This window comes from Silurus meridionalis, chromosome 1 (genome assembly GCF_014805685.1).
Source record: "Silurus meridionalis isolate SWU-2019-XX chromosome 1, ASM1480568v1, whole genome shotgun sequence".
Taxonomy (NCBI): domain Eukaryota; kingdom Metazoa; phylum Chordata; class Actinopteri; order Siluriformes; family Siluridae; genus Silurus; species Silurus meridionalis.
In genome coordinates, this window is record NC_060884.1 from 3,827,789 (window position 1) to 3,899,877 (window position 72,089).

The 72,089-nt window shown below is 38.1% G+C and overlaps 1 long non-coding RNA gene across 5 annotated transcripts; it reads left to right on the forward strand.

The window, feature by feature from the left end:
- The first annotated feature begins 1,552 nt into the window (after positions 1 to 1,552).
- LOC124396539 lies at positions 1,553 to 28,376 on the forward strand. 5 transcript variants are annotated; one of them, XR_006927801.1, is made up of 7 exons: positions 1,553 to 1,803; positions 16,603 to 16,871; positions 17,700 to 17,810; positions 18,484 to 18,604; positions 19,242 to 19,275; positions 19,432 to 19,459; positions 19,659 to 20,609. It is a non-coding gene; the product is annotated as an uncharacterized LOC124396539 (long non-coding RNA). The 5 variants fall into 5 exon arrangements; XR_006927796.1 differs by having other exon boundaries at positions 18,500 to 18,604; XR_006927811.1 differs by lacking the exons at positions 18,484 to 18,604; positions 19,242 to 19,275; positions 19,432 to 19,459; positions 19,659 to 20,609 and adding exons at positions 22,529 to 22,722; positions 27,031 to 27,158; positions 27,253 to 28,376.
- The last annotated feature ends 43,713 nt before the right edge of the window (positions 28,377 to 72,089 follow it).

Here is a 72,089-nt window from a genome sequence, read left to right on the forward strand (position 1 = left end):
ATTGATGAATCACATAGTTAACTTGTGCCGATTCACATTGATGAATCTTACCATCCCTAGATCATATAGTGTACATGACCAGCTATTTATGCAATGCTGTTTATTGGCAAAAATTCATTTTCACTTAACTGAGAATTTTTTTCAAGCACCATCTTGGGATTTAATGGTATAGTATTTGTATTTTCACATACTGTACTAAAACCATAGTGGCTACATTTATAAAAAGGCTTTGAGCTACTTAGTGAAAGGTTGTAGCTCCCAGCACTACTGGTGAGTAATGATTTTTAAAGTTAAACACCAACACTCAATTGTTTAAACTGCTGAAAATTGATCAACGGGGCCATTTTTTTCAGAATTGAAAATTATGAATCCCTCTGTAAAGCAAGTGTCAATAACTTGATAATTTTATGAGCACTACAGCTTGGCCCTTGATTCATCTTGGTCCATATTTGAACAAAGGCTATATATATATATATATATATATATATATATATATATCTAAAAGCGTGTGTTGGATTTTTTTTTTTTAGGAGTGTGTGTGTATTATCTGTGCCGCAGAGTCTCTTCCTCTTCAAAGCCCGATATTTTTTTTTTGCTAGGAGGAAATCAATGGCCGTTTTGATTAGCAGCGGCTCTGGGAAGACCTGCGATTATTACCAATAAAGAGAATTAGATAAAATGATTTTGGACTTTGAATTTTGTGTTTAATCAAATTCAGGATAAAGTCATCAGTGGAATTGCTGTTGATTTTATAAATAAGATAATTGGGTATCGTTCCTCGTAAACTACCTCAGCCTGCCTCTGAGCGCGCCCTTTTATTGCTTAGTCAAACCTCCTCATTCAATTTTAAAATTGCCTATTGAGTAAAAGTCTCTGTGGAGCCGGTGGGCAACAGCAGCGCTAATACCTTTGTACAAGTCCTTTCTCTCTGCAGAAGAATCCGGAGATTACGTTTTTTTTTCTCAGAGATCTCTCCAGAATAATTTCCTAATATGTTCTTGTTCTGCAATCATTTAGTTTTTAATTGTTATACCAATAGTTATATTAAAATGACATTCTTAAATCATAGACTGACATAGAATACCAATAAAAAAAAAAAGAAAAGGAAAAGAGAAAAAATTAACAGTTTGCAGTTCAGATTCTTCAAAACTTCAACATACAAAACCCTAAATTGAGGTTTTAATTTGTAAACTTGGATTTAAGCCTCATTTCTGAATGGAAATCCAAACGAAGGGTCACAGACAGTTTAATGTAACCAAAAGGTGTGAAGCTGAAGTTTAAGTTTTGGACTGTATTTACAATCAGAAGCCTATGTTTGGATGGTTTCAAGAGGAATTGGTTAAACTGACAGAAGTTTTCAGTTATGTATAAATTATTCCATAGAGCAAAAGAAAAATAGACACTGTGGTATAAAAACCTCAGCAAAGCAACAGACACTTTAAATTGCGACCCTTATCAAGTTAAACACAAAACAGGTGAGCCGTAATTAGGATGACACGTGACAGAGGCATGTGCTTTCCTGGGGCTTGTGGGTAATGTAGTTTATGACCAACAGTGGTGCCACTATAGCAATAAAATCATATGAATGAACTCTACAGCAGCAGGAATGTCGGCTAGTTGTAGATAGTTAGTTGCTTAAGTTTATTTTTAAAGCAAACCTACAAACTATGCTTTAGACTTTTAGCTAAATAAAAAATAAAGTTAACTAGCTAGCTACTAGATTTAGTGTTTCAACAAGCTAGCTAGTGAGCTAGAGTATTTCAATTGCAAGATGTTTGTTACCAAGCCACCTACTCAAGCCAGGTAGGCTTTTATTGTCATTCCAACACACAATGTTGTCATTATTGTCATTTCATCACACAATGTTTATGGCCGGGTAAAGGGTGAGGTACTAATTTGCTTTTGCGTTGTCTAGAATACAACATTGTGTTACTGTGTTGTCAGCTTTTGCTTACTACATGCTGTAGTAATACTGTTCTTCTGAGATAATTCAGTTGACTAGAGTTTTCCCTAAAAGGCCTGCTGCCAGTGATTGTTCATCAAAACAGAGCTCATAACTGAAACATATTGTTTAAGGTTGTGCTGTTATCTGTGTGCACGTGATGCAGGTTGTCTAGCATCTATACTATGAATAACTTGAGTTCATTCTAGGGTTAGGCTCAAGGTTAATCTAAAATATTTCAGTAACTAGCTAGATCTTTTAATAGTATCTTAGCTAGATGATAAAATACTCTCGCTAACTAGATGACTTCCTAAATACCTAACTATATTGCTGTTTTTTTTATTCTAACCACCTTGATAGCTAGAATATTTAATTAGCGCACTATATGCTATCATTTATTAAACTAAATAATTCTCAATTAACCTAGAAATACATTATTGTTAGTAACTTTTAAAAGAGAACCTAGTTAGCTGGTGCATTACACTTGCCAGAAACTGTTTATTTGTTTGTTTTTTAATTACCTAGCCACATAGTGGTTTGCATTTAACTAGCAAGATTTTGTGAATTGGCTAGATAATCGAATACTCTAGCTAACTTTGGCTTGCTAAATAACATACAATCATTTGGGAATGTTATGATCCTCATCGTTTGGTGGCTTTTGATCAGGATCTTTTCTAAATATATGTTGTTGGCAAATTCAAGCTATAATTCGGCCGTTTTAAAAAGATTAATCTGACTTGTTTGCTAACTTAAGTCTTTAGACAGACCTGGGAATGTGATTAGTATAGTTTTATTTCTTTGACACAACTAAAAACTCATTTTGGCCTGATTACAGCAGATACAGTAGTCAAAGAGTCAAACTGAACTGATAATGAATGGAAATTCTATGTAGAGGGTGAGGATGGGTTTTGGTTTGGGTCTGGTTCCTCTCAGGATGTCTCAAGGAAGTCTCACCACAATTCAGGATAAACTTATAGGAATAGATTGTAGAAATTGGAACAATTTGATTGTTAGAAAGCTACTTTGTTCTTTAACAAAAGAAAAAGGGCATATATATATAATGTTTGTTAGCTGTAGTGTCAGACACGTTCTCGCCAATCAGTATCAAGAATGTATCAAAGAAATTTAAGAAAAAATGTCAAAAGATCACTTTTAGTTTGAAATGCAGAATATTAATGTGTCGTCTCATCTACAAGCTGGTCAATATAAACATTGTGCAGTTTTGTTACAAAAAAATGAACATTGGAGCAAGTATGAACCTCAGTTAATCTTTTATGTATAATGAATTGGCCTTGGTCATCAAAAGACTGAGTATCAGCACAGATTGCTTCCCAAAATATTAACGAATGCCGAAATGATATTTCAAAGCTCTACCAAAATTCCATCCTGTGTTTTATTTCTTTATGATTATTTCTCCTTCCTTGTTTTAATTCTTTCACTTTCTTATTAGTCGACCGATATTTGAGGTGCAGTTTGCCGTCATGGCCTCTCTGTTTTGGATGTGAGACCTCCATTTGCATGTGTTCTTTTTTCTTTTTTTCCTGTGGTTTGTTAGAGAAGGAAAAATAGTGAGAAGAACAGTAAAAAAAAACGAACCCTTTTCCTCAAACAAAAAACTAATTGGATGGATTCCACTGTACAACACGCAATTATGGTGCCTCAGCGTCGCATTACTTGAGGATGTAAAACCATGTCGGAGTCCTCAACGTCTTTCTTTATGAGCACTTGGACTAGTTTGGCAGTTTCATCAGAAATTGGCCTAATTAACCTCAACTTATATGCTTTTTTTTTTTCATCTGTTATGTACATGTTTTATTCTTAGACATAAGCACCATATCAGGTGGTGGAAATGAAGAACGAAATAGTGTGAAGTAGTATATTTGTTTTTTTTTTGTTGTTTTTTTTAGAGGAAGTTGTCGTTTTTAAGTCTGCAATAAAAACTGAAATAATTGGAAGCTAAAAAAGGAAAAATATATATATATATATTAGAAGTGTGTGTTTCTTTTTTTTCTTCTTTTTTTTTACTCTTGAAATCACTCTCAACAAAATGTATTTGATGTTTCTTATTCATTACCTGGTTTGGACAGGCTCCTCTAGAGATGACTTTGAAAGACTATCTCCAAGGCCTAATTAGAAATAACGGCTTGCCTTTTGAATTGTCAACTCTCACCTCGAGCAGGAAATACTGAGTCTTGCATTTTAAGCAGCTCGGGTAAAATGGATGGTGTGGGTGTCTAACTTTCTTTGACCTTAGCTGTATTAACGTGATGGGTGTAAAATGACTATGAGTTTGGAGAGCGCTCATTTGCTCCATTTCGTTCTTCCTCAGGTTCTGCCTTTCTGTGTGAGTGTGTCTGTGTTTTGCTACGTCCTCATAAGCGATGCTGTAAAGGTTATTTTCTGCCGCTCAGCAAGCTTCCTGTAAACATTACAATCCATCAGATGAAGAGGGAGGAAAAAAAAACTAAAAAAAAAAAAACGACGTTTGTTTTCACACTTAAAGGAGACATGAAATAGAGTGTCCTTAACGTAATCACCACCTTGTTTCGCTACATTTGCATGCATTTGCATATTAATTGGACTACAGATTAAAACTGGTTTTGTAATTTTAATTAAGTGTCCACAAAGGTATATGATTAGAACTGTTTCAAATACAGGCTGACATAACTCGCAGCGAAGCGCCTTTCTGAGCGCCGTCTCCTCTCCGCCTCTCTGTAGATGGGGATTACTTTCAGGAAATGCCTGTTTTATGATAGTAATTTTTAATCTTTAGTAGATTACGGAGGAAAGTCGATGGGAAGGAGGGAAGGAGGGAAGGCGGGAAGGGAGGTAGGAAGTGGGCAAGGGAAGGTAGGGTGGTGGTGGAGGTGGGGTTTTCCGAATCATTTTCATTTCTCAAGATCCCGTCCCCGTTCTGTTGATTTGCAGCACTCGATGAAGGGGGGGGGGGACAACTCCTTTGTTGCTTTTCCTGATTGCAAATTAAGAGCTTTAGCTGCAAGTGTAAAAGAATGGAATTTTGATTTAGCGTGCAAGTAAGCAAATTATGCAAATAGATTTATAAGAGCCCTGAAAAAGAAAAGTGGTGGGAACTGGGTGCTTCTTTGGTGCATATGTGGAAGTCGGTTTTTATTAAGGCACAAGAGGTAGAAAAGACAATTTTGCACATGCTAATTATTTCTCCAATTTTGGATTCATTCTGTTTATTCTGAATAACATGGAATCATCTTAAACTTAGCAGTGTTGAAAAAGAATTGGCATTTGCCCAAAGCCACTTACAGTTATTTTATATAACTGAGCAGTTAAGAGTAGGGGGCCTTCATCAAGGGCCCAACACTGGCTGATTGGTCGGTGCTAAGCTCATAGCCTTCCGCTCAGAACATCTGTCCAACCACTGACCTGCCATTTTTTTAGCTCCACTCTACTCATCATACTGTAGTGTACCCCTGCACATTCATGCAATTATTCAATTATATTTAGCAGTATAATGCTAGAAATTGCATTTTATGCATGCACACATCAAGACTGTACTCTGTTGAGTCTTCACACAATGACCAAAGCAGAGTATATTAGACTGATGTTTTTCTTTGTGTTTGACCTGGTGAACCAGTGTCAGGATGTTTTTACTGCCAGGCTGCTTCAGTTAGCTAGCTATGGATGTCTATCAGTCTTGTAAATGTAACTGTAACTGAAATAAACACTCTTTAAAGCCATGGTGAGCCGAAAAGCAACTCCAAATTGTCCAACCTGTCAAACCTTTAAGCGCATGGTCTACAAGAGCAGAAGTCTACATTGGGTGCCACTTTTGCCAGCCAGAAACTGGATTCTGAGGCTACATCTGCTACGTTGCAATACCATAGTTGAAAACACCTTGTCAGAGCACTATGATCAGATTGGTTCAGCTGTCAAGAAACCTACAGTGACTTAAATAGACATTCATTACAACTGTTTTGAGCAGAAATGCAACTTAGAATTCCCCATCATGTCAAACCTGGAAGTAGATAGTCAACAAAAGCAGAAGACTGCACTGAGTTCCACTCCTGAGAGGCAAAAAGTGGCTCTTGAGGTTCCTGAGTGGTTCCTGCTGTGGGTACAGATGATGATTAGAAATAAATATATAAATCTGATGTGATGAGTTGCAGTGCTGTAGTCAGAAATGATATGTTGGAAGAGTATGACCAAACGGTTTGAAGCTGTCAGGAAGACTATGGTCACTCAAACAGACAACCATGATGAGCCGAAGAGTAAAAGTGTGCCAAACCTGGAGGGAGACTACATCAGTTACCAATGCTGTCAGAATAGAATCTCCGGCTAAAGTGGGTACAGATAAAGACTGGGGCAGGGGCCATACCAGGTCTGATGATTCCTGCTGGTGGATGGAAGAGTTTATTATCAACATCATGATTCCTTGGCTTTGCACCAACAGTTCAGGTGATAGAGGTGTAATAGTTTGAGTAACGTTTCCTTTTTTCAGAATTTTTAACTATTTTTGCAACTTTAATGCAATATAATGAATTGTAAAAAAAAAAAACCTAGTGTGTAATTTTTGGAGGTTGAAATACAGTTGAAATCCAGTTAATGGCACTTTGTCATGAAAGTAAAGAAGACAGCAAGTTGTGTATCGTTCATCTTCAGCAGATTAACCCTGCTCCTGCTGAGATGAGGTCATTATTCCGAGACAGACAGCAAGGCCACAAAGGTTTCTAGGACCTAAATAAGTTGAAAGCTGAATGAGTGTGTTAACTGAATCTCTCAAGGTATGTTGAGATGATGGAGGAGAAATATAAAACGTTTTTCTTCCTTTCTTTTTGCTATCCCAACCCTCCTTCCATGTCTGAACAATTGTGCGTATTGTCTGACGCAATTACACCAAAGTCAAGCTTGTGGGTGAGTTTAGGTGGAACACGATATTGCTGTAATGTCTGTTTGTTGTGGTCTGGAAGTTTTTTTTTTTTTTTTGTAAAAACATTTGGAAGCATTTTGCCTATAAAAAACACTTAACTATTTAAGCAAAGGGATACAGTTTCAGCGCATACTTTTCACCTCACATTGTCTTGGAGTAACAGTGGTTCGGATTTGACTAAATCAGATCAGTGCTATAGAGAAACTTCAGGGTCTCGCCTACTTTTTTTCATCCCAGTGTATAACATCTAATCATCCCAAATCCAAACTGTTTCTACATGCATGGATGAGGTAGCGGAGTTAAGTGTGTCCTCCTATCCCCAGTTCACTCTGTCATTTATTCCACTTTTCCCAAGCTGTGCATTTGTGTAAGCCATGACTTACTAACTTACTCGACTTGATGTTTTTCTTTTTTTCCCCCTCTTTCGCTCTCCGTAAATTGCAGCTTCTTAAATTACTAAGCTGTCCTAATAGGTACAACCTGTGCCGAACCAAAAGAAAAAAGAAATGCAATGCACATCCTCGTTTGCTACTCACGTGCGGGGGATAAAGGCTATCGATGCTCGGCAACATGCAATCCCGAGTCCTCTGTTGTAAATTCGCTTGGCCTAAAATGCCACTCGTGTTGCCAAAGCCTCAAATGTGGTTTCTATTCCTTCATCTTTGAGTCAGAATCTTTCCATTCTCACGCCGTCGCTTTCTCTCTCTCTCTCTCTTTCGTTCTCTTTTTCTCTATCCGCCTGTCAAAAGCCAAAGATGTCAGCGACTTGTTTGTGTTCTGGCATCTTGAAAAGCTCTACCTTGTTAAACATGACATTGCTGCTTAAACTGGAGCTCGAGGCTTTGATGAAACGCTGGTTGGAAACCAATAACAGCAGCACAGGGTATTATCCAGTGCAATAGGGAAGAACAATCAATCCATGAAGTTTGATACCCGGCCCACGGTGGCGCCGACATGGTCTCCCTGCTCTTTTTTTTTCTTTCTCGTTTTTTATTTAAGAAATTGTCCAAGCCAACAAAGCGAACGGTTAATGTTAGAATGACGGACCAGTTTGGTGGACATGGCCTGTAACGAATCGAATGAAATCACTCTCGCTCGTTAGATGCCGTACAAATTTCAGGTTGAGCTGAATTCAAGTGCGTGTAGTGAGGATTTAATAGTGAATATCGTGCACATCGGAATTCTGACGTAACTGACTGGAGCGCTAATCGGTTTGCTGAAAACAGAGGCGTATCTTAGCTACGTCCAAATCAGACCTTGAACTTAGCCCAAGTTTTCCTACTCATGTTTTGTCCAGTGCAATTGTCTGACAGTATGACGTAACCACAATATGTCATGTATACGCAATGCATCTTTTATATACTATTATGGCCTCCCACAACCAAAGATGAAAAATAATTATGCAACAATGATTCATTCCAAGCGTTTCCATAGCAATTCAAAAGCAATTCAACCGAACCTGAAGTTTGTAAAACAGCAATAATGAGCATGAAAATTTCTTATTTATTTTTTATTTTTTTACCAGTGTCTTAGTCAGAGACATTGAAACTGTATAGTTTTCTCTCTGTTTTGGCCTTCCGTCCCCACCGAGATCGCATTTTTAGTCGTAGCTTTTTGAAAACTCTCTTCAAAGGTGATCGCAGTTTTCGCTTCACAGTGTGGACTGTGATTACGGAGGCTAAATTAATAACGAGTTAATCGCTTTTTTTATGTAATTCACCAGGTCTGAATATTCACTATACTCAATATTTACTTAAGTGAATACTTGAATACTATATTCAAGTATTTTGATTTTATGTAATAAAAAATTCAAACAGAAATACACAGTATGGACAAAAGATTAATATGTGCTTTTTGAACATCTTATTCTACATTAGGTCCCCATTTGCTGTTATAATAACCTTCACTGATAGGGAAAGATGTTCCACTAGATTTTGGAGATTTGTGCTTATTCAGCCACAAGGGTGTTAGTAAACTTAGGTCCTGATGTAGGTGAGGTGAGGAGGTCTGGGGTGCCGTCAGTGTTCCCATTCTTCCCAAAGTTGTTCAATGGGTTTGAGGTCAGAGCTCTATAGCAGGTCACTCAAGATCTTCCACTCCAAACTATGTAAAGCACATTTTCATGATGCTGGTTAATGTCCTGCTGGATCAGGTTTGGGTCTCGTTTGTGGCAATAGTATGGGGAAGAACCACATATAGCTGTAAAAGTCAGGGGTCCCAATACTTTTGTCCACATTAGATTTGACAATAGAATTAAACTATGATTGATTTAAAAAATAAAAAAACACGTCTTGTGGAAGCGCTTCAAAATAATCTACTGTCCTGACCTTTGGCATGATTGTGCTTTTCAAAGTAAAGTAGAAGTTTTCTGTCAGAAAATAAACGTGGACTTTACTTTTACCTTCGACCTCGTGGACTTAGCAACCAACCGGAAGCCAACACTTTCATTTGCATTCCATTTTTGGAGGAGTCGAACGAAAGCAAAGAGTTGAAAACAAGCTAAGACACCTTATGAACTGACAGCATAGGTGGCATGTAATGGATCCAGCACGCCTTTATTCCCGGACTATTATCATACATAAAACGGTCCGTAAACACGACCTTTTTGCTTGCTAATGGAATTTGTCGACATGAAAGAGACGTTATTGTTGGCCTGTCCTTTGTCTCTGCTGAATTCGCTGCCAAATTCCCGACCCCCACTTCTCCCGTGAACGTTTAGCGTCTAGCTTAGGGAACTCGGGAGAATTGTGCAGCATAATGAAATTACCTCTGCGCAAACAAATAAGGTCAAACTCTCAAGGAGACGAGCATTGGAACCAGATTGCGCTAATTACGCACCAGGTTCTTCGGCACATTCCGCGAAGGCATCTCCGTAATGAAAGACGAGCCGGGACTGTCTCGCTAATATTGTTTTTAGCGACATGGTAAATCGCTGCCTAGGAGTAGGCCTGTCGTCATTACGCTCAAAACATATTAGTCGGGTCTCGTTTAATGGGAGGCGGAGGTACGCCTTAAAAATTACGATTAAAACCAGGGATCTGGTGAAAATGGCTTTGTTTACTGGGACTGTTTGCGCATCGAGGGAATAGTAGATGCTCGACTGTTGTAATCATATTAAACACAAAGCTGTGATTCTGGCCTAAAGGAAGAGCTTGAGGTCCCAAACGGCTGTTTAGCTAGAACCGTTATCATCTGCAATTAGCTTTACCTGCTTCCTATCGCTTTGGTGCATCTTATTACCTACACTGGCATGACTGAGCTTTTGTAATTATTGACCATGACTTATTTTAATTAGTTTACTTGAGCAGAAAGAAGAAGGAGGGAGGTACGTGTATATGCAAGTGTGTATGTGTGTGTGTGTGTGTGTGTGTGTGTGTGTGTATATGCGTGGTGGGGGGGCCCGAGGCTGTTCGCGCTGCTATGATTTACCCATCTGGCTGCTCATACGCACTCCACGCTCTGTACCTGTTCAATTTTTCCCTCATCTGACACACACTGTTGACAGAAAAAACACTCCGTCAGCACAATCCTTTTCACTGCCGTTTTCTTTTTTTTTTTTTACCTCCCTTTCTTTCTCTCTTTCTATTACCATCTCGTTCTGTGAGACAGAGTTCCCCGGCGAGGGGCTATCAATAAATCTGACAGACCGAGCCGAAGACCACCTGTGTTAACTCAGGGGGAATTTGCTGAGTGGACACTGCTACACTCATATTTCACACGTTACTGCAGTGCCGGTCGTCACTCGCTCGCTTCCATCACTGAATTGTGTTCTGTCTGTAATCTCTGCCAAACTGAAATATTTTTTTGTAGGATTACGAAATCCGGAATCTGGAAAGAGGGGAACTGATGGAAATCGGGGGAAGAAGGTGGGGCTTGATGGTCGTCATCTAATTTTAGGAGTACTGGGAACTGTTTAGAGGTTTTAGCAGCACTTTATTATCTAATACTCGTTCAAGATTTAAACACCTAATTTTCTAATCTCATCCTCATAATTGTTGTTATGAGATATATAGCAAAAAGTCCTAACAGACAACAATTTAGTAATCGTACGTGTCAAAATCCAGTGGAAAATCCAACATCTGAAGCTTTTGCCTTTATGTTGCAATACAGAAAGTAAGCTCATGGGTAAACCTAGCATGAAGACACAGAGACATGCTAGCATGCAGCTACATATGCGTAACTATTATGTGTTGTCCGAGTGCTGATCCTTCAACTAAGAGGCGTCTTATTGCGTAGACAGAAACGAGTTTGTGCTCTGAAACAGTATTTTAGAATTGTCAGGTCTGGCTGGTTAAACACCTTAAATCAGAATATGGAAGAATATTTTACTTATTATAAGAAAAATCTTGTGAATAAACAAAGTGTATATGAACACAAACGAGTTTTCGGTACCTTGTGCGAACAAAATGTCAAAAACAACAACAAATAAATATAGACGAACAAACAGCCTCTAGGAGAGCGAATATCAAAGTACAGTGTATGAACAAAAATTTGTAGACACCATAAGATTGGTATGTGCTTTTTGAACATCGTATTTCACATTTACTCCCCATTTGCTTTTCTGAAACCGTATTTTTCGGACTATAAGCCGTTACTTTTTTCCCACGTTTTGAACCACGCGGTTTAAACAACGAAGCGGCTTATTTATGAATTTTTCCTGGGTTTTTCCTGGTTTCACAAACTTCAAGCCAAAAAACTGAACCCCATAACATTAGACCAATGAAATTTCTGAACGGAAACGAAAAAACGCACCTCACCTGTGTTCTGAGCTGCACGGCATCGGGAGAAAAACGTTTTTAAACGCATGATGATGCCAAAAGATAAACTCCCGAGAGAAATTGTTGTGAAAGGAAGGAGGAAGACAGTGAACAATAACTTTCTTGGTCGGCTACTGTTTAGATACAAGTCGTTGTAACGCGTTGAGTCTGGGTGAAGGGAGAGCTCGCTAACTCCAGTTGCAACAGAAATCATATGAGCACAGACAGGTTTCCAAAACTCGTGCTTTTTTATTTTTCTCTTGCCAACAGTGTTACGGGTTAGTCAAAGAAACTTAGAAATGAGCATCAGAAAATAATAAGGACATATTCCTCGGTCTTGCACACATGCAGTAATAGCGAAAAATGCGGCGGCAGGATATTTCTAAAATGCCGCTCTGCTCTTAAAGGAGCCACAACATATTTCACCCGTTACACCATGTAACAGACACTGTTTTTCATTAAAGCCTGTGTAAAGTTAATTAGTTTTAGTGTAGAACTTCAGTCTAGTTCCTGCGGCTTATATGGGTGCGCTTTATAGTCCGGAAATTACAGTAACTTACTTACTTAATAACTTATAACCCACTCTTTTGGGAAGATGTTCCACTAGATTTTGGAGTGTGGAGATTTGTGCTCGTTCATGCCACGAGGGTGTTAGTAAAGTCAGGTACTGAGGTGAGTGAAGTGAAAAGACCTGGGGTACAGTGTTCTCATTCATCCCGAAGGTGATCAATAGGTTTGTAGCTCTATAGCAGGAGATCTTCTACACCTCATACACATGTAAACCATATCTTCATGTAGGAAGCACACAGACCGCAGCCTAGAGAACAATGGCATATGGCTAGATAAGTCAGGTGTCCTAATACTTTTGTTCTGAAAGCATATATGTAGGAGATACGAGAACAAACCAACGCCACTGTGTAATATATTTTCCTGTGCAACAAAACGACCTTCAGTGAAATGTGTTCGTTTCTGTCTGATCGAATATAATAGCGCTGAAGGTGAAATAACGCTGAAGGTGTACAAGCTGATGCTTTATCACACACCACAGCTGCAATACGCAGTTTTTTTTTTCAGTTTACCTGATTCTTATGAGAGTGCTGAATGTGCATGGCATTTATTGCCCCTATTAATTTTCTCATGGCGTGTGTATAAACACACCTGCAAGTGTGTGTGTGTGGGTGTGTGTGTGTGGGTGTGTGTGTGTGTGTGTGTGTGTTCGGGCAAGTCTGGTGTTGCTCGAGCTGATTTTTATTTCAAGTCTCTGACTCTGGTGATACTTATAGTAACTCTAATGTGCCTATAGTATCTAGAACAGGTTTGGGAATCCCCTGGGAAATCCTTTTCAACGAGATCAATGAAATGATAACGCAATTAAAGGTTGTTTTGGAGAAAATATGCCGACGGGTTTAGTAAGTGAATTTGTCTACAAAGGAGTAAAAATAATGTCGCCATTCAGAGGAGAAAAAGTAAATCGTGCTATTCATCCCTCGTGACAATCACATGGGCGCGAAAACATTTCCCGAGATGAACGGACCAGCACTGTCTGTCTTGACCTCCCGGATCCAAGCCGATTGAAGAGGATTGAGTTTATTAAGTCTCGGGCTGGGTCTGAGTTCGGCATCTGACGCCTCATTCCTCCGTCAGCAGCAAAAGGGTTTTAGATGATTTCCCTCTTTTACTATGTCTGTCCAGGAAAAAGGGTAGAATGGAGCACATTAAACAGCTAAACCACTCAAAACCTGAAATCCCTCTGAGGGGTGGTTAGGAGGAGGTGGCGGTGGCGGTGGTGGTGGTGGTGTTACTGGAGCTATGCTTCCCTAGTGGCAGATGACAAATGCCATATGTCCCTAACACAGCAGTTACTCTAATCCAGCACTACACCGGCCTTAATGCCTGACCTGACACCACAATAAAGCTACAATAAGCAGGAAAGTGTACTTTTTTTTTTCTTTTAAACCAAACACAATGTCACGATAGAGCGTTCATATTCTTCTCCATTAAACAAAATTCTAACAGAGTATCAAATTTACATTTTATTCATCAAATACCCATACATACAGAGTGCAACATGCAGTGAAATGCTTTTTACGACTGTCCAGCATTCTAGTACAAAAGGAATAGAAAAATAAAAAACATTAAAAGAAGTAGATAAATAAAAAGTATAAACTATTGAAATATATGAAAATATATGTATGTGTGTATATATATATATATGAAGGAGTATAGCAGATATTGACAGTACAAATTAAAGTGATTTAGTGTGATTGACCGTCTGTCTGTCTGTCCGTCTGTCTGTCTGTCCGTCCATCCGTCCAGCAATCCATCTACCTATCCATCCATCCATCCAGCTCACATTTTCATAACAGGCCATTCAACATCTTCCAACCCATGTAAAGCATATCTTCATGTACCTGGCTTTGTTCACAGGGAAATGGTAATGCTGGAACAGGTTTGGATCTTCTAAATCAAATGAAGGGCAAATTTCATGCCACCAAGCATTTGGTTTTACGTGCCTTCAAGTTTATAGTAAAAGTTTGGGCACGACTCAAATACAACTCTAAAAGTCAGGTGTCCCATCTCATATATATCACATTAAAGACATGGTTATATGCACATAATATTAAGCATGACAAACTGCCTGGGCCAATATGCGCACGTCGCAGGTACACAAAGGCGATGAATATTCATACGCATTAGAATATTAAATATTGATTTATTTACGTGTCTGCCATTAGAGGTCATCATGTGGATCAGCAAACGATTTCTCAAGGCCTTGAAATTTTCATGTAGCTGGGGTAAGGGAACGGCGGCACGCACCCTTTCATCGCCCCTCCCGACAGAATTCCAACCTCGCAATATTCTAATGCAAATCCCGTATGGGAGAATACCTGTGCGGGGTGGGGTTATTATAAATCACACAGGATTCCACCTCAGCGAACTCTCCTTTATTACCAAATTATAGTGTGTGTGTGCGTAGAGAAAAGGTGATGATGGATCCTTTGCGTGTGACACACGGCAGCATTACGGTGCCTCCGTTTGTCAGGCCAACATTAAGGGCTAATTTTGAAAATCTAGCGTGCAGTCAATTTCCTGCAGCCGGCGGCTGAAAGGTAGGCCGCTGACAGGAAAGCTAATTTCGCTCGGCTTATTTACCACTATGCATCATCTCAGAGCATGACGCTGACGCACAGACCGGCCCGATTAAAAATTACACCGGTGCCCGAGCACGGCCCGGATATTTATGATGACACTGTAGTGTTTGGTGAGGTAGAGCGCAGGGAAAACCCCTGTAGGGAAAAAAGTGCAGCCATGCATGAGAGTGTGTGTGAAAGAGAGTAAGGAGGGGGGGGGGCTTATTTTTATTTATTTATTTATTTATTTATTTATTTATTTATTTATTTTAGATCTTAGTGAATACCAAAAGTAGCTGAAAAAAATATTAAATATCTTTTTCTTAGGGAGGGAAGGTGAGAGGAGGAAACGCTTTAATAGAATGAGGAAATTTTAAAAATACAAACATTTTAAAATAAAAATAATATATAATTTTTCTTTTTTTATGGGGGCAGCCAATACGATATTTCTTTCTTACTTTTTTTTTGTCAATTTGCAAATTTTTGAATTTTTGCGCACACAAACATAAATACACACAAAATAGATTTACAAAGATATACATAAAAAGAAACAAATTAATAAATCAAAAGTTAAAAAAGTTGATAAATATATAGAAATTAATTGCTTTTATTAATTGTATTTAAAAAATTATAATTTAAAAAAGATAAAAAATAAAGAATAGAATAGAATCGAATAGAATCGAATCGAAAAGGAAATGAAAAAAAAGAAAAGTGAATGACAATAAATAAAAAAAAGTTAAAATTAGGCACAGGTCATATATTTACATCCCCAAAACAAACAAACAAACAAACAAATAAAAAAAAAAAAAAAAAATGTGTATTCAAGAAAGTTCAAATCACTCCCAGTGCCCCCTCCAAACAAACCAACACGTAATTAAAAAAGTAAATAAATAAATACATAAATGCATAATACTTATAATACATTTCTTTGGGTTGTATTATGTATAGTTATTACATTAATTCTCTTCATTGGTAACCTATGTAAATTGGAGGTCTTCACACGTATAGTGTGCGTGTGTTTGTGTGTGTGTGTGTGTGTGTGTGCATGTGTGCGCGCGTGTAATGAAAAAAAACATCCAACCGGAAAAAATATATCTTTTTATTAACACGTAGCAAGGTTAATGCCATGTACCTTGGAAAATGATGGAGAGTAGGAATACATTCAACGATCGGATAGATAGATGAGCCACGTGTGCGCGCGCACACACACACACACACACACACACACACACACACACACACACACACACACACACACACACACACAGAGCTTGTGATATGTAGGCATGTGATACACACCAGGTCTGAGCTATTTGTTGTACAGCAGGAAGAAAGAAGGATAGGTGGAGAGAGAAATCAAACTGTTGTGTGCCTATAACCATCTGTCAAAGGCTCGCAGAGATGAGGGCGAGATTAGGGGGAATAAACAGAAACGCTGCAGAGCCCTTGGGCAACTCTGGGGAGAGAGAGAGGGAGAGAGAGAGAGATGAAGAAGAGAAAGGGAAAAAACCTCACACTGGGACAGTGATGACATTGTAATTCAAAAGCAGCCAGAGATTATAGTGTGTAACCTGCACTGACAACAGACAGATGACTGTCTTTATCACGCTCCACACTGCATATGGCTTTTACCATAGTGAAGATGATGATGATGGCGATGATGATGATGGCTGAAAGACAGTAATATTTTAGATGATAGGAGTTATGAATAATATTTTCTTTCTAGTGATTTGTCTGTAGAACAATACTTTAGGGCAGAGATGAGCTCAACCTTGCCCTCTATCTCCCTCTGTCTTTCTTTCTCTCTCTCTCTCTCTCTCTCTCTCTCTCTCTCTCTCTCTCTCTCTCGCTCTCTCTCTCTCTCTCCAGCAGCTTCAGAGAGTCATCTCGCTGGCAGCTCCTGAGGCAGCGAAGGATCCGTGTAAATTTACCGTGAAGGCTCTTAGAAGTGCTATTCAAGAGGGAGATTTCCTTTAAAGCTCTCATTTAAAACCTTCAGAAGACAAAAAAGAAAAAAAACCCCTTCGTTCTTTTTCCTCACGAGGCCCCTGATTTCACCATTTTTGCTCACGATCTTCAAATGCCTGCCGACACCTTTTCCGTGATTTAAGTTCGCTTTCGCTTATTTTTTAACTACTGTAAGAATATGACTCTATGATTAAACCTTCATACACTGCACATGATTTACATACTTTTAAAGGATGTGGTTTAATTTTGAATAAATGATTGCTTAACAAATTAATCTTGAATTGCTAAACAAAAAATGGAAACGTTAAATGTTTATAAAATAACGTATTATGATGTAATTATAATAATTGTTATGAATTATATTTGTTATATAATATTAGAATATAATTTAATATTTAGCATAATACTATTATTTTTATTTAGTTAGCCTTTTCCCTTTAGTAGCCCTGAAATATTGCTTATTATGAATTATTATTATTATTATGATTATGAATATTATTATTATTATTAAATGTTCAATAAAAATGTTTCATTCACTTTTTTTTCTTTCAGTAACCCTGAAATATTTTCACATTTTCTATTCATTTTAGTTTATTTTTATTTATTCATTTTTAAATTACATTAATCAAACTGTTTTTATTTTATTTTTATTAGTATAATTTATATTTTCTATTTGCATTTTATACAATTTCCAAAGGTAATTTATTTATTTATTTACATTATATTTTATTGTAATTTTCTTTTAACTATTTAGCAGCAAAGATCTGATTATTATCTAAACATGGTTTGACTGGTTGAATGTAACTGTATTGTCTGTCAATATATTTACATAGGTGTTCGTGTGTGTGTCTGTGTGTGTGTGTGTCTGTGTGTGTGTGTGTCTGTGTGTGTGTATATGTATGTATGTATGTATGTATGTATAAGACAGTGTGTGTTCTGCCCTTTCCTCTTGCCCTTGTCATGCTGCCTGTGCTACATGCCCCTTTCTGTCCTCTCAGGTCAGGATTGGACCATGCCACTGTCTGTCAAACTCCCACCCGCCCTGTCAGGCACATCGCTTCCAATGCTGCAATTCTATCTGACCTCCTGTCTCCAGTTCTCAGCAGGGAGTGAGTATCTTTACTCCTTTCTTCTCTTATCCTCTCCCCTCTTGTCTTTTCCCGCAGGAGTGCTCCGCTCATTCAATTAACAAAAAAAAACCAAAAATCTAAAAATCTAAAAAAATGAATAAAAAACAGCACAAAGAGCTCTTTTAAAAAAACAACTTTATCCATCCTGATGAGACGTGGCCTCTTGCAGGATAACCTTGGCCCTATCAATACATGGGAGCATGTTGAATAGATCCCAGTTCCAGCAAATGCTGGAACTTCTCGAGCAATCTGATGGACTGAGCTCCAGTGCTCCTCATCCCTAACATCACTGCATGATTAACGTTCATGCATCCACTACAGTTTCTTTTCAATGAATCAACAGCTTCTGGTGGCTTTCAGTGCCCTGATATTGGGTTACTGGTTGGAAAAGCCCTCAAAGAATCATCCTGTCCAAATTGTGAGACTCTTTGGATAAAAACCTCAGCTGTCCCTACAAATCTCTCTCTATATACCACCACAAGATAAAATATAAATAACATTAGCATTGGCTCTATATTGATTGACAGGATAGAGTAACGCTTATACCGGATAAACTCCGGTCCTGAATTTGGATTTGAATCTGATTTAAGTCTGCGTGCTCTGTGACTAATCTCCTGACTCGTCTTTTTACTTTCACACGATTTCTACCGAGTCCCCTGTGATAAAAGGTTGGGATGTAACAGAGTCCCATCCCTGGTGTTTACTGGCCTCGTGCCTAGTATTCCCGAGATCCAGGATAAAATGATTTGCATTAGATGTCTGGATGAATGAAGGTAAGAAAAGAAATATAAATTTGCAGACAAACCTTGTCTTAGATTTGTATTATTTATACCAAATGGACATTTGATGTCACCCAGATGGGGATGAGTTCCCTTTTGAGCAGAGATGCCCCAGCTAGGGCCCATGGGTGATTTGACATATATGAAGAAGGAAAAAAAGGTGTAAAAATATGCCATTTGGAAAAAAAAGGAGCAGCTTATCATAAGAGGTATAATATAGCCGTATTAGGCTTTGAGCGCTAGTGTACATTAAATTGGTTTAGTGTCCTATAAGATTCAATGAATTAGAATTTAGAAAAATAAAAAACCCATCTGTTGAGCAGATTACAGTCATACATTTTATTTCTTTATTATTTGTAAGGATAAGAGACGAGTTTGTTTGAGGGACCGCACACATAGGAAGTTTTGGAGACAAGGTGAGGGAGGTGAGATTGAGATGGTTTGGACATGTGCAGAGCAGAGACATGGGGTATATCAGTAGATGAATGCTGAGGATGGAGCCACCAGGAAGAATGAAAAGAGGATGGTCAAGAAGGAGGTTTATGGATGTGGTGAAAGAAGACATGCAGGTGGTTGGTTCGAAACAAAAGTAGTATGGAGACGGATAATCCGCTCTGACGATCCCTAACAGGAGCAGCTGAAAGAAGATGAAGATTTATTTATTTGTAAGTATAATAAAATCATTATAATAAAATGCATTAAATGAGGGGAACCATGGCAATTTGAATTTGAACATAAGGTTATAACATTATATAATTATACATATTAAATATATATTAAATGTATAACACAAACACTTTATAATTTGTTTTTGGCCCAAGGCTGTCAATCAAGTTTTCTGCTTTTACGGTAAGTCTAGTTCCTTTCATTGTACATTCTCATGGAGTTTTTCTTTGCCACTGTCACCACTGGGTCACTCATTAGGGCTAAACGTATAGTTACAAATTTATGATGCTTATATAAATATTTGTGTGAATTCACTTTGAGACAATGTCCATTGTTGAAAGCATTATAAAAATCGGTTATTCATATTCTGTGTATTCTTCAGGACAGCGTTCGTTCCAGTGAAACGCTTCAGAGGTCCTCCAACAGACTTTCTTTAACACTACATACAGCAACAAGTTTCCATATAAGGAGTTTTTTTCCTCCTTAAAGACGCAACATGGATGCTGAGTTTTTTTATGGCAAGGTGTTTTAAGGTTTAAGGTGTTTTAAACTGGCAAGAAGGATAAAACAAAATGTACAATTTTCTTCTTATCATGTAAATATTACATCTACATTCTCCCCAGATCAGTATGTTCTCGCAGATTGGTTGAAGCAAAAAAAAAAAAAAAACGTATAATACATTTGTCATTGCAGAATGGGTCCTTGTGTGGCGCCTTCATTGGATTTTACAATTCGATTTTACAATTGTTGAAAAGCAAAATATTGAAATAGGAGAAAAACTAATTTTTTATTGTGGATGAGCCACACACACACACCACACACCACACACACACACACACACACACAAAAAAACACTTCTTTATCCATTTTGTGTGTTTGTTTATTCAAACAAAGCATAGTTATAAAAATCTCACAATACCAACTATAATCAGAGCCTTAAATTACACAATATTTCCAATCATCCATCCAAACCAAACATCCAATTCTAACCTGGAAGTAAAAGTACATTTTATTGGTGGCCTTTTATTAGGAAGAAATGGTAAACCCCCCCTCTGGAGCCATTTGTCCAAATGATGAATAATATGATACAAACTAGAGAACATTGCAGAACATCTAGTAGAACATGTTGCAGGATAGGGTGTCATGGGGTGGGATGGGCCAGGACAGGGTGAGAATGTTCTGCAATGACTGTCTAAAGATTTTGTTCATCACACTGTAAGAAGAGGACGTGTGGGATTCCTGACACTTCCTTGTTGCTTATGAAAAGCGCCTAGTAATCCATGTGAACTTCTCAGAAGAAGAATGTTAAATATTAAATCGTTTTTAAACCCGAGTTATTTCATCGTTTGTTTTTCGTTTTCGAAAAGAAAAAAGAAACCTGAAAGTTTTCCTGGATTTCCGTTCACTTTTACATTCAGATGTAGTGCATCGGTGTGAATCCACAGTCCTGTTTCTCGCAACAACATGTCAACAAATTGGAGGACAATTAAAAAACAAAACATAAAGTACCTCGTGAAGTGTCTACAATACCACTAATCCATGCTTGCAAGATTTTCTCTTCTGTGTTCGTTTCGGAGAAAGCGGCACGACGTTCCGAGTTTGTTGCGGCTCTCTAATTAGACGTCCGACGTTCCGGCGTCTCGTTATTCGCGTTTATTGTACATGACGCGTTACAGTAAAGCCGCGCGTATTGAATTTTTTGCAAACACACCTCCTGGGTGCGACATGAAGGAGAATTTTTAATCTGGTTCTCAGTAAATGAAGGGGTCCTTTTTAAATCAAATCTAATGAGTCTGCAGGTTCCCAAGCACAGGCGTTGTCTAATTATTGTATTATGGCGGGTCTCGACTGCAGCGTCGCAGCGTGACGGACAGATTCGCAGGGGCATGGAAAAGTGTGTGTGTGTGTGTGTGTGTGTGTGTGTGTGTGTGTGGAGGGTAAGAGTAAGAGGGCAACGTGTTTTTAGAGATCCATGCAAGCTGTAGGTGTTATGTTAATTATGATGATGATGGTGCTGATGATGAAAAAAATTGCTTTATTGACATGTTGTAATATAGAGTACCTGCAAAAGGTATGTAGTGTATATGCATGTGTGTGTTAGTGTGTGTGTTGGGGGGTTGTATGGGGTCTCCTGCTTCAGCCTCAGTTGACAATTAAGACCTGGGTGACTGTAGCCGGGGGTTAATTCAGCTCATTAAAAGAACTAGGTCATTAGTGGAGAATCAGGGTTCTTAAAGGCGGCACAAGGAGAGACTGGAGGAGAATAGAGGGAGGGATGGAGGGAGGAGGAGAAAAGAGGAGAGACAGAGAAAGTGAGAGAGAGAGATGAACACACAAGAGAGGGAGGGTGAAAAGGATGGAGGGAGCGAGGAAGGGAGGAGAGGGGGTGCTGTAAATTCAGCATCTCCATGAACACGGCTCTTACATTAATTAACCTCCCTTTTCCTTGTTGAGGAGAAGAGAGAGAGAGAGAGAGAGAGAGAGAGAGAGAGAAAATCTGTTATCATATATGCACATGGCTGTACACCAATTAATTGCGAAAGAAAAAGAAGCTAGTTTACCGTCATCCCAGTGGCCGCCTTGTCTGCCAGCGCAGGAGATCCTTTATATTCTGAGAAAGGAAAAGAGAGAAGTTGGCGGGTGGAGAAAGAGGGGGTGGGGGTGACAGTAAAGAAAGAGAGAAATTTAGAGAGAGAAAGAAAGAGAGAGAGAGAAATTGTGTGTGTGTGATGAGCAAAAAGGGTATTAAAATTAAGAAGGGAATCGCAGAAGAAATCGGGCGCGCCTCGGGGGAACCTGGCAAATAAAAGCCTAGGAAATGGAAATAAATAAGCTTTGCTAATACCTCACCTAAGGAGAGCCTGAGCTCAACCCCAGCGAATCGGAGTGTATTCAGTAACACCTCACACACACTCACGTTCACACACACATGCTCTGACCTTCAGAGAGGGGAAAAGGAAAAAGGGCATTGGTTCTTGGTAGTGAAAACACACTTGACACAAAAAAACAGCGAGAAATAGATCCTGTTCGTGCAGTGACAAGTGTAAAATGACCTTACACACACTTACACACTCGCACAACCAGAAGAGATTAAGTCAGTGGCTGTGCGAAGGCCAGGTCCGGATCCCTGCAGATCTTTGGTGTTAAAACTGCGTTTCGGAACTCGAGGGCACGAGTGTCAGATATTTTCCGCTCGGTTTATTTCCTCCGCCGTTTCAGTCGCTGGTTTTAATTTCACTTTTTGACCTCCAGGTTTGGATCAAAGCGCAGTCGGCCTTTGCTTCGCTCTCCCCCGGCCCCCGAGTACCCAACTACCCCACGCCGTCCTGAAGCCTCGGCTCGCTCTTTCGATTCCGCACGCACACACACAAACAGTGAACCAGTTTGAAGCGTGGAATTGCAGTAGGAAGATAATTGGCCCCTCAGATTGAAATTCAGCAAAAGAAGTAAATATGTTTCCTTTTTTTTTCTCTTTCTCTTTCTCACTTTTTTTTTTCTCTCAGAACCTTCAGCTAGATTGTGGGGGGAAGCTCAACCACCACCACCACTATCAGCACCGTGGCTCTGGAATAAATGGATGGGACCATTTATAACGTTTATTAAAATGCTCACATTCGGGCATAATTAAGCGGATTGATGGCGTGACAAGGCGCGTGTGATTGAGCGCCGTCTCCATCAGATCCTCTGCGGATCCACACGAAAAAAGGCTTAATATGAGCCAGTCGTGTTCATGCACAACCTCGCTCGCCTCGCCTCTACCCCGCTAGGTGCTATCAGTGCCAACGTTCATTCATATTCATCGGCCTGAAGTTCAGGAGAGGTGAAATGGTTGGGTAATAAGGGAAAGTGTATTACTGTTTTCATCTGCTAATATTTCCCCGCCATCTTAATGAGCAAGAGAGAGAAAGACAGAGAGAGAGAGATAGAGGGAGAGACAGAGAGAGAGAAGGAGAGAGAGAGAGAGAGAGAGAGAGAGAGAGAAAGAAAGAGAGCAAATCCTACTCGATGGAACGATTTGAATGTAAATGATATAATACTTGCCTAATTCTCCCATACATATTTAATCTATGTATTATCTCTTTTTTGGTCCCCCTGATGTTCCAATGCAAGTGAGGGGGGTCCTGGTGAACTGATGTGAAGGAGCTCACATGTTAATAAGCAAAAGTTTGTAGCCACCTGACAGTAAAATTCTAATGTATTTTTTGAACATCCTATTCCACATTTAGTCCTCATTTGCTCTTCTAATAACCTTCACTCCTCTGGGAAGATGTTCCACGAGGTTCTTGAGTGTGTTTGTGAAGATTTGTGCTTATTTAGCCAGTTAGTAAAGTCGGGTACTCAAGCTCAGAGCTTGATAGCAGGAGATGTTCCATTCAAACCTATAAAGCATATCATCACAGGTTTGGGTTTCCAAGTTCAAGTGTAGGGAACATTTAATGCTACTGCATCCAAAGATATTCTATATAATTGTGTGCCTACAAATTTGTTGTAGAGGGGGCAAAACCACCTGAGCTGGAAATGTCAGATGTCCCAGTACATTTGTCCATATTGTGTTTTAAGATCATTTTAGCTCTAGAATCAAGAAAATTATTTTTATCACTTGGTTTACCAGCTATAATCAGTCATTCCCTCATTCTTACCTCATTCTCTTGATTCAATTCAATTTTATTAAATTTAGTTTCTATAGCACTTTTAACAATAGACTTTCTCAAAGAAGCTTTACAAAATGTAAGAATTGTAGAACAAAGTTCACTTATATTAAAATTTCTGTATGTTTATCCCAGATGAAAAAGCTTGGGATGACTGTGGCAAGGAAAAATGATCATGTCCTTCCTCAGATGACACTATTGTGAGTCCTGACACTATAAAGCTACGGCAAAAACAAGTAGGATCATGTTAGCGAGAAACATACCAAGAAAACTTGAAGCCTGCAGCTTTAGCACTGGCTAGCACAAAGTGCTGATACTGGAGACTCCTTCCGAGAATGCTAGAGAAACATCTCCACATTTTCTTTTGTGCATTTGCTTGACATATTCAACTGCTACTAAAGAACAGTATATCAATACATTGATTATTCCGGAGTGGGACTTTACAACACAGATAAAGATATTCCTCACATGTTCAACATGGGCTGATAACCCAACCAGATTAGATGATAGATAGATAGATAGATAGATAGATAGATAGATAGATAGACAGACAGACAGACAGACAGACAGACAGACAGACAGACAGACAGACAGACAGACATTACTTTCTTAAAATTCGCAAGCACTGCTGTTTATATTACTGCTGTTTATACTGATTTTTGTAATACCCAATCTTTTTACATTTTTTTATTGTAGCTACATTTAATGTTTTGTGAAGCTGCTGAATCAAGAAAAAAAATCCTGTTATCACCAGCTACAGTCATTCCCTCACTCTTTCCTCATTCTCTTGACGCTGTGCAGCTTTGACGAAAATACGTTTTTAGCATGTTAGCATGAATCATACCAAGAAAACTTGAGGCCGCAGCTTTTTAACACGGGCTGTTGCGAATCGCTAACGCTGGAGACTCCTTCCAAGAATACTAGAGAAACATCTCCACAGTTTTTTAATCCATTTCTCTTGTGCATTTGCTCAACATATTTATACTTGAAGCACAGCAACATATGCTAGTAGTATTGTCAGGGGTGCTGCTATAGTAAGTGAATCAACATCTGAGCAATCAACACACTGATTAATCCGGATTGGGATCTTAACAGCACGGATAAAGATATTCCTCACACGTTCAACACAGGGGCTGATAGCCCACCTAAACATCTTTAAAGGCATTGTCAGGGACGTGAGGATTTGTGCACGGCGGAGGGAGTGGGGTTTGGGGGGCCGGGGGCTCTACGTGTTGTTTTGTTTGTCTGCCATTACTTTTTATTTTTTATTTATTTACTTATTTCATCCTTTTGTGCAAAGAGAGTTAATTGAAGCTACAGGAGGGCCTGAAATAAGAGACTTGCTCAATTAACCAATGTAGCCGAGCTGAGAGAAGCACCTGTGTAGAGCTGAGCCTCATTTTCTCTCTCGCTCTTTTTCACTCTCTCTCTCGCAACAGCATGCCCGATTACCCTTCAGAGTGCTTTTTTTCCTGTTTTTTTTTTTCTCACATTGATTTATCTTATTTATTTATTTTTTTGTCTACCTTCGCCAATTTTGCACAACTCATCTGCTTAAAAGCTTGCCTGATTTGCCGATTGAACCGTCGACGCCATCGCTGTAGCGATAAGTAAAAGAGGACGAGCTGCAGAAAAGAGTCAGTTGATCTCACTGATGGGTTCCAAGCGGTAACGCCTGGCAAGCAAGGGGAAGTTGGCATATGAGTTCACACCGGATGATAGGGAGGAAATGGAACAGAGCAGGTGGGAGAACATTTTCTGAAAGACTTTGCAGGGAAGGATGAGTCAGTGCTCTTTGGACAGGTGCAGGAAAAAAATGGAGAATTTTTTTTTCGAAAGGATCGAGCATGCAGTTGACTATGGTGCTCATTTTTGCAGCTATAAACTGTCAGGTTCGAGCGACGCCTTCTACCGCAAGATCTCATCCACATGGGATGTTTCATTCTCTGTAATTACCTGACTTGAGACACTGATAGGATTCCTGATTCTAGAAAGGCCAAGAAAGACCTCAACTCCAGCATCAGTGCTTCGTACCTTCAGGTCAAAATCTCAGAACAACTCTTCATGACTCTCTGCTCTCTCCCTTAGCCACTGCCCGTAACCTTGGGGTAACTATGGACAATGAACTGTCTTCTTCCCACATGTCGCTTATGTGGCACGTTTCTGTCGATTTCTTCTCTACAACATCCGAAGGATTCAACCATTTCTGTCCACACAGGCTGCCCAGGTGCTTGTTCGGTCTCTTGTCATTCCAAGACTTGACTACTGCAACTCTCTGCTGGCAGGTCTTCCACTAAAGGCTATTCGTCCACTGCAAATGATCCAAAACGCAGTTGCAGGACTTGTGTTCAATCTGCCTAAGTTTTTTCACAGCACCCCACTGCTGTGGTCCCTTTACTGGCTTCCAGTAGCTGCACGTATCAGATTCAAAACACTGATGCTTGCCTACAAGGCCAAAAATGGGCCAGCACCATCTTACCTCAGTGACCTCATCACATTTTGCACTGCACCACGCTGTCTGAGATCCTCCAGCACTGCTCGACTGGTACCACCTTCTCTCAGAATGGGAGGGAAGTATACTTCAAGGCTCTTCTCTGTTCTGGCACCGAGGTGGTGGCTCCAATGTCAGGCGGTGCATTTCACACCCAGGTCTTCAGTGGTGTCCTACCTGAATAAATTCACCTCTTAACATCATTATGAAGCCATGACTCTAAAAACATAAATATTATAGAGAAAGCGGTAGAACAGATCACTGACTCACAGACAGGAATCTTACAAAGAGAATGGCATTATTAAAGCAAGAAACCTAATGAACGCAATTCGATAAGTCTCCTTTCACTGTAGCCACAGCTGCTCTGCAAACATACATCATCTCTAGCAGAAGCATCGATATTAACCTCATAAAATGGCTGTGCATTTCTGTGCATTTTTGGATTTACTGGGGATATATATATAAAAATACACATACTGCTGTGAATAATAATAATAATAATAATAATAAGATTTTATACACCTTTTTAAATGTATTTATTATTTTTTATCATTTTGTATATTATTTAAAACTGAAATTTTAAATAATAAATATTTTCTCAAATATCTCCTCAGCAATGACATTTACACCGTAGATATCATAAGCACCCTGTGTGTGAATTCAAAGCATCGCTCACTGAAGTATCTAATCCTGGCCTGCTAGCTATTACAGATAGAGACTTCACCAGAGTCTGATTATGCATGTAAGTGGAGTTTAGGATCACAGAGTCACTCATTACAGCTTGGCATTTCTGACTAAAGTATTTCCCTCCTGCTTCTTTCTCCTCTTGTTTTAAGTTCAGCAAAGGAAAGACTTCGGATGAAACAGAGGAGCGTGTCCCATTTCCAAGTTCCGATTGTTCTAACGAGCTCGGAGCGTTCGCATCTGGATCCGCGTACACGAGGCCCTGCTCTGAGCAGCTTCTGCACAGGGAAGTGTTTCATTTCAGCCCCCAAACCGTTGAGAACTCAAACCCTTCCAATCCTGGAAACCTGCAAAAGAAGAAAAAAAACCTTCATATTTTTGTGTGCTAATCTCCTCGAGGAGAAATACGAGACGACAATGGGTAAAGCACCTCCAATAATTGGGTCCAACAGGCTTATGGTATTAACCTAAAATGAGTTCTTTTTTCCCTTTTAAGTGCAATCCATTATTTCAATCCCCCCTCTGTAAAAAAAAAATCGGTCTTTGAGAATATTAATAAATCCCACATCGGAAAAATGGGACGCGGCTCACTGAAAGGCTGCGTACCTGAAGTCGCGAGCCCGAGGTCTCACCAAGGACGGTGGCATGAAAGCACAATGCTGCATTAGCGCTCCAAGAAGACCTTGGCCTCCTTCATCATGCTCCCTTGAAACAAAACAAATAGAATCTAGGCTTTTTGATCGGGACGGAGCAGGGCCGGGGTTCGCCACTTCAGAGCCACTCACTGAAGTGCGCAGACATCTGACGAGCGTGTCGTACGCGTCTTACGAGGCCCTGCCATACTATAAGTTTCACTCTGAACGTCGGAAAACTTTCAGCCGGCTCCTCCTCATTAAGGAGAAAGGGACTGTACACGAGTGTGTGTGTGTGTGTGTGTGGGGTGTGTGTGATTTTTTTTCAGTAGATTTTTTTTTTTCAACATGCTATTACATAGCTATTACACAAGTCCACTACGAAATACAGACCTTATTGCATCAGTGAGCAGATATAATTTGACTCGTTTTCTTGATATATTTTTTAAAAGAAAAATTACTCAGTAGGGTTCAATCTACATTTAAAAAAGTATTATAAAAATATATATAAACTAATAAAAAAAAAAATAACAAGGTCATAATAGTGCATAATTGATTCTGATGAACAGAATGGTAGTCTGGGAAAACCCATCATAGCTTAACAAAGAGAAATTTAGTGACATGCATAAAATAAAAATTTAATAAAAAACATATTGGGACTTTTCCATACATGTGCTTCGTCTCCAAAGCATTACCACAAATTTGGAGGCACACAATTGTATAAGATGTTTGGGATGTGGTAGCATTACATTTCCCAGTCACTCGACCGAACCTGTTACAGCATCACAGTGATTTTGTGCACAACGTGAACATGTGGTGTCCATCGGTTGGAGTGGAAGATCTCCTGAGATATCTGACCTCAATCTGATTGAACACCTTTGGGATGAGTGGATCATTGAATGCCCCCTAGGTATAGGTTTATAGGTTATGTACAGGTCTTATAACATTATGACATTATATTATTATGACCATTATGAAGGGAATAACACTATCTCTTCATCATGGCACCTGTTAGTGAGTGGAATATATTAGGCATCAACATTTTGTCAAGATGATGCGTTAGAAGAAGGAAAAATGGGCAATATCTAAATATCTTAACCTAAGCCTACTTTCACTTGCTTTATCTTGTCCTCTTTACCCTTTTCAGCACTCCTGTGATGCCTGCTTGGCCCCTCTACCCCCATCCTGGTCTTCCAAATCACCTAATCACCTAACCCTTACTGCAGGACATTTCTCTTTGTTACTCTCTCTCCTCTCTCTCTTTCTCTCTCTCCTCCCCTCCTGCTCCCCACAAAATGCCTGGAGTGTGCATCGTCCATGGGTCATTACTTTTCAAAGAAATTTAAGCACGGAACGCCATTTAATTTTTTTTTTTCCCCGAACGTAGTCCGTCATTAGGAATCTTAGCTGTCAGAGCGGAGCCATTTTTGGCGTGATATGTTTGTTGGCTCATTTCTTTTAATTTTACCTCCATTAGCTTAATTCTTTTTTAATATTTCCATCTAACGAACTTTACAGTCCATTTTGTTTGAGCGAGCTAAGCGAGTTTTATGAAGCAGGCAGTTGGCTTTCACATTTAGAGCGAGCCTGGTGAGGCGGGCCCGTGCTTTTGTCAGCTTATTTTTGGCACCTTAGCTTGCGGTTCTGCTTCTGTGCCTTGATTATACAAGCAAACAACTGCATGAAGTTCATTAAAAATAAGCAGCAGCTAATTAACCTGAACTACAGACAAACCGCCACTGTCAGCTGAGATCAGTTCCGAGCATATTGAATTGTTAAAGATTTTTTTTTTTACTATCTCTTTCTCTCTCTTTCCCTCTCTCTCTTGCTCTCTCTTTCCTTCTCTCGCTCTCTCTTTATTGTTTTTTTTTGTCCTGATGTCTTCACTGAAGCCAGAAATGACTCAAATTCCTATACTGTGGACACTTTTTCTACAGCCCACTCATGATTACTATTGTTTGCTGGCATCTGGTCTCACCATTGTCTCTCACACACACACACACACACACACACACACACACACACACACACACACAATTGCTGGATCTCGTGAATCATTTTGTAACATTTCTTACATTTCTTTTATTTTAAAGTAATACTCCAAACACTTACGTCTTTTACTACAACAAATCATTTCTAGGAATAAAACTTCAGGCTAAAATGTAAAAGAATGAACAAAATATGAACAAAATCAGGGTGCAAAGTTTTTGAATTCTGTTAATAAACATATAAAATATACATTAATTATAATCTAAATTTAAGGCACCTTTTTAAAAAAAAAATTCTTTACAATAAAAGTCAGACAATTAAATAGATTATGTATATAATGGATGGATATAAATGAATATAAATTATGTAGTTTTGCAAAAAAAATAAATAAAAATAACGAAAAAAAAAAAACATTTCCCGTTACTGTCTTACCTGTCTTTCTTTAATATTTTTTGAATGTGTCTTTTTTTATAAATACCTCAAATGAATTAACTTATGGAAGTGTTTTATAAACAAGTTCATTAAAATGAATTATTTCTGTATTTTTTAATTTCAGGAAACATTTCGAAATTCTTGCATAAGGTAACTCATAACTCACGATATATATATATATATATATATATATATATATATATATATATATATATATATATATATATATATATACACAATAATTAGTGATAAAAAAAAATCCTCAAGTTTAGCTTTAACACCTCTGTTCGAAATCCGTCAACAGTTTTTTTTTTTTTTTATCTCGTTTTACAGGCCAGATCAGCCATGTTTATATTACCAGGGTTTGTAGAGTTTGGCCTCGATGGGCTTCTGAATTGTATCAGCATGGATGCTGTATTTAGCCACAGGTTGAGAGATACGCCATTAGACAGAGCTCTTGCCAGCCCTTTTGTTCGCTTAATTCGCTTAATTATTTTGTATCAGCAGACGGAGCAGATAAGTTTCTCCGTTTCGGGTCCTCGGGGAACGTTCCAGTTTTATTTATTTCAATATCTATCTTTCATTATCGTTTTTTAACCAATTTCCATCTCGCAGTGTCCGGCGACATTAGCGGACAGGGAGGAGGGCTGTAATGGAGGAAAACCAATTAACAAATTAGCGAAAGAAATCAACATTTCTCACAGCGAGATGCACATGTTGCCATGCTGAGGAAGAACGGGCATCAGAGCAACTGGGTGTTAGCAGGGTTTCTCCCTGAGTGTGTGTGTGTGTGTGTGTGTGTGTGTTCTTTTTGTGTATTCTGTGTTTACATACGAGAGGAAATGACAAAGCTCACAGTTCCTGGGAAGAAGAAGAAATTACAACAGCTATATAACCCATATGAATGTTCTCTATCTCAATCATCACATAGTCTTTAAATAAGATGTAATTTTCATGATTGTAAGATGTAATATCATGACAGCTTAGCTGGTGGTTGCCAGCTAGCTAATAGCAAGGAGTATTAAATGGCTTACATACAGTATGTTAGTTAGTTTTACTAGTGAAGATTAGAAATGAACATTTCAGAGTGTAACAAAAAAAAGGTAAAAATTATCACCTAATAGTTCCTGTTATTGGACAGCTAGCTAAAGTAATCTGTAAATATTAATACAATTCCTCTCACAACTGATGTTGCTTATTAGCTAGCATGTTCGCATTATCAAGAAAACAAATATCGCCGAACAGTGATCCCCCGTTTACGTTCCAAAACGGACGACTCCCCAAAAATGCTATTTTATGTATACAGTGCTGTACTGTATTAACATTTTACTTCATTTCAAAATTGATAATGATATTTTCTGTTAATATATTTATTTATTTCAACATAAAACTCTATAAAAACAAGTTTATTGACAGGGGTGCAAGATTCGAACCGCGGTAAAAGCGGGGGATTACTGTATATAACATTCAACATTCCTGTCAGATTAGCTTGTTAGCTGAGATTATGAACATTCACGATCTAATAAATAAAATCCCTCTCATTAAATTTCACGTTTGCTTGCTAGCCAGCTACCCAGCATTTCCAATAAAGATAAACATTTATTTTTAATATAAACCAAGAGAATACAAGTTATTAAGCTAGTGTTATCACTGAATATCATGAACGTTTGAATTTGCCTCGATTTTTTATTTATCTCAGAAGTTATCTCAGGTTAGTTTTTTTCACCAGCTGCCTAGCATTTCCACTGAAACGGCAAATTGTAAACATTTAGAAACATGGCATGAATTCCCTCTCAGAAATCCTGCTACATTAAATTGTTTACCAAGTAACTAGCATCATCAATAAACATTATGTAGATTTAGGAACACAATGGAAGTTTTCTCTCAGAAATTCTGTCAGGATAGCTTTGTGTTTACCGGCTAGCTAGCATTATCAGTATAATATGACATATCTATGAATATGACTTCGAAATACCTCTCTGGAATCCTGTCAGGTTTGCTTTTGAGTCAGCTAGCTAACAATATCAGTGACTTTCAAGGAATTATTTGAATTTGACTCGGGTAAGTATGTACGTAATGGTTTTTATGAAGGTAGAGATAGGTCTAAGGGTCATTTAAATACTGAATTTTACACAAGATCTGTTTAGTCAGCTTATTTTAAAATGCTAGCAAGAATCTAAGAATGATATCACAAATTTATGAATATAAAAATCAAGATTAGAATTAAAACTTTTGTAAATTGACTGAAGATGCAATTCAGAGATGCAATTTGCTAGTGTACAGTTTAGGCAAATCTTCCACCAAATATGCCCCCCAATAATCACCACCACCACCACTAACAGCACCACTAACACTATTTTCTCTCCCAATCACTCTCAATTTTGGTCTCTCTGGTTAATTACTGGGGAGGCAGGGTACTCCTCCTCCCAAGACACAGTGCCGTATGAGGCTGCAGCAGCCTCTGATTGACTGACGGCCTGGTTTTCCAGCGAAAGGTCTCTAAACCATTCACTCACTCGGCAACTCCACTCCTAAATCCAGGTCACACTGCCAAGAGTGTACACTTGACTCCATCACAGGCTGATCCCTGGAGGAGAAAAGGCCACTTTCTGTCTCTCACACACAAACACACATTAATTAGAGCTCTTTACACAATGTGCAGAAGATCCTCCTTCTACTCCTCCTCTCCACCCACACTCACCCAAACACACCTCTGGAGTGGTGCAACTGTTCAGCTTGTAACAAAGGCCTCGCTTTGCTAATGCTATTCTTCCCTGTGCTCATCAGAAAAAAATAACAACAGTCTTTTCATCACCAGTCACACCGGGGTTACTTTAGTTCATCTGTCCCAATTTGCAACTGGTATCATAAGTTAGCGATAGCAGAAACCATAATGGGAAATGCTGTTATTGGGAAAATAATCAGACATGATGGGGTGATGTGACCTTCCAGCATGTTCTTGTGCTTTAATTCTTTCATACTACAGCAATTTGGACAAATAATTATGTTTTACGCAGCATTACACAGCACAATGTACTCTTTATCCATTTATAGTTGCATTTTTGTTGCCTTTGAATCAATTTTCAAGTAGGTTATATCAGTTAGGAATAATTATTGCCTCAGCAGTCTGCCTTTCTCTTGCTATCTAGCTTGTCCTTTCTTGAGACTTCCCTGTGTATACCTACAATAAATAAATTACTGTTTTAATAACCTCCGTAAACATCACATACTGATGTAGATTAGGTGAGATGAGGAGGCCTGAGGTGCAGGCAGTCTTCCAATTCATCCCAAAGGTGTTCATATTTGTACCCAAGAAAAACAAGTGCAAAAAGCTAATGGTTATCAAGCAGGACCTCAAAAGTTAATTAAAAACAACCAAAACTGTTATTTTGGCTCACACACTCACAAACTGGCTCTGACAGGATCCACGTGGTGAGCTAACGAGCAATAACCATAACACTTTTATTGTTATTGACTGCAAGGACACGCAGGTTGTAAATCCTAATTCAAAAAAAAAAAAGAAAAGGAAAACAAAAAGGGCTTGATAGCCTTCCTGTAAGGCGCTAATTCAGGGCCCAGGAATAAAAATGAGCGTTATTATCTTTGAATAAAAGTTTGACGCTCTGTCTCTTGGTGAAACGTGGCATAATTATGGGGCCCCATATCATTTGGGCGCCGGGGCGAAATGGGCAAAGGCATCAGTTGAATGGCAGCGAGTTCATTTAGAAGAGCCATCAGTTAAACGAGGCTCATCGCACCATCAGTAAGCCGCTCTCGTCTCCGATGACAGGTGGACGGCTTTAAGACACATTAGAGCATATGCCACCCATTCGCCCATCCTTTCCCATTCCCTCCGTGCTCCTAATGGCGGAGGAGAGGAGCGAGGCACTTACCGTCACAATCACGACTCTACACTCCAATCTGCACCGCTTGCTCTTAATGTGCCTTAATGGGCGGCGCGCGAAGCTTTGGGATTCCATCAAATTGGTGTATATATTACATATATTTCAGCAGTAATTAAGAACCGAGAGCGAACAGAAATGACCAGATGTATGGAAGGACCATTAAAACTACATATTGTGCGATTGAACACAGTTCTTACTCCGCATACACATTTATAATCAGTGTAATTTGCATGGTTATAAATCTATACTTGTTTGTCTACGTAATAGCATCCAAATCTCCATTAGCGAGTTTTTTTTTTTTTCGATCATCAATACCGAACATGTCATCTAAAAAAAAACTACTGTTAGCTACATTTGAACTACGATTTTTAAAACATTTTAAGGTAAACAGCCAAAGGCAGAATTATAGGCACCCAGGGACTCTTTATACAATTTGGATATGAACTCATTTATTCAAAGACTGTTCATAGGCACGTCACAGGAAAGGTGGAATTCGTGATATTTTGTATAGCTGAAAAAAATCGAAGGTTCTACGTTACTGATTAGTAGAATGAGGGATTCAAGCCCCAAGTTTTCTCTGTTGGGCCCCTGAGCAAGACCCTTAATTCATCATGTTCTGTGCTGGTACTTGGCTGACCCTAAACCGTCTAACAAAATATCTTTTGAAACCTTTTTTTTTTTTTTTTACGCTAAAAACAAGGAACTATTTGGATTTTTGAATAATGAATAATCTTTTTATTAATTTAGTCTATAAATTTGTGGGTTTGGATAATAATAATAATAATAATAATAATAATAGAAAAACAGTAGTTGTTTTGGTACATACAACACAATCTATAAGAAAGTATCTCCATTATATAGATTCAGTTATTCAATTCAATTCAAGTTTATTTCTATAACAACATTCACATGATCTCAAAGCAGCTTTACAGAATGTAAAAATTATAGAACAGAAATGTAAGTAAGTTAAATGTGTGTTTGTATCCTCAATGAGCAGGCCTGGGGTGACAGTTTCTGTGTCGTTCTCTCTTTGTTTGTCTTTCTTTCTTTACCTCTATATCTCCATCTATCCTGTTTTGCCTTCATTTTTCATCTTTGTCTTTCCAAAATCCTGAATTTTGTATCATTATCCCATTGGATTTTTTTCCATCTCTACCCATTTCTTCCCACCATCTCTTTTTTTTATGGCATGTCATATTCAGCATATCTTTATGCTCTTAAACAAACAGCGGTTCAGTCGTCAAAATGCAGTTTTATCTAAAACGACAGCAAAAGGTTTGGGGTTAAATCCGAACCATTCCCTTTAACTCCTCTTCATTTGCTATATCTTCCCCATATCCTGGCTTGCTTTTTAATCTGTCTCTCTCTCGTTCCCCTCCCCTCCTTCTCTCTACGAGGCTCTTTAATGAAAGAAAAATCAAAACCGGAGTCCGACGGTGACATATGATTTACCCGCATGATTCAGTATCCCGCCTTTCCCATGCCATGTTAATAATACTGTAACATGCGCATTACAATAAGTCACTTTAATTCCATCTGCTAAGTATGACAACATTAGCATATCCATTTCATTAGCGGCGTTCGTTAAGGCGCTCCTCTTTTAATCACCTCTCTCTGTATTTACCCCTTCTCCTACACAACGCCTGCTCGCTCACTCTCTCTCTCTCTCTCTCTCTCTTTATATATATATATATATATATCTCTCTCTCTTCCTCTTTTTGTTTGCTTCTAATGAGATGTTTTCCCCTCTCCGCCTCTCTCAGCTAAAGCGACTACTCCGGCGTCTTCCTCTCTCACTCTCACCCTCTCCGTCTCACTCGGTCTCTCTCTGTCTGTCGCACCATAACAAAGGTATCATTCCGTTGATTCATCTTCATTACGGCTGAGAGCGAACTCCGACTCCTCCTGCTCCTCTCAGTTAAATGAAGCACGCTTCAGCTCCCTCCAAAGCCACGGGTTCGCGACGCCGGCCCGGGCGCACAGGGCGCCTTAGAATCCCGCGTGCGAGCACTCCGCCTCTTAATGGACTCCATTCGAACGCGACTTAATATTAAGGCTCATAGATTTTGCCGGTAATTTATTAATTGGAAACAGAGGCGTCATTGTTTACCGTTTTGACACCGGCTCAATTATAACTCCATTTAGAGAGTAATAGATTGTTCTGAATACATTTTTAAATGTGAGCTTTATTGTCCTGAAGGAGACAGCATAAAAGCTCATCATCCTCATTGATACATTCAATACGATCTTTTTTTCTGTCTCTCCCTTTCTTTCTCTTTCCCCTCTCCCTATCTCTAGCTCACTCTATCTTTCCTTCTCCCTATTTCGAAATGGCTCTTAAGTGGATGAGCGGTGACGCCGCCTGCCGCTGTGCTGCGATACGCGTTCGCAAGCCGGAAAGTTCTTTTCTGTTTCACATTAATAATTAGGGCTTTGGTAATTTAATATCCCATTTTTTTTTACTGTTTTGCGATGTGACTATTGTTTCCTCGATTATATTGCCTCTTACATACAGCATATCAACCTCTGTAGGTACAACCCAAAGGCCACATGACCCACAATTCCTTTGCCCCGACATGCATTATATCACGACAACTGGAACATTCTCAACTCAAGATACCTTCAACCTAAAACACTGTTGAGAGGAATTATGGCACGCTTAAAAAATGAATGGTATAAATACAAACAAAGACAAAACAAATAGGAAATAAAGTGCTCCTCAGATGTTCGGACGTCTAGAGGAAGTTCATTCCACGACCTCGTTGCCAGAACAGAGAAGAGTCTTGATGCTTACCTACCTCTTCCCATGAAAGTAGGTAGATATTCTACCTTCTTTCAGCATTTGTTTACTCCATATACATGGTCGGATGGAATTGAGAGGCAGGGGAAAAAAATGGCCGAAAAAGAGGTTTATAGATGTGGTGAGAGAAGACTTGCAGGTGGTTGGTTTGAAAGAGAAAGAGGTGGAGGACAGAGTGAAATGGAGACGGATGATCTGCTGTGGCGAAGGGAGCAGCTGAAAGTAGAGGAAGATCCGACTATGCCAGCAGTATATAGTAAGAAAGTACACCAGGACTCGGTTCTACTTTTTATAATATTTGTTTGTACTTAGTTTTCTCTATTTACAATGATTATGTACTGTGTCCAGAATAAGCTGAAAACTTTTCCAACTTTGGAAAGTCATCATTCCCAGAGGTCTCTGGTAGTAAATCCAAATCTTTAATCAAAACCGAAAAACACACAATGTTTTTGTGGTCTTTGGTCTGTTTAAACTAAAAGTCAGCTTTTTGTGGTGCTGGCTGTTCCTTCAAAAACCACTTGCTGCATTGCAAACATCATTACATTTCAACAGATGGAGATGTAACCAATCGCTAAAAACCCGCTCGTTCTCCACCAAGCCTCCTCACTGCTGCACTTCTGATTCGTTCATGCAAGAAAGGGAATAGATCTTTACCTGTGCAACTGCACCAAGAGTATGGGATGATGTACACTACTTTATATGGACAAAAGAATTGAAACGCCTGACTTCTCCCCCCAGATCTGTTACCACAAATTCGGAGGAACACAATTGTACAGGAAGTCATTGGATGTGGAAGCTTTCACTTGAACTAGGAGACCCAATCCTGTTTAAGCATGACAATCCCTCTGTGCACAAATGATATATGGTGTTGGTGTGAAAGATCTTGAGATGTCTGCTATAAAGATTCAACCTCAACCCTATTGAACGCCTTTTCTGAAGAATCGGAACCCTGACTGCACCCCGGGTCTTGAGCCTTACCTACATCAGCATCACTAGTGGTGTCTAGTGGAACATCTCAGAAAAGTGGATGTTTTTATAGCAGCAAATGGAGTGAATGTGGAATGGGATATTAAAAAAGTACATACAGTTTTTATGATCAGGTGTCCACAAACTTTGTCCATATCATGTATTTCAGAGTGTTCATGTTTATTTTTTTCCACTAACACACTGGACATTTCTCTGTCCTGACAAAAGACATAAAAGGAACTAATAGGAAATTAGTTCTACATGAATGATCAATTTATATTTTATACACACATTAATTAATGTAATGATGAGCATGTTTATGCGCTCGAGTGGGAATTCCTACTTAGGTGACCACTCCCAAGTCTAAGTTGTTGATGTTAAAGTCAAAATCGAGTTAGATCGATTGTTTTTTTCCCCCCTGGACATTCCAAAGACGATCGAGTTCATACAGAACTGCATGATGGTGCTTTAATAAACCATGGAACTTAAGATGTAGTAGAGCACCTGTGAAAAACATGCATCACACCCAGCACCTCACAGACCTCCTGCAGGTTCTCCATAATACATGAGAATTCATAAATAATTTTATATCTTGGGCTAAACTTAAAACAGTCACACATGGCCAGCGTATAAGTAGTACATTAAAGAGGTTTTTTTTCTTAGACTTATGTCAATATAACAGTATATTAAATAAATAAACAAATAAATAGATTGAAGATTAAAAAAAAGCATATATATATATATATATATATATATATATATATATATATATATATATATATATATATATATAGTAAATGTATGATATATAATATAAAGTATAATAAATCACAAAATAAAAAAAACAATGTATGCAATTAAAACAAAATATAAATAAAATAAAAATAGGTTAAAACAGAATTACATGTAAAAACAAACAAAACAGCGAAACAAATAATAAATATATTATATTGTAATATCAAAAAAATCAAATCAAATTATTTGTCAGTAAACAAACAAATAAATATTTTTTTACTAATTAATAAGACATCATTCTTATTATTAAAAATAATAATAATAATAACTAATAATAATAATTACCATTATAATTGTAGTTAAATGTAAGTGCATTTCTTATTAATTAATTAATTAATTATTTCGAGACTATTAGTTGTGTGTTCATCCTCCAAACAAGGTACAGGCGAACCAAAACTTTCTGCTTTCTACTTTCAAACTCAACCTGATCTTTCAGATTCATCCCAGTATTAGTTTCCAGTGTGTGTGTGTGCGTGTGTGCGCACTTGTCTAATGGAAACCCTGGAACACCCGATGGGGAGACAAGAAGTGCTCACAATCACCAAGAGAGTGTGTTTTACATTAAAAATGCTTTTGAGCAGAAGTGACACGGAGCCTGAATAATGCAGTGCACCGAGCTTCGCTGCGCAATATGCATTTTTAATTACTAAAGTGACTAATATCTAGGTTTCTGCTTTGAGGTTTTGTTTCATGAAAAATGCATGCGTGCAACTACGGAGGATCTCCACACACCTGAGCTGCTACTGGGTGAAGTCATGGATTTGAAAGAAAAAAAAAACAACAACATATGAACGTGTGTGTGTGTGATTTGGGAAAACCCATCAAATGTAGCTGAATTTTGGCAAGTTCTAGTTTTTGTCTTTAAACATACTTCAAAACACCAACTTCAAGAAACGGCAAATAGATGATATGCATAAGTAAGTATAAGTATTGGCACACCTGTCACTTCATGACCCACTTGTTCTTATAATAACCTTCATTTTTTTGGATTCAGCCATTAATATATTGATGTTAAAAGTGTGTTATGAAAATGAACCAGATAGATGAATCTATTAAAGCAAAGCATTAATTGATCCATCGATCCAAGTATATCTTGTATAGTTCTCTTCGTGTATTGTCATGCTGGAACAGGATTCGCTCTCGTACTTTACGTGAGAGGAAAATGTAATTCTAGTGCACGCGAAGACGAAGAATCGCATACAGTTGGAAAAAAAAACAAAAAAAGAACAGGTGTCCCGATACTTTTATCCAAATTCGTTCAATCCGATCACGTTTTTGTGCTTGTGATGAGTCAAAACCGAAAATGATGAAATGGCAATTACTCTCACATAGACCCCACTGAGTACTAAACCTCGAGTCTACAAGGTGAGAGAAGTCGAAACGCTTAAGTTTATTCGCTAATATTTGACTGATTAGCGGCTCGGTGAATAAGTAGCGGTGGGTTTGAAAAGGAGGACGAAGGATTAGGCGTTGAGACCCTCGCTGCAGGGGAGATTAGAGCCTCTTGGCCTATTCACTCTTACCATGGCCCAGTTCTGACAGAGTGAACGCTGCATGAGCGCCCGAAGAACACCGAGTGAACGCAGCACGGGCTGACATGACACTTTGTGTCTTCCTGAAATATAGAAATAAAACTGGAGAACATGGACACTGAGTTTTTACTTTTTTTTATATGAACAATGAGAAGGGTTTCAAAGCTTTCTACCCCTTCAGTGTGCTGCGTGACTACCAGGATTATCAACATGGCTCACACATTCGGTTTTTTTCTACAGTATGTGTTTCATTTATGCCCGGGCATGTTAGTTCTGTTTCTACTCCTGGCCTGTGATTGGTTGGTTGCTCTATTCTGTGCTCCTGTATTATGTTAAATCCTCAGTTATTTATTTCATATTGTATAATAATATTCTCACACGGTTTGACCAGTTCTGTGCCTCATTTTCTGATTTCTGAAGGAGGCATTTGTTTTGTATTTAAAGCAGGAGTCTCCAGTGTCAGTGATTTGTGAGATTTGTAATAGAAATATAAAGATTTGTAATCTTCTCTTCTCTTCTCTTCTCTTCTCTTCTCTTCTCTTCTCTTCTCTTCTCTTTTTTATTTTTATTTTCTTTTAACCTCTTGTTTACTCTTCTAACTTCTCTCTATTCTCCTCTCTTCCCTCCTCTTCTGCTCTCTTCTCACTATCTTTTCTTCTGTTCTTTCCTTTTCGCTACCTCTTCTCCTTTTTCTTATGTATTTCTCTTCTTTCTCTTCACTTCTTCTCTTCTCTCAGTCTATCTTCTTTTCTTTTCTCGCTCTTCTCTCACTCTTCTCTCACTCTATTCTTCTGTTCTTTTCTCACTTTTCTCTTCTCTCTCTTCTCTTCTATTCTCTTCTCTTCTCTTCTCACTTCTATTCTCTTCTCACTTCTCTTCTCTTCTCTTCTCACTTCTCTTCTCACTTCTCTTCTCTTCTCACTTCTCTTCTCTTCTCACTTCTCTTTTCTTCTTTTCTCTACTGTACTCTAATCTTCTACTCTTCTGTACTTTGTTCCAGTCCTCTGCTAGAGTTTTAGACCAATTATGATAAACATCCTCTCTGAGAACTAAAACTTATTTTCCATCATTCGTATTTAACAAACAACAAAAACAACAAAACAGCATCAGTTCTCTGAAAACTGTAACTTTTGTGAATCAGAAAACTTCATCAAAAGTTAGAATAGAAAAAAGGTGGAAGTAAAAAATGAGTCATTAATCAATGGAGTCTAGCAGGCAGCAGTCCACCCCCTCTTTATATCCTTCCATCTCTCTCTCTCTCTCTCTCTCTCTCTCTCTCTCTCTCTCTCTCTCTCTCTCGTACAATACAGAAATACGCCTTGTTATTTTCTCTCTTGGCTTCCTCATCACCACAGCGGATGGAGGTGGATGGAGTAGGAGGGAAATCCCGGTGAAACGCCTGACCACCTGACCTTCTGTACAAACCAGCAACACAAAAACCCTTCAAAACAGCTCAGGCCCAGGATCCTACTTGGATCATTCCGCTCATGTGACACAATCGTTGCCGTACGCAACCAAAAATTCCCCTTAAATCAAATCCGCATCCGTAAAATGAAAACGAGATCAAAGTCTCTTTCAATTGATGCCAAAGATCTAATATGTGCTTTTTTTCTTTCTTCCCTTTCCTTATTTAAAGAGAGTAACGTTAATGCAACGTTTACGCGCTCTTGCCTTTTTTTTATCACCTCGATGAAGCTAAATGAGAGAGTGAAGAAGTGTTTATGGCGGCCCTCGAACTTGGCATGGTGTTGTGTGATTTTCATCAAAGGTGACAAGAACTTAAGCGAGTCCAGATGAGTTTTACTGAGGGAGAAAGAAAGGAAGAAAGCTGAGATCTGATCTGAGTTCTGATCCTTGTTAATGAAGCGGCACTCAGCCAGTAAATGTGCAGAGCATCGCTTTTGCTCGGCAGCAGTACAGGAACAGGGCCTGCTCGGCACGTGGCGCGCGCATACACACACACACACACGCACACACACCTTACCGCTTTCATGTGTGCGTGCCTTTAGCTGCACTTTGGTGTGTGTGTGTTTGGTGTGTGTGCGTGTGTGTGCGTGTGTGTGTGTGTGTGTGTGTGTGTGTGTGTGTGTTTACGTTATGAATGCTTTCATCTAAGAATGGAGATTATTTCCTTTCCCTCCATTTTTCAGAGAAAGTCTTGTGTATTTAATGACAAAAAGAAGAAAGAAAATAAGAAAGAAAGAAAGAAAGAAAGAAAGAAAGAAAGAAAGAAAGAAAGCAGGCAAGCAAAGAAAAAAAGAAAGAAAGAAAGAAAGAAAGAAAGAAAGAAAGAAAGAAAGAAAGAAAGAAAAAAATTATAGGAATGAAAATAAAAAAGAAAGAAAGAAAGAAAGAAAGAAAGAAAGAAAGAAAGAAAGAAAGAAAGAAAGAAAGAAAAAAATTATAGGAATGAAAATAAAAAAATAAAAAAGAAAGAAAGAAAGAAAGAAAGAAAGAAAAATAACGCCAATGAAAAAAGAAATGAAGAGAATGTGAAAAATAAAAATGAAGGAAAGGAAGAAGGCAATAAAGAGGGAAGAACTGGGAAAAGAAAAAAAGTGTAAGAAAGGAAAGAAAAATAATAATAAAAGCAAAAAAGAAAATACACAAGATGAGATGATGAGGAAAAGAAGAAAAAGACACAAAAGGAAAGAAAGATAACAAAGGAGAAAAACGTCACGTGACGCTCCGGCACATGTGAGCTCACTGTAACGCACTTCACGTCTCTGTAATGTGGTTAACTCTGAAAGTAAATAAATCAGAAGAGGTTTTGCTGAGCGCTGAAAGAAGGGCAGAATTATCGTCTTTTATGTGTTTGTATCTTTCTCCTCCTGTCATTCAGATTCTAATAAACACTGAAACATGGATAAACGAGAAGATCAGATTTCTGCTGTGGAATTCGTGATTGTTGACTTCTTCAGTTGGAGATGTAATTAGAACTCCTGACCCCACAAGTGATGCGTTTGGTCAAGTAAAGACAGCGAAGACTAAAAAAAAGAACCTGGAAGCGGCAAAGAAAACCACAACTGATTTATTTATTCATTTCATTCCTCTGTCTTTTTTACTGCAATTTAAATCTGAGTTTTCGGAAAAAATAATAATAATAATAAATGGATCATTCCAGTCAGGACAGAAGTATTGAAAGTAATGAAATTTAACAATAAAAATAGAATGATCAAAAGTAAGAGAAAGAAAGGAACAAAAAGAGAAAATAAAAATCAAGAAAAACAAGGTAAAAAGTAGGAAGGGGAAAAGACAAGATTTTTACAATGTATACGGATATAGGATAAAAGAAAGGGTAAGAAAGAAAAACAATAATGTTTAAAAATTATTTTAAATAGAGAAAAGAAAGAAAGGAGTAAGGCAGCAAGCAAGAAGAGAAGAAAAGAAAGGAAAGAATAAGGAAAAAGAAGGAAAAAACTTCTTGGAAAATTCAATTAATGCTTGGAAAAATTATTTGAAAGAAAGAAAGAAAGAAAGAAAGAAAGAAAGAAAGATAACGCCAATGAAAAAAGAAATGAAGAGAATGTGAAAAATAAAAATGAAGGAAAGGAAGAAGGCAATAAAGAGGGAAGAACTGGGAAAAGAAAAAAGTGTAAGAAAGGAAAGAAAAATAATAATAAAAGCAAAAAAAGAAAATACACAAGATGAGATGATGAGGAAAAGAAGAAAAAAGACACAAAAGGAAAGAAAGATAACAAAGGAGAAAAAGTCACGTGACGCTCCGGCACATGTGAGCTCACTGTAACGCACTTCACGTCTCTGTAATGTGGTTAACTCTGAAAGTAAATAAATCAGAAGAGGTTTTGCTGAGCGCTGAAAGAAGGGCAGAATTATCGTCTTTTATGTGTTTGTATCTTTCTCCTCCTGTCATTCAGATTCTAATAAACACTGAAACATGGATAAACGAGAAGATCAGATTTCTGCTGTGGAATTCGTGATTGTTGACTTCTTCAGTTGGAGATGTAATTAGAACTCCTGACCCCACAAGTGATGCGTTTGGTCAAGTAAAAGACAGCGAAAGACTAAAAAAAAAAAGAACCTGGAAGCGGCAAAGAAAACCACAACTGATTTATTTATTCATTTCATTCCTCTGTCTTTTTTACTGCAATTTAAATCTGAGTTTTCGGAAAAAATAATAATAATAATAAATGGATCATTCCAGTCAGGACAGAAGTATTGAAAGTAATGAAATTTAACAATAAAAATAGAATGATCAAAAGTAAGAGAAAGAAAGGAACAAAAAAGAGAAAATAAAAAATCAAGAAAAAACAAGGTAAAAAGTAGGAAGGGGGAAAAAGACAAGATTTTTACAATGTATACGGATATAGGATAAAAGAAAGGGTAAGAAAGAAAAAAACAATAATGTTTAAAAATTATTTTAAATAGAGAAAAGAAAGAAAGGAGTAAGGCAGCAAGCAAGAAGAGAAGAAAAGAAAGGAAAGAATAAGGAAAAAGAAGGAAAAAAACTTCTTGGAAAATTCAATTAATGCTTGGAAAAATTATTTGAAAGAAAGAAAGAAAGAAAGAAAGAAAGAAAGAAAGAAAGAAAGAAAGAAAGAAAGAAAGAAAGCAGGAAAAGTACAGTATTTCTGATTACTGAGAAAGAAAGAAAGAAAGAAAGAAAGAAGAAAGAAAGAAAGAAAGAAAGAAAGAAAAATAATTTAAGAGAAATAATCAAAAAGAAAGAAAAAGATATTATCAATAAAAACAAAGGAAAATAGAAAAGAAAATTGAGTTAATATTGAGAAGAAAGAAAGAAAGAAAGAAAGAAAGAAAGAAAGAAAGAAGAAAGAAAGAAAGAAAGAAAGAAAGAAAAATAATAGGATGGAATGGAATGAAAATAATGGGATGATGGATGGATAGATAGATAGATGAATGGATGGATGCATGGATGGATGGATGGATGGTTGGATAATAGATGGATGGAAGAAACTGCAACATCAGGTCCACTGTGCCACTAATCTTATTTTGACATTTCCACCTTTTGGCATGATGACATGTTGGTAGCGTGTAACTGGAATGTAGTGACTGATTAGAGCTCATACTGAACTGGTGAAGGTAATGAGCTTCAGAACCATGATCTTGTTCTTCCTGAATCTTTTATAAATATACTGCTGTCTGTCATTAAAACATTCATGGCTTCAGACATTCTCTCCATCTTTGTCAATTCTGTCTCTCTCAATCCATTTTCTTCACTTTATCATCCCCCCCCACTCTGGCAGAAGAAGCCACAGCAGAGATGTGGCAGATGGCCTGAAGTCACAAAGTTGCAGGCCGAGGCAGCGAGAGGTCTGTGCATTGTACTTGTTTTTACCTGATCAGAGACAGAGAGAGCGCAAGAGAGCGAGAGAGAGACACAGAGAGAGAGAGGGAGAGAGATCGAGAGAGAGAGAGAGAGAGAGAGAGAGAGAGAGAAACGTCGTGGCTGTGTGTTTCTCTTTCACTGTTCCACATAAAACCTAAAAGTATAAAGGGTAATGTATGTGTGTGAAGAAGACGGAAAGATTGGAAAAAGAAAAGAAGAGAGGAAGGAACGATTTAATGTAAGGCAAGAAAAGAAGGAGATAAGGAAAACTTAAATATAATGAAAGGAAGAAAAGATAAACTACAAAAAGAATGAGAGGAAAAATAAAGAGAATGGCAATATTGAATGTATGGAAAACCAAGAAAAAATAAGAAAGAAAGAAAGAAAGAAAGAAAGAAAGAAAGAAAGAAAGAAAGAAAGAAAGAAAGAAAGAAAAAGTACAACAATGTTTAAAATAATTATTGTAGAAAATACTAAAAGAAAAAAATTAAAGAAAGAAAGGAAGGAATGAAGAAAGGGAGAAGAATTGAGGAAGGAATGAAAGAAGGAAAAGAGAAAAAGAAAGAAAAAGGACAATAATGTTAAGAATAATTATTGCAAAAAAAATACGAAATAAAAGAAAGAAAGTACAATATTGCTGTTTTTTTAAATAGAAAAGAAAGAAAGAAAGAAAGAAAGAAAGAAAGAAAGAAAGAAAGAAAGAAAGAAAGAAAGAAAGAAAGAATAGTTTGAGTGTGATATAGCAAGAACGTGAAGGGGAAGCTGGATTCTGGCTGCCTCTCATGACTGACACTTAGCCATCTGCCACAAACCTGTAGCCGTCTCTCTCTCTCTCTCTCTCTCTCTCTCTCTCTCTCTCTCTCTCTCTCTCTCTCTATCTATCTCTTTCCTACACCTCTCGTGTTAACAGGAATAAAAAGAAATTGCCTAAATAGTTCTGTGTGTTTGTGCTTAGCGAGAGCTGCACACTCGGATCCTGGCTGTTGGCTGGGCCTGGGTTCGGGCCTACCAGGCCGTCCACATACACACGATGCAACAAGGAGGCCACGACTTCTGCCAGCTAATTGGGAAACCTTTCCTCTTTATTCCACTCTATTTATTTTAAGAATAAAAAGCTTAACTGAAGATCTTGTATCAGCCAGCAAAGAGGTCAGAACTGTTGCAATTAACCTTTATATTCTGGAAACCCTTCATGTGCACCTGTAACCTACATGAAATTCACAAACAGTGTGCAGAAAACGAAAACTTTGAACCCTGTTCTTTACTTCAACCTCAACTATAACTCTAATCATAACTTTCCATGCAACACAGGAATTTGCGATGTCGATGCCATGACTTTTGTTCACCAAGCAATTTTTTGTACTCTACATCCCGCAGTTTTGCCTTTCTGGCATTCTGAATATTTGCACCAAATTTGCATTGTTTTAATCAACCACACACATTTCTAAACAGCGAGTTCAATGCCACATTGTTCTTAAAGTCAACGGCTTATTAAGCTTCTGCTAAACTATTCTCTTTCGCTTCTGGCTCATTGTTAACGTTACATCTTAACCCCGTTATTAAATGCCTAGAAGCCTCAAAAGACCTCTTGGATAATGCTGGGTCCAAAAAAAAAAAAAAGAATCAGGTTTTTAGTACTTTAAGAGGTTTTGTATATATCCTGTATATTTCACCCAAAACATATGGAAATAAGGGCAGATATTGGAAAAAAAAAGACAAGGGGAAAAATAAGGGACAACAATTTGGTGTCTATGCACCTTTTGTGCTTGACCCCTTAAAAAGAGGAAAGGGGGAGAAAGAAAGAAAGAAAGAAAGAAAGAAAGAAAGAAAGAAAGAAAGAAAGAAAGAAAGAAAGAAAGAAATGTTAATATTTCTAAGAAAGAAAGAATCAAATACAATAAAGGAAGAAATTAAATTAAATTAAAAATGTAACATTTAAATCAATGTAAAAAAAATAAGGCGAATAATAATAGGGTCTCTATGCGCCTTTGGAAGGGTGGGACAAAGGAAATAAATAAATAAATAAATAAATAAAGGCATGTAATATATAGAATGAGGAGTGTGGATTTAAAACATAAAGGAAAATGACATAGAATAAAAATAAGATAGAATAGAAAACAGAAAAAAAGAATGTGGAAAAGAAGGGAAATCATGGGAAAAAACATTAAATAAATAAGTTGGAATTAGTAAAATAGAAATGGGAAAACAAGAAAAAACTAAAATGATTTGTAAGAAACAGTACAAGGAAAAAGATTAAAGAAAGAAAGAAAGAAAGAAAGAAAAAGAAAGAAAGAAAGAAAGAACTACAATAAGGAAACATTTGAAGAAAAAAAGAAAGTGTAACTAACTAACTAACTAACTAACTAACTAACTAACTAACTCACTCACTCACTCACTCACTCACTCACTCAATAGACAGAGGAGGGGGGATAAGGGGGGGGGGATAACTATAGGGTGTCTAAGTACCTTTGTTTCTTGGCCCCATAAGAAAAAAGGAAGGAAGAAATTTTTTGTCTGTGGTATAGTACACTGAAACTATATATACTATATATTTTATTGACAAACATAGGAAATAATTTTTTTTTATTATTTATAACTATTTTTTTTTAATTGTGGCAACAACACATACTCAAATCTGACAGAATCTCTTCTAAACCTACATAAAAACACCTTATTGCTAAATGACAATCACCTCAATGCTAAATGACATCTTAGCAACGGCTAATGTTTATTAGTCTGATACTTTTGTATTCCTTGTTTAAAAAATATACATTCATTATTAATACTTGACCTTAAAACCTTCATTTGTGACAAATTTAGATGGCTGACATAATTAAAAAAAGGAAAATCGATCATTATGCTAGTTTCGGTGTTACTGATTTACTGTAGCATCTCTGCTCCAAAATGAACCATTTTCTTTGTAGCGTTGTTGAATCTGTTTTGTTTTAGCTACAAACAGTTAACAGTGAATGAACATGAATGTCACTGTGAGCTTGAAAACACAAAAAAATGAATGCTGACCCAAACTGCATTCACAAATCATAACTAGCTGTGATTACTTTTAACCACAAATAACTATTATCTTAAAAATACGAAAACAAGAATCTATTTGCCTGCTATGTGATCGTGTACTATAGACAGCATCACAATAGGTAGCTAAGAAGGCTTGCTTGAAAACAGAACATTAGCCATTTATGCAAGCTGTGACGTTAATGTATTAAGTAAATCTGTTCTAAAATGAAAATGGTCATTTAAACATTTCTGTGTTGTGCCGTTGCATAATCTTTGCCTTTAAACACAAAACGGTAAATTAACTGTGAAAATATTTCCACAGGAAGCAGTCTGAGGTCATTTTTAAGGTTCTTTCAGAAACACTTCTGAGAGAATGGCATTGACAAGTCACATAACTATGTACTGTGTCAGCTATAAATGATTGAAATGACAGTAAAAGCTTTTTGATCTTGAGATAATCGATTCCTAACTAGATACAGTATGACAGTTTATTTGATACCTAACTTTGAAAAAAGTTTTTTATGTTATCTGTTTTATACATTATGTACTACCACAATGCATTGTTTGTTTGAGCTTTATTTGCAAAATTATGTCAATATTTAGGTTTCTGCTACAGATTACTCAATATGAAACAGAAACCTAGCTATTTATGCTAGCTGTGAATGCCATTCCTTAATCAAAATAGCATTTTTTGTCATAGTATTGAATTGACAAGTCACATAACCATGTGCTGCAGGCTACCTCAAGATTATTGATTATTAGCTAGTTATGATAGTTTACTTGATACCAATTAAAGAAAAAATCCTTTGTTTTTCCTGATAGCTGTTCTGAATTTGCATAAAATTTCCATATAAAAATGAAAACAACATTACAAAATCTCATAATTGCGTAATACATTTCAACTTGATTCTGTTACAGATTACTCAATATGAAACAGAAACCTAGCTATTTATGCTAGCTGTGCCATTCCTGAATTAGCATAGCAGTTTTCTTTTATCATAACACATATCACAGCAAATATAAAACATTTGCTGTGGAAATACTCAAACAAAGCAGTGTGAACTAATTTCTGAGGTGATTTTGGAGGCAATTTTTTTCACAAGTCACATACTTGTGTATTGAAGCTACTATATGCTAATTCTAACATGATGAACACAATTTCTCCAATAATATCTGAGCCAACATGGCACATATAGTAAACATGCACTATAAGCTAACTTGAACTTTTTAATTATTAGCTATGGCTGGGATTAGCATAAAATTTGAAGACATATACTATAAAACTTTTCATAAATAGAGCAATCTGGGGTCACTTCTGGGGTCATTTCAGAGACAACTCTATTCTCATTACACACCATTGTATACTTTAGGCTACCAGATAATAATCTCACATCCTGTACCCTGTAATGAGGCCATTTCTGAGGTAATTTCTGAACCAACTGTGTCCACAAGTTACATAATCATTCACTACCTAGCTGTGAGAAACTTATTTGATGCAAAACAGAGAATTAGCTATTTATGCTAGCTGTGCCATTGCTGAATTACCTGAATATTTATCTCGGTTACAAATGAAGCAGTGTGAAATGTGATAGTGACAACTAGTGATTCAGGCATCCTGTGTATTGTTATGAGTAATATCATGCGATATACAGGGACGCTGTATAAAGGATTAGGACACAATCAAACACACACACACACACACACACACACACACACACACACACACACACACACACACACACACACACACACACACACGCACACACACGCAAACACACACTGCATGTGAAACAACTGAACAAACCAGTGCACTCATTCTATAGCACCAATTAGAGCACAACGCAGAGTGTGTCACCCCCAGCAATCAACTAATGATTTACAATTTATTTACCATTAACATCATCAGCTCTCTCACTCCCCTTCCATCGAAGCGGACTAATGGGGTTGTGTAATTATAATTAAAAAAATTAAATGGAAACACTCCGACGAGGTAATTTAAGTCGAGAAAGTAAATTACTATGAGGATTTTTTTTTTCCTTGCCGAGGCGGAAAAAAGGGGATTGCCAATATTAGTATCGGTTTCACTCTTAACATTGTAATTGCGACAACATTTCAATCACATAACAATTTGACAGATGTATATAGATAATGGCTCCGGGTGCATTTATGAAGATCTTTGAGAAATGTTTAAGAAAATTTTATAATCAGCTGTCAGATGGAATCTCGTTCGCGCTCTCTTTCCCGGTTCGTCTGAGCTAATTACGAAGTGAAAGGTGTGTTGTTATGGCTGGCGGTTGAGGCCCTCATGCTCTGACGCCACCTCGCCCAGCGCTGGCCTTCAGCGACTATGTTCATTAGCACTTGGCTGGGATCTTGGCGGAACAGAGGGTGGTGTCCGACGCCAATGTGCCACGTGGCACGTGTAGCATTTCTCCACCATCTCCAACAATTTTCCGGCTCGCTCCTGTTTTTCTTTGTATATTCCCTTTGTTACTTCCTTCTCCTATGCTAACCTGATCTTGATCTTCACTTCTTCCTGGCTTCATTTTTTTTCATTCATGGTAAAAGGAGGGAGGGTGGGAAAATCAAAGGAAAAGGAGTACGGGAGAACAAAAGAGCGGTGATTAGACGTCAGACACGGCATGGAGGTCAGGTCAAAACCGAGCACTCTACATTTACATGTGTAACTGTCATCGATCGTTAACACGGTGCAGTAGGTAACCGTGTGCCTGTGTGTGTGTGTGTGTGAATGTAAGATGTATGATATTAATAGATGTAGGGTTATGAGGCTGACAGTGTGTGTGCAGGCTTGATTTGTCCTCCCACACCGTTCACATGTGTGTTTAGCCTCGGGCGTGCCTACCCACTGCCACTGTCTAATGCATTTTACATTTCATACGCACAATAGAAAGAACGCGAGGGATAAATAGAGAGAACGAGAGCAAACGAGCAGGTTCTCTTTGTTCCTGCATATGTCCTGTGTCCCCTAACACATGGAGACCGTACAGCTGCTTTTGTTTTCTCCTAGTTTTTAATTACGAATTGTGTATAGACACTGTCATGGCTGCCTTCAAAGCGAACCAGAGCTTCACAGATCTCATACATACAGCATAGACTGTTTGCTATACATTTTGCAGGATGAAGATACGCTCATTTGCAATGAGCTTCGTCGTTCTTAGACTTTGTACTGTTTTAGCATTGTCCACAAAAACAAGTTAATGTTGTTAGTACAATATAGTAGCTATAAACAGTCTTTCCCTCACTAGTCAGTTTTTTATTTGGTTTAAAACCCAAAATTAACACGGATGGGGAACGTAAGAATGAACAATTCTTACCTCAGAAAACATCACCCTATTAATGATCATTTACAACACAGTACAAGAAACGCAACGCGCTTGATTAGCTAAATAATATCCAATTTTCGCCGAACATAAGGACAGATTGTCCAATTCTAAGATCAAACATATGTGGAAATGAAAAATTCCAAATATTTCACTTCTTCTCTGACCACATGGGCTGGCGTGATTAAATATGCTCATTCTCAGTTTCACTGTTTTTAGAAAGAAAAAAAAAAAATTACTTGGAACTTGGAATCTCATCTTGCGTTTTGGCTAGTTTTCGGAAACGCTGCCAAATCACTTCAAGGCAAATGCAAGTTTCTTAAGGAATGCAACTCTGATAAACTTGGATTAGTGCCAGCTTCATCAGACCCATCAGACTCTCTCTCTTTCTCTCCTCTCTCTCACTTCATCCACTTCTTTGCAGTCAGACACAGCTCTGAAACTCACACGTTATTTTCTCACATCTCCGTGACCTGTACATCCGAGCGAGTGCGGTGTGGATATCTGGAGGATTCGAGTTCGGCGTGACCCCTGTAGCGCTTTTCCTCACCCACAATCTCTCATCAGCAACTTGCACACACCAGGCTTGGCACAGCTTGCGCGTACCACACACACACAGACACAGACACACACACAAACGTGCGCACACACACATACACACACACACATGGCTTCTGACTCTTGATATGCATGCTTAAGTGCTAGAAATCTCACTGGTCTTTACCCCCTGCACACATACAGTACCGCCATGTACACACACATACACACACACACACACACACACACACACACACGCTCAGCCTGTTCCCCCATGTTTCTTTCCCCATAAGGTGTTCCGGACATACTGGCTGGCACTCATGCTCCGATATCACCTTCTCCTGACCGGAATTTCTGCGTTCCCTGGTCAGGCCTTCCCATCTGTTTCCCACAGAACACACACACACAGACATGCACACACACACACACACACATACACACACAAACACCTTGCCTGGAAGCTGCTTAGCTCACTCAGGCCTTTCTGCAGCTACAGTCAAAGCCTTCCAGATCCTAAATCCTCATGATGCTGTCCGTCAAGGTGTTCAAGAGAAAGCCCTTTGGTCTGCTTACTACTACCAATGCTGTACAGAATACTTTATAGCATTCGTATCGATTCAGCATTTCTCAGAATCTCTTCGATTATGGAATAGCCCATGTTATGGCGCTACACAGTGTGTGAGGAATAGAAATGATGGAGTGTACTGTAATGGAACTACCACCTGCAGGTTATTTTCTATTAACAGAACATTCTGAAGTGTTTTATTTCACTTATACCATTTTATCTGTTTATATACAGTACATTTAGATTGTGCTTTTTTGTTGCCTGTGCCATTTTATTGTAAAAAAATAAAATAAATAAAAAAAACGAAAAGGGCCCTACCATCAGAGGTACTGTTAAAAAAACAAAACAAACAAACAAAAAAACTATGTTATCTGACCAATCGGAATGCCAGATTCAAGACGCTGAATGATAGCCGTAACTATTGTATCACTAATATTTCTTTGGCAATTCTATTTTAAAACATAAGCTTATAACAATCTTAAATGTTTGTTTCCTAAACATTGTACATTAAATTGTTGTTGTTGTTTTCTGGGTAGAGGATTATGCTTATCAGGCATTTTAAATTTAGTCTATAGAAAATTAGATTCAAATCAATTCACTTGGATTTGTACAGCACTTTTGACAAAGAACATTGTCCCCAAGCAGCTTTATAGAAAGAAACAGATTGTGAATATAAATTTTAGCATCTATAAGTTTATCGCTAATAAGAGAGCCAGCAGAGACAGTGGCAAGAGATGGTATGTGAATTACACCTTGAGAGGAACCATATTCAGAGGGGAAAACCACCATAAATTTTCATTTTCAAGGAAATTTTAAAGAGAAAAATTAATAATTTATGTGACTGGATTTTATTATTATTATTTTTATTATTATTAGTAGTAGTAGTAAAGAAGTGTCTTGTTTCATAATGTATTACATGGTTTTGCACAAATTGCACACATTCCTAAGGTTTACTTTAAAATAATAATTATTATTAAATATAAATCTTATTAAATAATAATAAATAATAGATAAATAGTGATTTTTTTTTTTTAAATAATATATTAATGTTCATATTTGAATTGACAATATTTAATATTTTATAATATTTAATATTTAAAACATTTCGTATTTAATTAAAATACATTTATCTAATAAAAATTTTTAAAATGTTCTTCTTACAGTTATTCCTTATTAAATGATTGTATATTTTTTATTTAATTTGTTTCAAAAAACCATTACATGCACTTTCAACAGGTTTTTCGTCTATGGGATGAAACATATTTTATCGTTCGCTACCTGGACTTTATTATGGATCTATATTATGACCAAAAGGGGGGGGTTTTGGTTATAATATCATGAATCCAATTATAAACCTTGAAGAGACAAATTTCTGTGAAAGACTTTCACTGAACGCGTGTTAACATTTGTGCCGTTTGAACCTGAGAGTAATAATTTGCAATAAAAGTGTCTGTTTAAATTTAATAACATTAATATTCAAAGAAAAACGAGATTTTAGTGTATGTCCCCGTCCCTCCATTACTCCTCTTAGTAACACTACACCTATGCACTGGTGTTAGGAGAAGCATTAAGGTCATTAGCAGAAAATGAAAGCAGATATGAAATTAAGTTCTTCAGAGCAGGGGATTCAGAAAGCTCCGGAAGCCCAGCTCAGCAATCAGAGGTGTGAGTATTGTGTGATCCGAACTATTACATTTATTACATTGTTCAATAAGGCTACATGGGAGAATGACAAATATCAGTCATGTAATCCTTATACAATGCATCTAAATTCAGTGCATCCTGTGTGTGAGGTTGTGTGTGAGTGCATGTTGTTCGCATGGTCCGAGTGTGACGGTGTTGATGTTAATAGCGGTGGCACTCAGGGCTGATTGAGCCCCCCCCCGGCCCTAACGCAGATGGCTCATTTACAAATGCAGAAAGCGCTCATGTGCCGTGCCGCCAAACGAGCGTGGCGATACTCCACTTCCTGTCTTCTCTCCCAACTCGCAGTCAACCGTTCAACTCTCTTCCACACTCACCTCTGACTCATTCACTCTTCCTCCCACTTCTCCCTCACTCTGGTTCTCTTTCTGCTTTTCGTTGAGGAAGAAACCTTGAGAGGAACCAGACTCAAAAGGGGAAACCCAATCTTAATTGGGCGACACAAAGAGTGTGACTATAAATCATTAAAACATTAAAAACACCAGTGGGTGAGAAATATCATTAACATCATGAGCGTGGGACTATGAGTAATGTCCTTTCTACAGTTATATCCAGTCAATTGGAGTTCTGTAACCAGGTGCTCCTAAGCAACTCATAAATTAGCCCAACATCTGAGATCATCTCCTCCATTTCAGAGCTGGATGGAGAAACAGCACATGTAGAATTTAGAGGTTGTTTTTTCTCAAAGTCGAACATCAGAAATATACATGGAGTGTGATCCAGCCTGAGATGGCGGAACCTCTAGATGCTTCTGGATCCTTGTGGGTTCAATGAGGTGTGTAAGATCCATGGCTGGGATTCTAGAGATCAAAATGATCCACGATCTCTGGGGTGTACAATAGCATTACTGATTCTCCCTTGTAAATCATAGCAACATCAGCTGAATTAGGGGGAAGAGCTCACATAGCGCTGTCATGCAGCAAAGGCAGTTGTTACAGGAATTAGCAAATGACCACATAGGGAAAAAAATGACTGACTATACTATCTGATATTTGGTGAGTCGAAATAAAACTCACGAATGCCCACTAGTGTCCAACAAGAGATGCTTATGTGTGTGCCTGTTCAGAGACTGGCCACGTTCAGGCCTTGAACTAATGACTCAATAAACTCTCGCCAGCGTCCCCCGCTGCTCTCCACCTCATATAACGTCTCGCTTATAAAATTTATACCAACATCCATAAACCCAAACGCAAGCCTCCCAGCCACTCTAATGGATCTCCGGGCCTCGGCATTGCAACCTTAAAACGCTTTACCGCAAGATGAGAGAGAACGAGCCAAGGAGACCGAGTGGGACAGATCGTAAGCCAGGAGTCCAGAAGTGTGTGTGTGTGTTGGGGGGAAGGTGAATCTACCTGAGGCTTTTAAATTGCACTCCTAAACGATGTGCCATGTGGCATCTCTCCTCTCCAGTCTCTCCCCCTTGGCTCCAAAAACACACTCTGTTCAATCATATCTTCAATTGCTTCAACAACTTCAGGCTAGCACAGACTGCTCCAGTCTGATTTCCCAACCTCTCGACATCTCAGCTATGGAGGAGAGTCTCTCTCTCTCTCTCTCTCTCTCTCTCTCTCTCTCTCTCTGTCTTTGTTTTTTCTTTTTTTTGCCCCTCCATCTCTCAGTTGAAGATGCTCATCTAGAGAGCCAGTGATTAAAATTTGACCCTTGACTGGAGGAGAGGTGGAGGGAGGAGGTGGCTTGCGTCCTCAAGTCCTCATTAGAACCGACACGCTATTGATCCACAGCGCACGGCGCTCTCGAGAAGTTGGTACATCGAGTAAATAATGGCATGTTTTCTTCCCCATTTTTTTTTCTCTTTTCTCTCCCGGTCTTTGTGAAGCACACTCTTGTCTTTTGGAGTGGGGTCCTCTTTTAATGCATGTCCCTCCGAAAACAGAGACATGAGAGGTTGCGTGAATAATAATAATAATAACAATAATAATAATAATTATTACAAAAGAAAGAAGGAAAGAAAGAAAGGAAAAAAAACAGGTGCTTCTTTTCATTTAAATGTATGCAAGTGCCAAAGGTCATGGACTTGGTTTTCAATGCAATCACCTAGAGTCATAATTGAGAGATTAAAATGCAAAAAAGGGAGAAAAAGACAGGAGGGTTCTTTTTTTTTTTTTAGATGAAGCACCATGTATCTGGCAGGTGCCAGTGTGTTTTTCTCTTTACTTCTCTCCACACTCAAGCCTCTTTTCTCCTCCAATAACCCAAAGCACTCAGATGCCACTTGCAGCGTGTGAGCCAAAAGACGTTTGGAGTCTTCACTTCAAAGCCGGGTCGGATTATATTCGCATACAGTGTATCCTGAGGGGAACCTTTGAAGGAAACGTACAGCCAAAGGAACTGGTGGCCATTGCTTGTGTGTTTGCTTTGTATGTTTGTCTAAACCCATTTCCCTCCATAAACAGCTCTTGCCATCATGCTGGTGGGTCTCAGGTTCGAACTTCCGAACGGCAAGAAAGAACAACCTGGCGTACTTGCAGTAAACACCACAAGAAACTTCGTATTAACTTTCCTTTACTTTATGCTTCTAACTTTGAGTTGTTGCCTTCTCAATTCTGATTGGTTGACAGCAGACAGCGGGTATATACTGCATGTTCATTTCAACCCTCGTTCTAATACATGATGGACACTTGTATGGTGCTTAGGGCTCCTTTTTTTTTACTTCAAGAAAGAGAAAAAACAGGCATTATCATGTTTCAGCCTAAATGTAGCTATAAATAGAGAAAACGTATAATGTGCCAGTGTTCATTAAATTGAAGAAAATGTAATTATTATTGAACTATTGAAGTAGAAGAGAGAGAAAACACATTTTAGGACACACAGGCTTGGACAATAGCATTACCTCCTGGTCCATATTGTGTGGCCGCACACCACCCAGAAGTTCACACTGTGAAATTTCCTTTTCTTTTTAATAGGGCACAGTGTTATAGGAATATAATCAGCCCCAGCACTAGTTACTATACTATGGTGTACTAATCTTTGTATTCTCAAATAAACTATACTAATTCTCTACTATGTTTCTATATACTGCACTATGGTTTACTACTAATAGATTACTTTACTATACTTTATTGTATTACTACAAATAATTTGATATACTATGCAGTAATACTTAATAAGTTTACCTAATAATCCTATATTACTAATAAATTGCTATTCTATACTGTACTACAACTAATAAGTTACTATTTTATAATATATTATACTGTGCTACTACTAATAGGTTGTATACAGTACTACTACTAAGTTTACATACCATACTGCTAATACATTACTATCAGAAGTGGCAAAAGTACACACATCCTTTACTTAAGTAGAAGTACAGATCCTCATGTTTTAAAATACTCGGGTAAAAGTTGAAGTACTGATTATACTTTTTTACTCAAATGAAAGTAAAGAAGTTTTGGCTCAGACATGTACTTAAGTAAAAAGTAGTTATTACTACTACCTGTTTTAGCTGTTAACTGGACCTAACATCATAATAGATAGATAGATAGATAGATAGATAGATAGATAGATAGATAGATAGATAGATAGATAGATAGATAGATAGATAGATAGATAGATAGATAGATAGATAGATAGATAGATAGATAGATGGATGGATGGATGGATGGATGTGATAGCCTAGTGGGTTAATGTCAGGGTCCCCACGAGGATGAGATTGAGAGTTTGATTCCTGGTCGAGCTGGTGGTTGCTGTGTTGGTAAATAAAACTTCTGGACCTTGTCCCCTCTGAAAACATTTCAATTCTGTCCTTTCTGTGTTTCTTGATTTCCTGGTCTTTAATGAAAGATAACTCCACCAAAAAAAAAAGCACTTCTGTGGTAGCTCAGTGGGTTAAGGCTTGTGTCTGAACATGGTCCTTAATATAGTCCACGCTGGTGATAAGGTTTCAAAGCCAGTCCTGCATGCCTTCTTTCTTACTGCGCTGGCATGAAACAAAGTATGAACCCTCCAAAAAGCACACATGCTTTTCAGCAGTGGTCGCTCAGTGGTTTAAGGCTTGTGCCTCATCTAAACATGCATCCCAGTCTGATCTCTTCCATGGTTCATCGGATTAAGGCTGGTGCCTCGCTGATGATAAGGATCAGGGTTTGAATCCTGCTAGTTGCGATGTCGGTTATGTTCCTGCTTCCTAAATCTTTCTTTAGCTTTATATTCTTGTGTTGATGGTTTAAAGGTAGATAGACCTGCTCTAAACTTCCTGGCCTGTCTTCTCTGATCGTCCAGTGGGTTAAATCAGGTGTCGTGCTTTTGGTGGGGTTCAGGGTTCGAATCCTGCTTGCTTTCTGCCTGCCAGTCACGATCAGGATTCACTTCCTGCAATTTTCTTTAGCAATATATTTTTGTTTTTAATGGGTTGAAAAGAAAGATAGACCTGCTCTAAACAAGCTTCCTAGCCTGTCCTCACCGATGGTTCAACGGGTTAACGTTGGTGTCTCGCTGGTGGTGGGGATCGTGGTTCAAATCCTGCAAGTTTCCTGCTTTTTACAATGTGGGTTCAACTTGTGCTACTTACATCTGTATTCGCTTCCTACATCTTTCTTTAGCGTTAAATTCTTGTGTTGATGGTTTGAAAAGAAAGATAGATCTGCTCTAATCAAGCTTCACATCCCGTTTTTTCCTGATGGTTTAGTGGGTTAAGGCTGGTACTTTGCTAATGTTGATGGTCAGGGTTCAAACCTGGCTTTCTGTCTGCTAGTCATGAGGTAGGTTAAATTCCTGATTCCTACATCTTCATATTCTTGTTTTGATGGGTTAAAAAGAAGGATAGACCTGCTCTAAACAAGCTTCCCAGCTTGTCCTTCCTGATGGTTCAGTGGGTTAATGCTGGTGCCTTGCTAATGGCACGAATCGGGGTTCAAATCCTGCATTGTCCCTGCTAGTCATGATATGGGTTTGCTTCCTAAGTCTGTCTTTAGCATTATATTCCTGTGTTGATGGTTTGAAAGAAAAGATAGACCTGCTCTAACAATTGGCTCAGCCTGTCCTTCCTGATGGTTCAGTGGGTTAAGACTGGTATTTTGCTGTTTGTGGGGTTTAGGGTTCGAATCCTGCTTTCTGTGTTTCTTTCTGTTCTGAATTTCTTTCTTTGAAGCATAAAACGAAGGATAAACCCCCAAAAAAAAGAAGGTGAGTTGTGGGACTTGATGGCTTTGTGGTAAAAGCCTTGCCTCTGTGCTCAGAGGTTGCTGGTTCAAATCTGGCTTGTCCCCATGCTGGGTAAGTTGTGTGGAAATTAGTGTGTGGTCAGCAATAGAGTGGGTGACTGTGAACAAAGGCTGTGAAGACCTGCTGGGTTACAGCCTCAGAAAAATTGAGGGTGATAGTTTTACATTTAGGAGAGAAAACAGTTTTACTAAATATATATATATTTTTTCTTGGAGCCTAAGTTCATACTTTTTTTGGATGTTTTTGCTTCATAACCCCCTGTTTTCAGCTTCTCAGACGGCAGGGGGGCAGTCGCCTGAATATTGCCCCCCTGGTTTGGGATACGCCCTCTGAAACTGTCCACATCCAACCTTCCACGCAGCCATTTCTGACACCTTCCTCACTATGGTCACCGGAACCTTCCGCACTTTTAACTTTGAGTCCTGGCCGGGGTTTGAACCGGCAACCTCTCAACCCAGAGGCAAAGCTCTTCCAATTGAGCCACAGGATCTCCTGCAAGATCCTGATTTTTAGGACCTTTTTTGGTTCTTTTATAAAACTTTTTAAACAATTTAAATGAAAGCTAAGAGGTAGGAATTGAACCAGGTGAGTCAGATAGCAGAGGCTGCATTACTAACCACTACACTACCAGAGAGGTGGCAAACAAGGCTTTGCTTATTGGACTCTTGGTTTTTCTATAGTTAAGAGACCGCTGTTTTCTCTTAGATCATGATGGTAGAGGGTCAAAACTTCTCCTTCCTGTACATTCTCTCAGGTACTCGAAGTCTATGAGAAGTGACTCAGGTACAAGAACCACATCTCCAACACCTGCACCACTGATATACCATGATTTACCAGCAACCAATTTTAATGACCTTTTATTGTTCTGTTTTTAAAAACTTCTTATAAATGTTCAATATGAAACTAGAGGTAAGAATCGAACCAGGAAAGTCTTTCATCATAGATCTCTAATGGCATTACTTTCAAAACTCAAAACGTTGTTAGACATGTAAATAAGCAGGAAAGACAGAGACAAAGACAAAGAGACACAGACACAGCTTTAGAAAGAGTGAGAAACAAATAGAGAGACAGCAAGAGAGACATATACAGTGAGACAGAGACATTTACTAAAAGAGACACAGAGACAATTAGATAGAGAAAATAGAGAGACAAAGATAGCGAGATATAGCCACTTCCTGTTGGAAGTGTTTATCCCGCGCGACTCTTAATGATCTCATTTACTAAATGAGCAGTAGTGAGTTAAGTGCTTGCTCAGGTGCCCAAAACTGGCAGCTTGGAGGTGTTAAACATGTATCATATTTACAGCATGTGATATGTATGTAAGCATATGTACAGTGATTAAATATAAAGGCTATATCAGTGTAGAGATGTGTGGACATCATTAAGAGTCTTTGCTATGTTTCCACACGGACAGTTAATGAGGTGATACCAGAGAAACTGCACCTCTTCAAGTCAAGTCAGGAAGCTTATATATATAAAATTATAGACATTTTACAGATTTGAATGCTGCATTGTTTTTATCTGTACGATCAATGAAGACAGTAATTTAAGTTTGTGTCGCCATTATGAGGGAAAAACCCACAAAACGCCACCCAGAGGGTAAATTGTGTAGAACATGGCGAATTTGGTGTTTGATTTGAGACTTGGCGCAGAAATAAAACAAAAGATTACTGATTAAAAATATTTTTATCTGGAGTTTATGTATTTATTTTATATCTAAGAAAGGACATTGTGGATAAACGTATTTTTTGCGGAAGGTTTTAATTGCACCTCTTTTTTATTTAGTTATTTATTTATGTATTTACATTTTCTATAAAAATGGTGAAACAGAAATGTGCGCTGAATTGATAGCTTTAATAAAATTTTGTGCTGTTTACAATCATTTAAATTTTGACAGCCAAATATACACACATATATATATATATATATATATATATATATATATATATATATATATATGTGTATATTTGACTGTCAAAATTTAAATGATTGTCTGTTCTCAGTCATGTTTACATCACTGACTCCCTCTGTCTCATCCACATTAACCCCAAACTTCTTACTGCCTTCTGCCTGCTGATTCTTAGCTCCGTAAACTAGTCTACATCTGTGGTGAGTGAGAGACAGGACTTTATACACCAGCGGATTGAAAAAGACGCGCAGTAACAGGAAATCGGTTGTTCGGCTGAAATCGGCGCACAGTGAAAATAAACAAAATATTTCACCAAATCAGTGGATTCAAACTAAAGTAACGAGCCGGTTTTGAAAATGTAAGAAGTAAAAAGTACAGATATTTGTGTAAAAATGTAACGAGTAAAAGTAAAAAGTTGTCTAAAAAATAAATAGTGGAGTAAAATACTGATACCAGAAAAATCTACTTAAATACAGTAACGACGTATTTGTACTCCGTTACTTCCCACCTCTGATTACTATACTACACAGCAATATAGCTTTCTTTGCTAATAATAGGTTACTGTAGGATAGTATACTGTGCTATACTGTATTAATTTAAATATAATGCTATACAATACTGTTCTAACACTAATAAGTTACTGTTATATCATACTGCACTATACTATGCTACTAAGTTACAGTACTATACTTTTCTGTTCAATGCTGTTACTCTTAAAAACTGTAATAAGACTAATAGCTTACGATACTATACTGTACTGCACTACACAATAGTCTACTATGGTTAGTTTACTGTATGATACTACACTATACTGCTAATAGGTTACTATAGTATAATATACTATGCTGTACTACAGTAATTTGTTGCTATTGGCTACTATATGGTACTACTTACAATATGTTAAAAACTAAGCTATACTATACTCTACCTTTAATAAATGACTATACAGTCGCCCCCTGTCTATCGCGATAGTTACGTGCCAAAACCGACCGCGAAAAACTAATTTCCGCGATCAACAAAAGCCACTCCAAAAATGCTTTTTTAAATTGTTTAAGCAATAAATCATCCTCCAACACTCTTTTGACACACAGAAAACATTTTCCATAATAAATCAAGATGAATTTTGTATAATTCGTAGAAATATCAGATTTATAGTAAGTACTATAGTACAGTACAGTACTGTAGCATAGCCTATGCATAGTTTCTCTGCCTGAAGTGTCCTATGACTTTGAAGCTTCAGACCTACTATTATAAGAAAAAACTCTTCAGATTCAAGGATTTTACCACAATCATATATGTTTAGAATATAAACAATTTTGAAAGTATATAAATATATGTATAAGGTCAATTTCCAAGCTAGCTAGTGTTAAGTCAAAACACAAAGTCTCCTAGCATTGTAATGTTAACCGGTGATGTGCTAACGGTTCCCACAGTATAATGGTATAAAAATCCCATGAGGATAAATCCCATCAAAAGTTTTAAACAATATTTATGCCTTCCTCCATTAAAAGTGTTTCCTACAATATTGAAGTCCCAATAAACCTCCACACTGTGCAGGTCCTTTTCTTTTTGCTCGGGTATTGAAAGTGTATGAATGCTATTTGTTTAGGTGATGAGTCTCAGGTCTTTGTGCATCGGCTTGGTGTGCTCCTCGCTTGAGAGCAGTAACAGGATTTCCACATTGTCCTGGAGGTTCACCTTTAAATCTGCGCCTCCTCGAATTAAGGCCGAGGTGCTACGCTCCCATATCAAGCTTTTCTGTCTGTGTGGTCCATTATGAAATGCCTTTTTTTTTTTTTTGGCCTTGTTTGCTTCTTCTTTGTGTATCTCGGAGTGTGCTCGCCTCCCTATTCGACTATCAGCCTCCCGCCTTTTATTCTCACCGAGGAAAAATAAAAGGGAGTATTTCGACTTTGGTGTCTTTAAAGAAGAAGGATCAGATGCTGGGGGAGCGACACAGTGGCTGGCATGGAGAGAGAGAGGGAAAAAGAGAAAAGAAAAAAGAGAGGTGCAGATTTGACCATATGAGGAGTGACACCGGGTCCAAGGGTTAATTTGTGCAACAGGAAATTTGCATACAAATGATGAGCGACCGAATTTCTTCGGTTTCACAATAAAAACTTTCAATGTCAGGCACATCAAGCGGATTCGTCTCCTCTCGGCTGGCTGTTTGAGGAATATTCATTAGCTCTAAAGCACCCGCCACCTTGTTTCACATTAATCTTCAGTGCAGGTCAATTACTTCATTTTTTCCTTCTTTACTTTATCAGTGCTGCCATTCATTTTTTTTTAAACACTTGGACCCTTTGTGGCTTTTCATAATATGTCCTTATTGGCTTTCTTCATAAAAAGAGGATTTTTTTTTATGCAACAAAGGCACAGTAACTCTGTTTGCTCAAACAGTTTTGAAGACATAAATGAATTATTGTGAACGGAAATATATCCAACCCCCACCCACTCCCCCCTTCCCTCAACACCCAATAACTTCTTAAGGGATTTGTGCTCAAACCACTTCTACCCCCTTGTGATTGGATTGATTGTTTTTCTAATCCAGGAAAATGACTCACTAAAAAGGGTCATATAATCACCAGCAAACGTGTGGCGAGTCGGATTCAAAGCGTCTTTTTTGCCTGTGTTTTTCTCACTCGGTCGCTTTGTTCGGTGCATTTAGAAAAGAGATTCGACTACAAGGTCTTGGGGATTCTTTTTTGCTAACAGTCAGGGTGATAAGAGACACGTTTGCCAGGAGCATCACGTTTCTAACAGAAAGTAAGGTATAAGCGATTGGACAGGAGGTTAGTTGGTTTCCCATTTTTTAAACTACTTACAGGAAGGAGCTGAAGGTCTAGTCGTCTAAAGAAACATCTCACTCACATTAAGGGCTTAGAGATCATTCGTTGAAAGAACGAAGTATAACATGGTAAAGGTGGAAGGTAGGAAGGTAGGAAGAAAGGAAGAAAAGAAAGAAAGAAAGAAAGAAAGAAAGAAAGAAAGAAAGAAAGAAAGAAAGAAAGAAGTTGGAAGAATAGCATGGTGAAGGAGGCAAGAAAGAAAGAAAGAAAATTACAATGGTAGAAAACTGAAAGAACAAAGTATAGCACGGTGAAGGTGGAAGGTAGGAAGGAAGGAAAGAAAGAAAGAAAGAAAGAAAGAAAGAAAGAAGAAGAAAGAAAGAAAGAAAGAAAGAAAGAAAATTACAATGGTAGAAAAATTTAGTATAGCATCGTGAAGGTGGAAGTTAGGAAGGAAGGAAGAAAAGAAAGAAAGAAAGAAAGAAAAGAAAGAAAGAAAGAAAGAAAGAAAGAAAGAAAGAAAGAAAGAAAGAAAGAAAGAAAGAAAGAAAATAAAAATTAAAGAAAAAGTGAAAGAACGTAATTACAGCATGTGAAGGAAGGAAGGAAGGAAGGAAGGAAGGAAGGAAGGAAGGAAGGAAGGAAGGAAAGAAGAAAGTAATAATAAAACAAATGATGGAAGGAAAAGTAAATGAAAGAAAAGAACAAACACCTGTGTGGTTGTGTGGTTATACTGTACTAAGTGTAGGTTTGTTTGCATGGTATTTAGATGATAAGTAAAAAAAAAACCTTTATCATTTTGTCTACATTCAAACACACCTGTTGAGTTCCAGGAGAATGAGATTATGAGAACAGGTATGAACTTATATTTTACACTGTTCCACAAACTTTTCTTCAGAATCAATTGTGCAATTCCGAAGACGGACATAAGCAGACTCGGATGTTGATGTTGCATCTGCACTGAGCTGGAGAGCTTCCTGTGAACTTCTGTTTGCTTCTTTATGCAGAAAGAGCCTTTGTGAATCAAACTCTTGATCCTGCATAGACAGGAGGAGGGCTGGGTATCGATCTGCACAGGGGAGCCTTTATCATCAACGCACCTTCCACTGGCACCGAGCCAAGTCCCAGTCTGCTCGCTCGCTCGCTCCTCACCGTCAGCCCCAGATTAACGCCCATAACCTGCTCGTTCTAATGAGCTGTAGGTGCTCGAGCCTGGCTAATTAAAGCCTGATCAAAGATAGGAGAGTAATCCCTAAACAAACCTGGCTATCTGAATACGCTATGAGACGAGAAGACTTCAAAAAAGGAAAGAAGCAGGAAAGTGCGGAGCTGAACTTTCCTAATACCTTGTACTTTTTAATGATTATGCAACAGTGCTTTATGTGCTCTTTGAGGGGTTCAGAAGTCTGGACAACTTGAATTACAAAAAAAAAAAAAAAGAATACATTCTCGCAGCTCTGGACTCTCAGGGAAACATTTCACAACAGATCACATGTGAAGAGCACTGAGTTACTGGTGTGTGTTGCTTGGATGAACTCATGATTCTGGACATCACTTTTTTTCGGCAAACACACACACAAAAAGCACATTCATTCACATTCACATACAAACATAGGCATAGATAAATCTAACTAATAACAGCATACACTTGATAGATAGATAGATAGATAGATAGATAGATAGATAGATAGATAGATAGATAGATAGATAGATAGATAGATAGATAGATAGATAGATAGATAGATAGATAGATAGATAGAATAATAGTGTGGATCTGAACCTCATGATGTCACAACTTACACTGATTAGGTCTCACAGTGTACATCCTTTACACACACACACACACACACACACACACACACACACACACACACACACACACAAACAAACACCTGCAGATGGAGTGTGGCCTTTATTCATCAGCTGCAGAGAATCGATTACACACATCGACTGAGATGAACCATGGGAAATGGAGACTGACACACCTGTCACACACACACACACACACACACACACACACACACACACACACACACACACACATTTGATCAGATTCTATGTGGTCATGTATTGCTGTAAATAACCAAACCGGCCATTTTAGCCGAATTTGGAGCTCTATTTCAGTTGCCTAAGTTTATGTTTTACTGAATTTTTCTTACTTAATCTTACATTTTTAAAGCAACCTGATCAGCAAATTTGTTTAGTGATTCAAAATCTTTGTGGGAAATTAATACATGTTTTTATTTATTTATTTACTTAATAATAAGCCTCTATTCTATTTTAGTTTTGTCTTTTATTATACAGAAGAAAAACTGCATATGATTCCAAAATATTTATATAAAAAAAGGAGAATTAAATAGTATCAGGAAGCCAGTGTCGCAAATCACATCATAGCCAAATTGTATCGTTTCACCCCTGACCAATAACCGTTAAAAATACAGCTATTTTTTTTATGATTTTTGATCAGTGTCAGGTGAAACACTGTCTGAAAAACGCTTCAAAGACCCGAGACTCGGTTCACAGAAAATAGCCTGGAGTTATAAAATTGGACTTTTTTATGACCCAGGCTCATTAAGATGCTTTATTGTATAATCTTAATGCACATTAATCTACTACGAGAGAAAATTAGCGAGGGCACCTCGTTCACGGGATCGTAACGGGACGTAATGGGGGTTGTAGCTGTTCCAGGTCATACAAGTCGTTATAATGCAATCGCTACGGAGGGATGAATCTTTATTTTTAGCCATCGTGTGAATTTTTTTGGCGGGTCATTTTGCACGTCGGCGTTTCTCTCAAGAACAGATCGACGTTGATGTGCAGCGTTTTCGTGGTGTGGATCCGATCCCGACACGTTTCTGTCTGATCTTGTCTCATGCCTTTCGTATGTGTGCTGTGATCACGTCATTAAAAGCTCTAATGCCCGATTAATATTCTCATTATCGCCAGCGGGAAAGGTGCAAATGACGCCGCTCGCGTGTGTATATATACACACGACACACACTTCCATCATCATTACATTTTGGCACCCTCTGATCTCTTTCGACAGCAAAGCACTTCAATCGTGCAGAACCTGACCCCTCGTCATATCCTATTCCATATCATCCACACGTCCTCCATCTATTCATCATCCGTTTGTGGAGACAAAAATCAGCCTCGCAGGTGTAGCGTTACTTTACACCACGGAGCTACGAGAAAATAAAAAGCCTGACCTAATTATATCTGAAGGACCCGATGACACGTGACCTGCTTTGGGCTTGTAGAATGGGAGCGAGAGCAGATGGGCAGCATATTGTCCAGAGATGACCCGTGTATAATTGTACATAAAGTTCACTGCACTCAGGTCCAGAGCAGAACTGCTGAGTCGAATTAATTGATTCGGAGTCGCGTTGTTAAAATCATTAACGCGCGAACTCGGTTAAACTCACGTGCATAAAAAACTAGACTATATTTCCAAAAGTTTTGGACACCTCTCATACTGTAAGGCTTTGTGAGCAAAACATTCTACATTTAGCCCTAATTTGCTCTCATAATGTGTCCCGTAATATATGTATATACTGTACAGGGAGTGCAGAATTATTAGGCAAATGAGTATTTTGACCACATCATCCTCGTTATGCATGTTGTCTTACTCCAAGCTGTATAGGCTGGAAAGCCTACTACCAATTAAGCATATTAGGTGATGTGCATCTCTGTAATGAGAAGGGGTGTGGTCTAATGACATCAACACCCTATATCAGGTGTGCATAATTATTAGGCAACTTCCTTTCCTTTGGCAAAATGGGTCAAAAGAAGGACTTGACAGGCTCAGAAAAGTCAAAAATAGTGAGATATATTGCAGAGGGATGCAGCAGTCTTAAAATAGCCAAGCTTCTGAAGCGTGATCATCGAACAATCAAGCGTTTCATTCAAAATAGTCGACAGGGTCGCAAGAAGCGTGTGGAAAAACCAAGGCGCAAAATAACTGCCCGTGAACTGAGAAAAGTCAAGCGTGCAGCTGCCAAGATGCCACTTGCCACCAGTTTGGCCATGTTTCAGAGCTGCAACATCACTGGAGTGCCCAAAAGCACAAGGTGTGCAATACTCAGAGACATGGCCAAGGTAAGAAAGGCAGAAAGTCGACCACCACTGAACAAGACACACAAGCTGAAACGTCAAGGCTGGGCCAAGAAATATCTCAAGACTGATTTTCTAAGGTTTTATGGACTGATGAAATGAGAGTGAGTCTTGATGGGCCAGATGGATGGGCCGTGGCTGGATTGGTAAAGGGCAGAGAGCTCCAGTCCGACTCAGGCGCCAGCAAGGTGGAGGTGGAGTACTGGTTTGGGCTGGTATCATCAAAGATGAGCTTGTGGGGCCTTTTCGGGTTGAGGATGGAGTCAAGCTGAACTCCCAGTCCTACTGCCAGTTTCTGGAAGACACCTTCTTCAAGCAGTGGTACAGGAAGAAGTCTGCATCCTTCAAGAAAAACATGATTTTCATGCAGGACAATGCTCCATCACACACGCCCAAGTACTCCACAGCGTGGCTGGCAAGAAAGGGTATAAAAGAAGAAAATCTAATGATATGGCCTCCTTGTTCACCTGATCTGAACCCCATTGAGAACCTGTGGTCCATCATCAAATGTGCGATTTACAAGGAGGAAAACAGTACACCTCTCTGAACAGTGTCTGGGAGGCTGTGGTTGCTGCTGCACGCAATGTTGATGGTGAACAGATCAAAACACTGACAGAATCCATGGATGGCAGGCTTTTGAGTGTCCTTGCAAAGAAAGGTGGCTATATTGGTCACTGATTTGTTTTGTTTGGTTTTGAATGTCAGAAATGTATATTTGTGAATGTTGAGATGTTATATTGGTTTCACTGGTAAAATAAATAATTGAAATGGGTATGAATTTGTTTTTGTTGTTGCCTAATAATTATGCACAGTAATAGTCACCTGCACACACAGATATCCCCTAAAATAGCTAAAACTAAAAACTACTTCCAAAAATATTCAGCTTTGATATTAATGAGTTTTTTGTGTTCATTGAGAACATGGTTGTTGTTCAAATTAAATCCTCAAATAAAATTAATCCTCAAAAATACAACTTGCCTAATAATTCTGCACTCCCTGTATATTGCATAAAGTTTGGGATTCCTGGTCACAAGTATGGTATGTGCTTATTGAGCATCGCTTTCCACATTTAGTCCCATTTGGCGCTTCACTCTTCTGGGAAGATGTTCCACTAGATTTTGGAGAGTGCTTGTGGACATTTGTGTTCATCAGCCACAAGGCTTTTAGTGAAATCAGGTACTGATGTGGGTGAGGAGGCCTGGGGTGCAGTCAGTGTTCCAATTCATCCCAACGGTGTTCAATACAGTTAAAGATCAGAGCTCTATAGTAGGCCACTCAAGATCTTTCTCTCCAAAGCATGTACACCATGTCTTCAATGAGCTAACTTTGTGCACAGGGTCATTGCCATGCTGGAACAAGTTTGGGTTTCCAAGTTCAAGTGAATGCAAATTTCTTCTTTTTTTACTGTGTCCTATACATTTGTGTGCCTCCAGCTTTGTGGTAACAGTTTGGAGAAGAACCACATATGACATGAAAGTTTAGGTTTACCAATACACTTGTCCATATAGTGTAGCGCATATTTGAGCTCGTTCAATCGACCATGTCACGGGAAATTATTGACCTCTATTGAAAGATATTAATAGTTCCAAAGGTCACATGCTCATTGAGGCATTTAATCTGTGAATTTTTTGAAGATCATTTTTCTTTCAAACTAACAGTCAAGATTAAGAAATCATAGAAAAAAAAATTAATTATTGTAAAAAACCAACCAAACAAACAAAACAAAACAACATTTTAAAGAATGACAGCAATCACAGGAAAGCAATGCCCATGGCAAGAATGCTAGTTAGTGCTAGCATCCTTGGCGTAATGCTAGTTAGTAATATTTTGAATATTTCTAAATCCTCATGCTAAATATCTATTTTTAGTAAGATGTGTAAAAAAACATGGGTAAAAGTGTGTTCTGAAATATATTTCCAGGAATTAGGCATGTGTTAAAGGCTAATCAAAAAATTGTGTATAGATTCACATGTATACAGTACACAACATTCCAGCACTTTTGGTTGAAGGAACTTTCTGGAAACATCCAATTTATATTCTATATAGAACAAATAATAGTAATAAAAATAAGATTAATGAATATTAGTGGTAAAATGTCCCTTTAAACACCATACATTAAGAGCCACATCTTTAGGCAAAGTGTATATATATATATATATATATATATATATATATATATATATATATATATATATATATATATATATATATATATATACACACACACACACACATATTATTTACTTATTTTAACCATACACTCGATATGAATTTAATGTTCAGAAGTTAATATCGAGCTTGTGACAGGTAAGTGTTATTGCATCATAAAACAGAAGAGCCAATCATATGCAAATATGCAAATGTATGGAAATGTATGCCAAAAGGAAATTACAGCAGAGTAATGAAAGCCTATATAAGTTTACCCATGGAGGGAAGGGGAGGGGGGGTGGGAGGAGTATGGGTGAGGGAGTTGTGTAAGGTTGGGGGTAATTTAAATATTTATAAAATTTGGATTTCTTGACAAGGCTAGGTGCTTCAGTGTTTTATATAGTTGTCTAATAGAGCAATTTGTCATTCAGTGCAAGGAAAAGAACGACAGGTTTTCATATTTCAGGGGGGAGTTTAAGAACCTTGATGCGTCTATTTGGAATGGAGTCAAACTCGTGCTTTTTCTATACTCTATATGGACAAAAGTATTGGGACTCCAGACTTGTACATGTAGTTCTTCTTCAAACCGTTAGCACAAATTCGACGGCACACATTTATATAAATGACATGAGTCACGAGTTGGAGTGGAAGTTCTTCTGCTATAGATTTCTGAACTCAACCCTATTGAAGATCTTTAGAATGAATGTGAACACACTGCACCCCAGACCTACTTCACCTCACCTACATCATTACCTCATTTTACTAACAGATTTGTCTCTGAGCACAAATTTCCACAAAAATCTGGTAGAACATTTTCCCAGAAGAGTGGAGGTTAATATCACATGGAATGGAATGTTCAGTCATTTAATGATCAAGTGTCCACAAACTTTTTGTCCATAAAGTAATCATTTTTTTCATATATAAAACTGATCCTTCAGCAGAGATGGCAAAAGTACACACACATATTTTACTCACTTTGTCACTCAAGTTAAAGTAAAGAAGTTTGGGCTCTGACATGTACTTAAGTCAAAAGTAGTCATTATTACTACCTGTTTTAGTGTCACGCTGGTAACTGAACCTCACATTATATTAATATATTAATACAAAACAAATTTCAAATGTTGTTACCTAATAATTGTGTCCAGGCTGAAGATCCACCATATAGAACACAAGCAGAGAAAAGATGATGATGATCAGGTGATCTGGAAATATTGATCATGTTACCAAATAGATTTAAATTATTAAACGAGTCTAATTTGAAATGTAAGAAGTAGAAAGTACAGGTTTGTGTGTAAAATGTAATGAGTGAAAGTAAAAATAAAAAA